Raw genomic sequence first — 67,368 nt, 5'->3', positions numbered from 1 at the left:
TCCGCTCTAATCATGTTTTTCTTGGTTTTCTTTGTCTCTAACCCCGTTTTTCTTGGTTTTCTTCCGTTCTAACCCAGCTTTTCTTGGTTTTCTTCGGCTCTAACCCTGTTTATCTTGGTTTTATTCAGCTCTAACCCTGTTTTTCTTGGTTTTCTTCGGCTCTAACCCTGTTTTTCTTGGTTTTTTTCGGCTCTAACCCCGTTTTTCTTGGTTTTCTTCCGCTCTAACCATGTTTTTCTTGGTTTTCTTCTCCTCTAACTCTCTTTTTCTTGTTTTTTTTCGGCTCTAACCCTGTTTTTCTTGGTTTTCTTCCGCTCTAAGCCTGTTTTTCTTGGTTTTCTTCCTTTCTAACCCTCCTTTTCTTGGTTTCCTTCCGCTCTAACCCTACTTTTCTTGGTTTTGTTCCATTCTAACCCGGCTTTTCTTGGTTTTCTTCTCCTCTAACTCTCTTTTTCTTGTTTTTTTTCGGCTCTAACCCTGTTTTTCTTGGTTTTCTTCCGCTCTAACCCTGTTTTTCTTGGTTTTTTTCGGCTCTAACCCTGCTTTTCTTGGTTTTCTTCCGTTCTAACCCGGCTTTTTTTGGTTTTCTTCTGCTCTAACCCTGTTTTTCTTGTTTTTTTTCGGCTCTATCCCTGTTTTTCTTGGTTTTCTTCCATTCTAACCCGGCTTTTCTTGGTATTCTTCCGTTCTCACCCGGCTTTACTTGGTTTTCTTCTGTTCTAACCCTGTTTTTCTTGGTTTTTTTCGGCTTTAAGCCTGCTTTTCTTGGTTTTCTTCTGCTGTAACCCTGCTTTTCTTGGTTTTCTTCCGTTCTAACCCTGCTTTTCTTGGTTTTCTTCCGCTCTAACCCTGCTTCTCTTGGTTTTCTTCCGCTCTAACCCTGCTTTTCTTGGTTTTCTTCTGCTCTAACCCTGTTTTTCTTGGTTTTCTTCCGTTCTTACCCGGCTTTTCTTGGTTTTCTTCTGCTCTAACCCTGTTTTTCTTGGTTTTTTTCGGCTCTAACCCTTCTTTTCTTGGTTTTCTTCCGTTCTAACCCGGCTTTTCTTGGTTTTCTTCTGCTCTAACCCTGTTTTTCTTGTTTTTTTTCGGCTCTAACATTGTTTTTCTTGGTTTTCATCCGTTCTAACCCGGCTTTTCTTGGTTTCCTTCTGCTCTAACCCTGTTTTTCTTGGTTTTTTACGGCTCTAACCCTGTTTTTCTTGGTTTTCTTCCGTTCTAACCCGGCTTTTCTTGGTTTTCTTCTGTTCTAACCCGGCTTTTCTTGGTTTTCTTCTGTTCTAAACCTGTTTTTCTTGGTTTTCTTCCATTCTAACCCGGCTTTTCTTGGTTTTCTTCTGCTCTAACCCTGTTTTTCTTGGTTTTTTTCGGCTCTAACCCAGTTTTTCTTGGTTTTCTTCCGTTCTAACCAGGCTTTTCCTGGTTTTCTTCCGTTCTAACCCGGCTTTTCTTGGTTTTCTTCTGCTCTAAGTCTGTTTTTCTTGGTTTTTTTCGGCTCCAACCCTGTCTTTCTTGGTTTTCTTCCGTTCTAACCCTGCTTTTCTTGGTTTTCTTCCGTTCTAACCCTGCTTTTCTTGGTTTTCTTCCGCTCTAACTCTGTTTTTCTTGTTTTTCTTCCGTTCTAACCCGGCTTTTCCTGGTTTTCTTCCGTTCTAACCCGGCTTTTCTTGGTTTTCTTCTGCTCTAACCCTGCTTTTCTTGTTTTTTTTCGGCTCTAACCCTGTTTTTCTTGGTTTTCTTCCATTCTAACCCGGCTTCTATTGGTTTTCTTCTGTTCTAACCCTGTTTTTCTTGGATTTTTTCGGCTCTAACCCTGTTTTTCTACGTTTTCTTCCGTTCTAACCCGGCTTTTCTTGGTTTTTTTCTGCTCTAAGTCTGTTTTTCTTGGATTTTTCGGCTCCAACCCTTTCTTTCTTGGTTTTCTTCCGTTCTAACCCTGCTTTTCTTGGTTTTTCTTCCGTTCTAAACCTGTTTTTCTAGGTTTTCTTCCGCTCTAACCCTGCTTTTCTTGGTTTTCTTCCGCTCTAACCCTGCTTTTCTTGGTTTTCTTCTGCTCTAACCCTGTTTTTCTTGGTTTTCTTCCGTTCTTACCCGGCTTTTCTTGGTTTTCTTCTGCTCTAACCCTGTTTTTCTTGGTTTTTTTCGGCTCTAACCCGGCTTTACTTGGTTTTCTTCTGCTCTAAGCCTGTTTTTCTTGGTTTTCTTTCGCTCTAACCTGGCTTTTCTTGGTTTTCTTCCGCTCTAACCCGGCTTTTCTTGGTTTTCTTCTGCTCTAACCCTGTTTTTCTTGGTTTTCTTCCGTTCTTGCCCGTTTTTTCTTGGTTTTCTTCTGCTCTAACCCTGTTTTTCTTGGTTTTTTTCAGCTCTAAGCCTGTTTTTCTTGGTTTTTTTCGTTCTAACCCAGCTTTTCTTGGTTTTCTTCCGTTCTAACCCGGCTTTTCTTGGTTTTCTTCTGCTCTAACCCTGTTTTTCTTGGTTTTTTTCGGCTTTAAGCCTGTTTTTCTTGGTTTTTTTCGTTCTAACCCGGCTTTTCTTGGTTTTCTTCCGTTCTAACCCTGCTTTTCTTGGATTTCTTCCGCTCTAACCCTGCTTTTCTTGGTTTTCTTCCACTCTAACCCTGTTTTTCTTGTTTTTTTTCGGCTCTAACCCTGCTTTTCTTGGTTTTCTTCCGCTCTAACCCTGTTTTTCTTGGTTTCTTCGGCTGTAACCCTGCTTTTCTTGGTTTTCCTCCGTTCTAACCCGGCTTTTCTTGGTTTTCTTCTGCTCTAACCCTGTTTTTCTTGGTTTTTTTTGGCTCTAACCTTGTTTTTCTTGGTATTCTTCCGTTCTGACCCGGCTTTTCTTGGTTTTCTTCTGCTCTAACCCTGTTTTTCTTGTTTTCTTTCGGCTCTAACTCTGTTTTTCTTGGTTTTCTTCCGTTCTAACCCGGCCTTTCCTGGTTTTCTTCCGTTCTAACCCGGCTTTTCTTGGTTTTCTTCTGTTCTAACTCTGTTTTTCTTGTTTTTTTTCGGCTTTAAGCCTGCTTTTCTTGGTTTTCTTCCGCTCTAACTCTGCTTTTCTTGGTTTTCTTCCGCTCTAACCCTGCTTTTCTTGGTTTTCTTCTGCTCTAACCCTGCTTTTCTTGGTTTTCTTCCGCTCTAACCCTGCTTTTCTTGGTTTTCTTCTGCTCTAACCCTGTTTTTCTTGGTTTTCTTCCGTTCTTACCCGGCTTTTCTTAGTTTTCTTCTGCTCTAACCCTGTTTTTCTTGGTTTTTTTCAGCTCTAACCCTGCTTTTCTTGGTTTTCTTCCACTCGAACCCTGCTTTTCTTGGTTTTCTTCAGTTCTAACCCTGCTTTTCTTGGTTTTCTTCCGTTCTAACCCTGTTTTTCTTGGTTTTCTTCGGCTCTAACCCTGCTTTTCTTGGTTTTCTTCCGTTCTAACCCTGCTTTTCTTGGTTTTCTTCCGTTCTAACCCTGTTTTTCTTGGTTTTCTTCGACTCTAACCCTGCTTTTCTTGGTTTTCTTCTGCTCTAACCCTGTTTTTCTTGGTTTTTTTCGGCTCTAACCCTGTTTTTCTTGGTTTTCTTCCACTATAACCCTGTTTTTCTTGGTTTTCTTCCGTTCTCACCCGGCTTTTCTTGGTTTTCTTTTGTTCTAACCCTGTTTTTCTTGTTTTTTTCAGCTTTAAGCCTGCATTTCTTGGTTTTCTTCTGCTGTAACCCTGCTTTTCTTGGTTTTTTTCCGTTCTAACCCTGCTTTTCTTGGTTTTCTTCCGCTCTAACCCGGCTTCTCTTGGTTTTCTTCCGCTCTAACCCTGCTTTTCTTGGTTTTCTTCTGCTCTAACCCTGTTTTTCTTGGTTTTCTTCTATTCTTACCCTGCTTTTCTTGGTTTTCTTCTGCTCTAACCCTGTTTTTCTTGGTTTTTTTCGGCTCTAACCCTGCTTTTCTTGGTTTTCTTTTGATCTAACCCGGCTTTTCTTGGTTTTCTTCTGCTCTAAGCCTGTTTTTCTTGTTTTTTTTTCGGCTCTAACCCTGTTTTTCTTGGTTTTCTTCCGTTCTTACCCGTCTTTTCTTGGTTTTCTTCTGCTCTAACCCTGTTTTTCTTGTTTTTTTTCGTCTCTAACCCTGCTTTACTTGGTTTTCTTCCGTTCTAACCCGTCTTTTTTTGGTTTTCTTCCGCTCTAACCCTGTTTTTCTTGTTTTTTTTTCAGCTCTAACCCTGTTTTTCTTGGTTTTCTTCCGTTCTAACCCTGTTTTTCTTGGTTTTCTTCCGTTCTCACCCGGCTTTTCTTGGTTTTCTTCTGTTCTAACCCTGTTTTTCTTGTTTTTTTTCGGTTTAAGCCTGCTTTTCTTGGTTTTCTCCTGCTGTAACCCTGCTTTTCTTGTTTTTCTTCCGTTCTAACCCTGCTTTTCTTGGTTTTCTTCCGCTGTAACCCGGCTTCTCTTGGTTTTCTTCCGCTCTAACCCTGCTTTTCTTGGTTTTCTTCTGCTCTAACCCTGTTTTTCTTGGTTTTCTTCCATTCTTACCCGGCTTTTCTTGGTTTTCTTCTGCTCTAACCCTGTTTTTCTTGGTTTTTTCCAGCTCTAACCCTGCTTTTCCTGGTTTTCTTCCGTTCTAACCCGGCTTTTCTTGGTTTTCTTCTGCTCTAACCCTGTTTTTCTTGTTTTTTTTTCGGCTCTAACATTGTTTTTCTTGGTTTTCTTCCATTCTAACCCTGCTTTTCTTGGTTTTCTTCCGCTCTAACCCTGCTTTTCTTGGTTTTCTTCCGCTCTAACCCGGCTTTTCTTTGTTTTCTTCTGCTCTAACCCTGTTTTTCTTGGTTTTCTTTTGTTCTTGCCCGTCTTTTCTTGGTTTTCTTCTGCTCTAACCCTGTTTTTCTTGGTTTTTTTCGGCTCCAACCCTGTCTTTCTTTGTTTTCTTCCGTTCTAACCCTGCTTTTCTTGGTTTTCTTCCGTTCTAACCCTGTCTTTCTTGGTTTTCTTCCGTTCTAACTCTGTTTTTCTTGTTTTTCTTCCGTTCTAACCCGGCTTTTCCTGGTTTTCTTCCGTTCTAACCTGGCTTTTCTTGGTTTTCTTCTGCTCTAACCCTGCTTTTCTTGTTTTTTTTCGGCTCTAACCCTGTTTTTCTTGGTTTTCTTCCATTCTAACCCGGCTTCTATTGGTTTTCTTCTGTTCTAACCCTGTTTTTCTTGGATTTTTCCGGTTCTAACCCTGTTTTTCTAGGTTTTCTTCCGTTCTAACCCGGCTTTTCTTGGTTTTTTTCTGCTCTAAGTCTGTTTTTCTTGGATTTTTCGGCTCCAACCCTGTCTTTCTTGGTTTTCTTCCGTTCTAACCCTGCTTTTCTTGGTTTTTCTTCCGTTCTAAACCTGTTTTTCTAGGTTTTCTTCCGCTCTAACCCTGCTTTTCTTGGTTTTCTTCCGCTCTAACCCTGCTTTTCTTGGTTTTCTTCTGCTCTAACCCTGTTTTTCTTGGTTTTCTTCCGTTCTTACCCGGCTTTTCTTGGTTTTCTTCTGCTCTAACCCTGCTTTTCTTGGTTTTTTTCGGCTCTAACCCGGCTTTACTTGGTTTTCTTCTGCTCTAAGCCTGTTTTTCTTGGTTTTCTTTCGCTCTAACCTGGCTTTTCTTGGTTTTCTTCCGCTCTAACCCTGCTTTTCTTGGTTTTCTTCTGCTCTAACCCTGTTTTTCTTGGTTTTTTTCAGCTCTAAGCCTGTTTTTCTTGGTTTTTTTCGTTCTAACCCAGCTTTTCTTGGTTTTCTTCCGTTCTAACCCGGCTTTTCTTGGTTTTCTTCTGCTCTAACCCTGTTTTTCTTGGTTTTTTTCGGCTTTAAGCCTGTTTTTCTTGGTTTTTTTCGTTCTAACCCGGCTTTTCTTGGTTTTCTTCCGTTCTAACCCTGCTTTTCTTGGATTTCTTCCGCTCTAACCCTGCTTTTCTTGGTTTTCTTCCACTCTAACCCTGTTTTTCTTGTTTTTTTTCGGCTCTAACCCTGCTTTTCTTGGTTTTCTTCCGCTCTAACCCTGTTTTTCTTGGTTTCTTCGGCTGTAACCCTGCTTTTCTTGGTTTTCCTCCGTTCTAACCCGGCTTTTCTTGGTTTTCTTCTGCTCTAACCCTGTTTTTCTTGGTTTTTTTTGGCTCTAACCTTGTTTTTCTTGGTATTCTTCCGTTCTGACCCGGCTTTTCTTGGTTTTCTTCTGCTCTAACCCTGTTTTTCTTGTTTTCTTTCGGCTCTAACTCTGTTTTTCTTGGTTTTCTTCCGTTCTAACCCGGCCTTTCCTGGTTTTCTTCCGTTCTAACCCGGCTTTTCTTGGTTTTCTTCTGTTCTAACTCTGTTTTTCTTGGTTTTTTTCGGCTTTAAGCCTGCTTTTCTTGGTTTTCTTCCGCTCTAACTCTGCTTTTCTTGGTTTTCTTCCGCTCTAACCCTGCTTTTCTTGGTTTTCTTCTGCTCTAACCCTGCTTTTCTTGGTTTTCTTCCGCTCTAACCCTGCTTTTCTTGGTTTTCTTCTGCTCTAACCCTGTTTTTCTTGGTTTTCTTCCGTTCTTACCCGGCTTTTCTTGGTTTTCTTCTGCTCTAACCCTGTTTTTCTTGGTTTTTTTCAGCTCTAACCCTGTTTTTCTTGGTTTTCTTCGGCTCTAACCCTGCTTTTCTTGGTTTTCTTCCGTTCTAACCCTGCTTTTCTTGGTTTTCTTCCGTTCTAACCCTGTTTTTCTTGGTTTTCTTCGACTCTAACCCTGCTTTTCTTGGTTTTCTTCTGCTCTAACCCTGTTTTTCTTGGTTTTTTTCGGCTCTAACCCTGTTTTTCTTGGTTTTCTTCCATTATAACCCTGTTTTTCTTGGTTTTCTTCCGTTCTCACCCGGCTTTTCTTGGTTTTCTTTTGTTCTAACCCTGTTTTTCTTGTTTTTTTCAGCTTTAAGCCTGCATTTCTTGGTTTTCTTCTGCTGTAACCCTGCTTTTCTTGGTTTTTTTCCGTTCTAACCCTGCTTTTCTTGGTTTTCTTCCGCTCTAACCCGGCTTCTCTTGGTTTTCTTCCGCTCTAACCCTGCTTTTCTTGGTTTTCTTCTGCTCTAACCCTGTTTTTCTTGGTTTTCTTCTATTCTTACCCTGCTTTTCTTGGTTTTCTTCTGCTCTAACCCTGTTTTTCTTGGTTTTTTTCGGCTCTAACCCTGCTTTTCTTGGTTTTCTTTTGATCTAACCCGGCTTTTCTTGGTTTTCTTCTGCTCTAAGCCTGATTTTCTTGTTTTTTTTTCGGCTCTAACCCTGTTTTTCTTGGTTTTCTTCCGTTCTTACCCGTCTTTTCTTGGTTTTCTTTGGCTCTAACCCTGTTTTTCTTGTTTTTTTTCGGCTCTAACCCTGCTTTACTTGGTTTTCTTCCGTTCTAACCCGGCTTTTTTTGGTTTTCTTCCGCTCTAACCCTGTTTTTCTTGTTTTTTTTTCAGCTCTAACCCTGTTTTTCTTGGTTTTCTTCCGTTCTAACCCTGTTTTTCTTGGTTTTCTTCCGTTCTCACCCGGCTTTTCTTGGTTTTCTTCTGTTCTAACCCTGTTTTTCTTGTTTTTTTTCGGTTTAAGCCTGCTTTTCTTGGTTTTCTCCTGCTGTAACCCTGCTTTTCTTGTTTTTCTTCCGTTCTAACCCTGCTTTTCTTGGTTTTCTTCCGCTCTAACCTGGCTTCTCTTGGTTTTCTTCCGCTCTAACCCTGCTTTTCTTGGTTTTCTTCTGCTCTAACCCTGTTTTTCTTGGTTTTCTTCCATTCTTACCCGGCTTTTCTTGGTTTTCTTCTGCTCTAACCCTGTTTTTCTTGGTTTTTTCCAGCTCTAACCCTGCTTTTCCTGGTTTTCTTCCGTTCTAACCCGGCTTTTCTTGGTTTTCTTCTGCTCTAAGCCTGTTTTTCTTGTTTTTTTTCGACTCTAACCCTGTTTTTCTTGGTTTTCTTCCATTCTAACCCTGCTTTTCTTGGTTTTCTTCCGCTCTAACCCTGCTTTTCTTGGTTTTCTTCCGCTCTAACCCGGCTTTTCTTTGTTTTCTTCTGCTCTAACCCTGTTTTTCTTGGTTTTCTTTTGTTCTTGCCCGTCTTTTCTTGGTTTTCTTCTGCTCTAACCCTGTTTTTCTTGGTTTTTTTCGGCTCCAACCCTGTCTTTCTTGGTTTATTTCCGTTCTAACCCTGCTTTTCTTGGTTTTCTTCCGTTCTAACCCTGCTTTTCTTGGTTTTCTTCTGCTCTAACCCTGTTTTTCTTGTTTTTCTTCCGTTCTAACCCGGCTTTTCCTGGTTTTCTTCCGTTCTAACCCGGCTTTTCTTGGTTTTCTTCTGCTCTAACCCTGCTTTTCTTGTTTTTTTTCGGCTCTAACCCTGTTTTTCTTGGTTTTCTTCCATTCTAACCCGGCTTCTCTTGGTTTTCTTCTGTTCTAACCCTGTTTTTCTTGGATTTTTTCGGCTCTAACCCTGTTTTTCTACGTTTTCTTCCGTTCTAACCCGGCTTTTCTTGGTTTTTTTCTGCTCTAAGTCTGTTTTTCTTGGATTTTTCGGCTCCAACCCTGTCTTTCTTGGTTTTCTTCCGTTCTAACCCTGCTTTTCTTGGTTTTTCTTCCGTTCTAAACCTGTTTTTCTAGGTTTTCTTCCGCTCTAATCCTGCTTTTCTTGGTTTTCTTCCGCTCTAACCCTGCTTTTCTTGGTTTTCTTCTGCTCTAACCCTGTTTTTCTTGGTTTTCTTCCGTTCTTACCCGGCTTTTCTTGGTTTTCTTCTGCTCTAACCCTGTTTTTCTTGGTTTTTTTCTGCTCTAACCCGGCTTTACTTGGTTTTCTTCTGCTCTAAGCCTGTTTTTCTTGGTTTTCTTTCGCTCTAACCTGGCTTTTCTTGGTTTTCTTCCGCTCTAACCCGGCTTTTCTTGGTTTTCTTCTGCTCTAACCCTGTTTTTCTTGGTTTTCTTCCGTTCTTGCCCGTTTTTTCTTGGTTTTCTTCTGCTCTAACCCTGTTTTTCTTGGTTTTTTTCAGCTCTAAGCCTGTTTTTCTTGGTTTTTTTCGTTCTAACCCAGCTTTTCTTGGTTTTCTTCCGTTTTAACCCGGCTTTTCTTGGTTTTCTTCTGCTCTAACCCTGTTTTTCTTGTTTTTCTTGGCTTTAAGCCTGTTTTTCTTGGGTTTTTTCGTTCTAACCCGGCTTTTCTTGGTTTTGTTCCGTTCTAACCCTGCTTTTCTTGGATTTCTTCCGCTCTAACCCTTCTTTTCTTGGTTTTCTTCCACTCTAACCCTGTTTTTCTTGTTTTTTTTCGGCTCTAACCCTGCTTTTCTTGGTTTTCTTCCGCTCTAACCCTGTTTTTCTTGGTTTCTTCTGCTGTAACCCTGCTTTTCTTGGTTTTCCTCCGTTCTAACCCGGCTTTTCTTGGTTTTCTTCTGCTCTAACCCTGTTTTTCTTGGTTTTTTTTGGCTCTAACCTTGTTTTTCTTGGTATTCTTCCGTTCTGACCCGGCTTTTCTTGGTTTTCTTCTGCTCTAACCCTGTTTTTCTTGTTTTCTTTCGGCTGTAACTCTGTTTTTCTTGGTTTTCTTCCGTTCTAACCCGGCCTTTCCTGGTTTTCTTCCGTTCTAACCCGGCTTTTCTTGGTTTTCTTCTGTTCTAACCCTGTTTTTCTTGGTTTTTTTCGGCTTTAAGCCTGCTTTTCTTGGTTTTCTTCCGCTCTAACCCTGCTTTTCTTGGTTTTCTTCCGCTCTAACCCTGCTTTTCTTGGTTTTCTTCTGCTCTAACCCTGCTTTTCTTGGTTTTCTTCCGCTCTAACCCTGCTTTTCTTGGTTTTCTTCTGCTCTAACCCTGTTTTTCTTGGTTTTCTTCCGTTCTTACCCGGCTTTTCTTGGTTTTCTTCTGCTCTAACCCTGTTTTTCTTGGTTTTTTTCAGCTCTAACCCTGCTTTTCTTGGTTTTCTTCCACTCGAACCCTGCTTTTCTTGGTTTTCTTCAGTTCTAACCCTGCTTTTCTTGGTTTTCTTCCGTTCTAACCCTGCTTTTCTTGGTTTTCTTCGGCTCTAACCCTGCTTTTCTTGGTTTTCTTCCGTTCTAACCCTGCTTTTCTTGGTTTTCTTCCGTTCTAACCCTGTTTTTCTTGGTTTTCTTCGACTCTAACCCTGCTTTTCTTGGTTTTCTTCTGCTCTAACCCTGTTTTTCTTGGTTTTTTTCGGCTCTAACCCTGTTTTTCTTGGTTTTCTTCCATTATAACCCTGTTTTTCTTGGTTTTCTTCCGTTCTCACCCGGCTTTTCTTGGTTTTCTTTTGTTCTAACCCTGTTTTTCTTGTTTTTTTCAGCTTTAAGCCTGCATTTCTTGGTTTTCTTCTGCTGTAACCCTGCTTTTCTTGGTTTTTTTCCGTTCTAACCCTGCTTTTCTTGGTTTTCTTCCGCTCTAACCCGGCTTCTCTTGGTTTTCTTCCGCTCTAACCCTGCTTTTCTTGGTTTTCTTCTGCTCTAACCCTGTTTTTCTTGGTTTTCTTCTATTCTTACCCTGCTTTTCTTGGTTTTCTTCTGCTCTAACCCTGTTTTTCTTGGTTTTTTTCGGATCTAACCCTGCTTTTCTTGGTTTTCTTTTGATCTAACCCGGCTTTTCTTGGTTTTCTTCTGCTCTAAGCCTGTTTTTCTTGGTTTTTTTCGGCTCTAACCCTGTTTTTCTTGGTTTTCTTCCGTTCTTACCCGTCTTTTCTTGGTTTTCTTCTGCTCTAACCCTGTTTTTCTTGGTTTTTTTCGGCTCTAACCCTGCTTTTCTTGGTTTTCTTTTGATCTAACCCGGCTTTTCTTGGTTTTCTTCTGCTCTAAGCCTGTTTTTCTTGTTTTTTTTCGGCTCTAACCCTGTTTTTCTTGGTTTTCTTCCGTTCTTACCCGTCTTTTCTTGGTTTTCTTCTGCTCTAACCCTGTTTTTCTTGTTTTTTTTCGGCTCTAGCCCTGCTTTACTTGGTTTTCTTCCGTTCTAACCCGGCTTTTTTTGGTTTTCTTCTGCTCTAACCCTGTTTTTCTTGTTTTTTTTCAGCTCTAACCCTGTTTTTCTTGGTTTTCTTCCGTTCTAACCCTGTTTTTCTTGGTTTTCTTCCGTTCTCACCCGGCTTTTCTTGGTTTTCTTCTGTTCTAACCCTGTTTTTCTTGGTTTTTTTCGGCTTTAAGCCTGCTTTTCTTGGTTTTCTCCTGCTGTAACCCTGCTTTTCTTGTTTTTCTTCCGTTCTAACCCTGTTTTTCTTGGTTTTTTTCGGCTCTAACCCGGCTTCTCTTGGTTTTCTTCCGCTCTAACCCTGCTTTTCTTGGTTTTCTTCTGCTCTAACCCTGTTTTTCTTGGTTTTCTTCCATTCTTACCCGGCTTTTCTTGGTTTTCTTCTGCTCTAACCCTGTTTTTCTTGGTTTTTTTCGGCTCTAGCCCTGCTTTTCCTGGTTTTCTTCCGTTCTAACCCGGCTTTTCTTGGTTTTCTTCTGCTCTAACCCTGTTTTTCTTGTTTTTTTTCGACTCTAACACTGTTTTTCTTGGTTTTCTTCCATTCTAACCCTGCTTTTCTTGGTTTTCTTCCGCTCTAACCCTGCTTTTCTTGGTTTTCTTCCGCTCTAACCCGGCTTTTCTTTGTTTTCTTCTGCTCTAACCCTGTTTTTCTTGGTTTTCTTTTGTTCTTGCCCGTCTTTTCTTGGTTTTATTCCGCTCTAACCCTGTTTTTCTTGGTTTTCTTCGGCTCTAACCCTGTTTTTCTTGTTTTTTTTCGGCTCTAACCCCGTTTTTCTTGTTTTTCTTGTTTTTCTTTCGTTCTAACCCGGCTTTTCTTGGTTTTCTTCTGCTCTAACCCTGTTTTTCTTGTTTTTTTTCGGCTTTAAGCCTGCTTTTCTTGGTTTTCTTCCGCTCTAACCCTGCTTTTCTTGGTTTTCTTCCGTTCTAACCCTGCTTTTCTTGGATTTCTTCCGCTCTAACCCTGCTTTTCTTGGTTTTCTTCCGCTCTAACCCTGTTTTTCTTGTTTTTTTTCGGCTCTAACCCTGCTTTTCTTGGTTTTCTTCCGCTCTAACCCTGTTTTTCTTGGTTTTCTTCGGCTGTAACCCTGCTTTTCTTGGGTTTCTTCCGCTCTAACCCTGCTTTTCTTGGTTTTCTTCGGCACTAACCCCTTTTTTCTTGGTTTTCTTCCGTTCTAACCCTGTTTTTCTTGGTTTTTTTCGGCTCAAACCCTGTTTTTCTTGGTTTTCTTCGGTTCAAACCCTTTTTTTCTTGGTTTTCTTTTGTTCTAACCACGCTTTTCTTGGTTTTTTTTGGCTCTAACCCTGTTTTTCTTGGTTTTCTTCCGTTCTAACCCGGCTTTTCTTGGTTTTCTTCTGTTCTAACCCTGTTTTTCTTGGTTTTTTTCGGCTTTAAGCCTGCTTTTCTTGGTTTTCTTCCGCTCTAACCCTGCTTTTCTTGGTTTTCTTCCGCTCTAACCCTGCTTTTCTTGGTTTTCTTCAGCTCTAACCCTGCTTTTCTTGGTTTTCTTCCGCTCTAACCCTGCTTTTCTTGGTTTTCTTCCGTTCTTACCCGGCTTGTCTTGGTTTTCTTCTGCTGTAACCCTGTTTTTCTTGGTTTTTTTCAGCGCTAACCCTGTTTTTCTTGGTTTTCTTCCACTCGAACCCTGCTTTTCTTGGTTTTCTTCAGTTCTAACCTTGCTTTTCTTGGTTTTCTTCAGTTCTAACCCTGCTTTTCTTGGTTTTCTTCCTTTCTAACCCGGCTTTTCTTTGTTTTCTTCCGCTCTAAGCCTGTTTTTCTTGGTTTTCTTCCGGTCTTACCCTGGTTTTCTTGGTTTTTTTCGGCTCTAACCCTGTTTTTCTTAGTTTTTTTCGGCTCTAACCCCGTTTTTCTTGGTTTTCTTTGGCTCTAACCCCGTTTTTCTTGGTATTCTTCCGTTCTGACCCGGCTTTTCTTGGTTTTCTTCGGCTCTAACCCTGTTTATCTTGGTTTTATTCCGCTCTAACCCTGTTTTTCTTGGTTTTCTTCGGCTCTAACCCTGTTTTTCTTGTTTTTTTTCGGCTCTAACCCCGTTTTTCTTGGTTTTCTTCCGCTCTAACCATGTTTTTCTTGGTTTCTTCGGCTCTAACCCTGTTTTTCTTAGTTTTCTTCCGTTCTTACCCGGCTTTTCTTGGTTTTCTTCCGCTCTAAGCCTGTTTTTCTTGGTTTTCTTCCTTTCTAACCCTCCTTTTCTTGGTTTTCTTCCGCTCTAACCCTACTTTTCTTGGATTTGTTCCATTCTAACCCGGCTTTTCTTGGTTTTCTTCTCCTCTAACTCTCTTTTTCTTGGTTTTTTTCGGCTCTAACCCTGTTTTTCTTGGTTTTCTTCCGCTCTAACCCTGTTTTTCTTGGTTTTCTTCGGCTCTAACCCTGCTTTTCTTGGTTTTCTTCCGTTCTAACCCGGCTTTTTTTGGTTTTCTTCGGCTCTAACCCTGCTTTTCTTGGTTTTCTTCCGTTCTAACCCGGCTTTTCTTGGTATTCTTCCGTTCTCACCCGGCTTTACTTGGTTTTCTTCTGTTCTAACCCTGTTTTTCTTGGTTTTTTTCGGCTTTAAGCCTGCTTTTCTTGGTTTTCTTCTGCTGTAACCCTGCTTTTCTTGGTTTTCTTCCGTTCTAACCCTGCTTTTCTTGGTTTTCTTCCGCTCTAACCCTGCTTCTCTTGGTTTTCTTCCGCTCTAACCCTGCTTTTCTTGGTTTTCTTCTGCTCTAACCCTGTTTTTCTTGGTTTTCTTCCGTTCTTACCCGGCTTTTCTTGGTTTTCTTCTGCTCTAACCCTGTTTTTCTTGGTTTTTTTCGGCTCTAACCCTGCTTTTCTTGGTTTTCTTCCGTTCTAACTCGGCTTTTCTTGGTTTTCTTCTGCTCTAACCCTGTTTTTCTTGTTTTTTTTTCGGCTCTAACATTGTTTTTCTTGGTTTTCATCCGTTCTAACCCGGCTTTTCTTGGTTTCCTTCTGCTCTAACCCTGTTTGTCTTGGTTTTTTACGGCTCTAACCCTGTTTTTCTTGGTTTTCTTCCGTTCTAACCCGGCTTTTCTTGGTTTTCTTCTGTTCTAACCCGGCTTTTCTTGGTTTTCTTCTGTTCTAAACCTGTTTTTCTTGGTTTTCTTCCATTCTAACCCGGCTTTTCTTGGTTTTCTTCTGCTCTAACCCTGTTTTTCTTGGTTTTTTTCGGCTCTAACCCTGTTTTTCTTGGTTTTCTTCCGTTCTAACCCGGCTTTTCCTGGTTTTCTTCCCTTCTAACCCGGCTTTTCTTGGTTTTCTTCTGTTCTAAGTCTGTTTTTCCTGGTTTTTTTCGGCTCGAACCCTGTCTTTCTTAGTTTTCTTCCGTTCTAACCCTGCTTTTCTTGGTTTTCTTCCGTTCTAACCCTGCTTTTCTTGGTTTTCTTCCGCTCTAACCCTGTTTTTCTTGTTTTTCTTCCGTTCTAACCCGGCTTTTCCTGGTTTTCTTCCGTTCTAACCCGGCTTTTCTTCGTTTTCTTCCGCTCTAACCCTGCTTTTCTTGTTTTTTTTCGGCTCTAACCCTGTTTTTCTTGCTTTTCTTCCATTCTAACCCGGCTTCTCTTGGTTTTCTTCTGTTCTAACCCTGTTTTTCTTGGATTTTTTCGCCTCTAACCCTGTTTTTCTTGGTTTTCTTCCGTTCTAACCTGGCTTTTCTTGGTTTTTTTCTGCTCTAAGTCTGTTTTTCTTGGATTTTTCGGCTCCAACCCTGTCTTTCTTGGTTTTCTTCCGTTCTAACCCTGCTTTTCTTGGTTTTTCTTCCGTTCTAAACCTGTTTTTCTTGGTTTTCTTCCGCTCTAACCCTGCTTTTCTTGGTTTTCTTCCGCTCTAACCCTGCTTTTCTTGGTTTTCTTCTGTTCTAACCCTGTTTTTCTTGGTTTTCTTCCGTTCTTACCCGGCTTTTCTTGGTTTTCTTCTGCTCTAACCCTGTTTTTCTTGGTTTTTTTCGGCTCTAACCCGGCATTACTTGGTTTTCTTCTGCTCTAAGCCTGTTTTTCTTGGTTTTCTTTCGCTCTAACCCGGCTTTTCTCAATTTTTTTCGGCTCTAACCCTGCTTTCCTTGGTTTTCTCCGGCTCTAACCCTGTTTTCTCTTGGTTTTCTTCCGCTCTAACCCGGCTTTTCTTGGTTTTCTTCTGCTCTAACCCTGTTTTTCTTGGTTTTTTTCAGCTCTAAGCCTGTTTTTCTTGGTTTTTTTCGTTCTAACCCAGCTTTTCTTGGTTTTCTTCCGTTCTAACCCGGCTTTTCTTGGTTTTCTTCCGCTCTAACCCTGTTTTTCTTGGTTTTCTTCCATTCTTACCCGGCTTTTCTTGGTTTTCTTCTGCTCTAACCCTGTTTTTCTTGGTTTTTTTCGGCTCTAACCCTGCTTTTCCTGGTTTTCTTCCGTTCTAACCCGGCTTTTCTTGGTTTTCTTCTGCTCTAAGCCTGTTTTTCTTGTTTTTTTTCGGCTCTAACCCTGTTTTTCTTGGTTTTCTTCCATTCTAACCCTGCTTTTCTTGGTTTTCTTCCGCTCTAACCCTGCTTTTCTTGGTTTTCTTCCGCTCTAACCCTGCTTTTCTTGGTTTTCTTCTGCTCTAACCCTGCTTTTCTTGGTTTTCTTCTGCTCTAACCCTGCTTTTCTTGGTTTTCTTCCGCTCTAACCCTGCTTTTCTTGGTTTTCTTCTGCTCTAACCCTGTTTTTCTTGGTTTTCTTCCGTTCTTACCCGGCTTTTCTTGGTTTTCTTCTGCTCTAACCCTGTTTTTCTTGGTTTTCTTCCGTTCTAACCCGGCTTTTCTTGGTTTTCTTCCACTCGAACCCTGCTTTTCTTTGTTTTCTTCAGTTCTAACCCTGCTTTTCTTGGTTTTCTTCCGTTCTAACCCTGTTTTTCTTGGTTTTCTTCGGCTCTAACCCTGCTTTTCTTGGTTTTCTTCCGTTCTAACCCTGCTTTTCTTGGTTTTCTTCCGTTCTAACTCTGTTTTTCTTGGTTTTCTTCGGCTCTAACCCTGCTTTTCTTGGTTTTCTTCCGTTCTAACCCGGCTTTTCTTGGTTTTCTTCTGCTCTAACCCTGTTTTTCTTGTTTTTTTTCGGCTCTAACCCTGTTTTTCTTGGTTTTCTTCCATTATAACCCTGTTTTTCTTGGTTTTCTTCCGTTCTCACCCTGCTTTTCTTGGTTTTCTTCTGTTCTAACCCTGTTTTTCTTGTTTTTTTTCAGCTTTAAGCCTGCTTTTCTTGGTTTTCTTCTGCTGTAACCCTGCTTTTCTTGGTTTTCTTCCTTTCTAACCCTGCTTTTCTTGGTTTTCTTCCGCTCTAACCCGGCTTCTCTTGGTTTTCTTCCGCTCTAACCCTGCTTTTCTTGGTTTTCTTCTGCTCTAACCCAGTTTTTCTTGGTTTTCTTCTATTCTTACCCTGCTTTTCTTGGTTTTCTTCTGCTCTAACCCTGTTTTTCTTGGTTTTTTTCGGCTCTAACCCTGCTTTTCTTGGTTTTCTTCCGTTCTAACTCGGCTTTTCTTGGTTTTCTTCTGCTCTAAGCCTGTTTTTCTTGTTTTTTTTCGGCTCTAACCCTGTTTTTCTTGGTTTTCTTCCGTTCTTACCCGTCTTTTCTTGGTTTTCTTCTGCTCTAACCCTGTTTTTCTTGTTTTTTTTCGGCTCTAACCCTGCTTTACTTGGTTTTCCTCCGTTCTAACCCGGCTTTTTTTGGTTTTCTTCTGCTCTAACCCTGTTTTTCTTGTTTTTTTTCAGCTCTAACCCTGTTTTTCTTGGTTTTCTTCCGTTCTAACCCTGTTTTTCTTGGTTTTCTTCCGTTCTCACCCGGCTTTTCTTGGTTTTCTTCTGTTCTAACCCTGTTTTTCTTGGTTTTTTTCGGCTTTAAGCCTGCTTTTCTTGGTTTTCTCCTGCTGTAACCCTGCTTTTCTTGTTTTTCTTCCGTTCTAACCCTGCTTTTCTTGGTTTTCTTCCGCTCTAACCCGGCTTCTCTTGCTTTTCTTCCGCTCTAACCCTGCTTTTCTTGGTTTTCTTCTGCTCTAACTTTGTTTTTCTTGGTTTTCTTCCATTCTTACCCGGCTTTTCTTGGTTTTCTTCTGCTCTAACCCTGTTTTTCTTGGTTTTTTTCGGCTCTAACCCTGCTTTTCCTGGTTTTCTTCCGTTCTAACCCGGCTTTTCTTGGTTTTCTTCTGCTCTAACCCTGTTTTTCTTGGTTTTTTTCGGCTTTAAGCCTGCTTTTCTTGGTTTTCTTCCGCTCTAACCCTGCTTTTCTTGGTTTTCTTCCGCTCTAACCCTGCTTTTCTTGGTTTTCTTCAGCACTAACCCTGTTTTTCTTGGTTTTCTTCCACTCGAACCCTGCTTTTCTTTTTCTTCAGTTCTAACCTTGCTTTTCTTGGTTTTCTTCTGTTCTAACCCTGCTTTTCTTGGTTTTCTTCCGTTCTAACCCGGCTTTTCTTTGTTTTCTTCCGCTCTAAGCCTGTTTTTCTTGGTTTTCTTCCGGTCTTACCCTGGTTTTCTTGTTTTTTTTCGGCTCTAACCTTGTTTTTCTTGCATTTTTACAGCTCTAACCCTGTTTTTCTTGTTTTATTTCGGCTCTTACCTTGCTTCTCTTGGTTTTCTTCGGCTCTAACCCTGTTTTTCTTGTTTTTCTTCTACTCTAACTTTGTTTTTCTTGGTTTTCTTCGGCTCTAACCCTGTTTTTCTTGGTTTTATTCCGCTCTAACCCTGTTTTTCTTGATTTTCTTCTGCTCTAACCCTGTTTTTCTTTGTTTTTTTCCCCTCTAACCAAGAAAAACAGGGTTAGAGCCGAAGAAAACCAAGAAAAGCCGGGTTAGAACGGAAGAAAACCAAGAAAAACAGGGTTAGAGCCAAAAAAAACCAAGAAAAGCGTGGTTAGAACAAAAGAAAACCAAGAAAAACAGGGTTTGAGCCGAAGAAAACCAAGAAAAACAGGGTTTGAGCCGAAGAAAACCAAGAGAAGCCGGGTTAGAACGGAAGAAAACCAAGAAAAAAGGGGTTAGTGCCGAAGAAAACCAAGACAAGAAGGGTTAGAGCGGAAGAAACCCAAGAAAAACAGGGTTAGAGCCGAAGAAAAACAAGAAAAACAGGGTTAGAGCAGAAAAAAAACCAACAAAAACAGGGTTAGAGCCGAAGAAAACCAAGAAAAACATGGTTAGAGCGGAAGAAAACCAAGAAAAACGGGGTTAGAGCTGAAAAAAACCAAGAAAAACAGGGTTAGAGCCGAAGAAAACCAAGAAAAACAGGGTTAGAGGGGAATAAAACCAAGATAAACAGGGTTAGAGCCGAAGAAAACCAAGAAAAGCTGGGTTAGAACGGAAGAAAACCAAGAAAAACGGGGTTGGAGCCAAAGAAAACCAAGAAAAACATGGTTAGAGCAAAAGAAAACCAAGAAAAACGGGGTTAGAGCCGAAAAAAACTAAGAAAAACAGGGTTAGAGCCGAAAAAAACCAAGAAAAACAGGGTTAGAGCCGAAGAAAACCAAGAAAAACAGGGTTAGAGCGGAAGAAAACCAAGAAAAGTCGGGTTAGAACGGAAGAAAACCAAGAAAAACATGGTTAGAGCGGAATAAAACCAAGAAAAGCAGGGTTAGAGCGGAAAAATCCAAGAAAAACAGCGTTAGAGCCGAAAAAAACCAAGAAAAGCCAGGTTAGAACGGAAGAAAACCAAGAAAAACAGGGTTAGAGTGGAAGAAAACCAAGAAAAAAAGGGTTTTAGAACGAAAGAAAACCAAGAAAAACAGGGTTAGAGCCGAAAAAAACCAAGAAAAACAGGGTTAGAGCCGAAGAAAACCAAGAAAAACAGGGTTAGAGCCGAAAAAAAACCAAGAAAAACAGGGTTAGAGCCGAAAAAAAACAAGAAAAACAGGGTTAGAGCCGAAGTAAACCAAGAAAAACAGGGTTAGAACGGAAGAAAACCAAGAAAAACAGGGTAAGAGCCAAAAAAAAACAAGAAAAGCCGGGTTAGAACGGAAGAAAACCAAGAAAAACAGGGTTAGAGCCAAAAAAACCCAAGAAAAACAAGGTTAGATCCGAAAAAAACCGAGAAAAACAGGGTTAGAGCCAAAAAAAACCAAGAAAAAAAACCCTAACCCTAACCCTAACCCTAACCCTAACCCTAACCCTAACCCTAACCCAAACCCTAACCCTAACCCTAACCCTAACCCTAACCCTAACCCAAACCCTAACCCAAATCCTAATCCTAACCCTAACCCTAACCCTAACCCTAACCCTAACCCTAACCCTACCCTAACCGTAACCCTAACCCTAACCCTAACCCTAACCCTAACCCTAACCCTAACCCTAACCCTAACCCTAACCCTAAACCTAACGCTAACCCTAACCCTAACCCTAACCCTAACCCTAACCCTAACCCTAACCCTAACCCTAACCCTAACCCAAACCCTAACCCTAACCCTACTCTAGCCCTAACCCTAACCCTAACCTTAACCCTAACCCTAACCCTAACCCTAACCCTAACCCTAACCCTAACCCTAACCCTAACCCTAACCCTAACCCTAACCCTAACCCTAACCCTAACCCTAACCCTACCCTAACCCTAACCCTACTCTAGCCCTAACCCTAACCCTAACCCTAACCCCTTTTTTCTACTCTAACCCTGTTTTTCTTGGTTTTCTTCCGTTCTAACCCGGCTTTTCTCAATTTTTTTCGGCTCTAACCCTGCTTTCCTTGGTTTTCTCCGGCTCTAACCCTGTTTTCTCTTGGTTTTCTTCCGCTCTAACCCTGTTTTTCTTGGTTTTCTTCCGCTCTAACCCTGTTTTTCTTGGTTTTCTTCCGCTCTAACCCTGTTTTACTTGGTTTTTTTCGGTTCTAACCCTGTTTTTCTTGTTTTTTTTCGGCTCTATCCCTGCTTTCCTTGGTTTTCTCCGGCTCTAACCCTGTTTTTCTTGGTTGTATTCTGCTCTAACCCTGGTTTTCTTGTTTTTTATCGGCTCTAACCCTGTTTTTCTTGGTTTTCTTCCACTCTAACCCTGTTTTTCTTGGTTTTTTTCGGCACTAACCCTGGTTTTCTTGTTTTTTTTCGGCTCTTACCCCATTTTTCTTGGTTTTCTTCCACTCTAACCCTGCTTTCCTTGGTTTTCTCCGGCTCTAACCCTGTTTTCTCTTGGTTTTCTTCCGCTCTAACCCTGTTTTTCTTGGTTTTCTTCCGCTCTAACCCTGTTTTTCTTGGTTTTCTTCCGCTCTAACCCTGTTTTTCTTGGTTTTTTTCGGTTCTAACCCTGTTTTTCTTGTTTTTTTTCGGCTCTATCCCTGCTTTCCTTGGTTTTCTCCGGCTCTAACCCTGTTTTTCTTGGTTGTATTCTGCTCTAACCCTGGTTTTCTTGTTTTTTATCGGCTCTAACCCTGTTTTTCTTGGTTTTCTTCCACTCTAACCCTGTTTTTCTTGGTTTTTTTCGGCACTAACCCTGGTTTTCTTGTTTTTTTTCGGCTCTTACCCCATTTTTCTTGGTTTTCTTCCACTCTAACCCGGCTTTTCTTGGTTTTCTTCGGCTCTAACCCTGTTTTTCTTGGTTTTCTTCCGTTCTAAACCGGCTTTTCTTGGTTTTCTTCTGCTGTAACCCTGCTTTTCTTGGTTTTCTTCCGTTCTAACCCTGCTTTTCTTGGTTTTCTTCCGCTCTAACCCTGCTTCTCTTGGTTTTCTTCCGCTCTAACCCTGCTTTTCTTGGTTTTCTTCTGCTCTAACCCTGCTTTTCTTGGTTTTCTTCCGCTCTAACCCTGCTTTTCTTGGTTTTCTTCTGCTCTAACCCTGTTTTTCTTGGTTTTCTTCCGTTCTTACCCGGCTTTTCTTGGTTTTCTTCTGCTCTAACCCTGTTTTTCTTGGTTTTCTTCCGTTCTAACCCGGCTTTTCTTGGTTTTCTTCCACTCGAACCCTGCTTTTCTTTGTTTTCTTCAGTTCTAACCCTGCTTTTCTTGGTTTTCTTCCGTTCTAACCCTGTTTTTCTTGGTTTTTTACAGCTCTAACCCTGTTTTTCTTGGTTTTCTTCCGTTCTAACCCGGCCTTTCTTTGTTTTCTTCTGTTCTAACCCTGCTTTTCTTGGTTTTCTTCTGCGCTAACCCTGTTTTTCTTGGTTTTCTTCCGTTCTAACCCGGCTTTTCTTGGTTTTCTTCTGCTCTAACCCTGTTTTTCTTGTTTTTTTTCGGCTCTAACCCTGTTTTTCTTGGTTTTCTTCCGTTCTAACCCGGCTTTTCCTGGTTTTCTTCCGTTCTAACCCGGCTTTTCTTGGTTTTCTTCTGCTCTAAGTCTGTTTTTCTTGTTTTTTTCGGCTCCAACCCTGTCATTCTTGGTTTTCTTCCGTTCGAACCCTGCTTTTCTTGGTTTTCTTCCGTTCTAACCCGGCTTCTCTTGGTTTTCTTCCGCTCTAACCCTACTTTTCTTGGTTTTCTTCTGCTCTAACACTGTTTTTCTTGGTTTTCTTCCATTCTTACCCGGCTTTTCTTGGTTTTCTTCTGCTCTAACCCTGTTTTTCTTGTTTTATTTCGGCTCTAACCCTGCTTTTCTTGGTTTTCTTCCGTTCTAACTCGGCTTTTCTTGGTTTTCTTCTGCTCTAAGCCTGTTTTTCTTGTTTTTTTTCGGCTCTAACCCTGTTTTTCTTGGTTTTCTTCCGTTCTTACCCGTCTTTTCTTGGTTTTCTTCTGCTCTAACACTGTTTTTCTTGTTTTTTTTCCGCTCTAACCCGGCTTTACTTGGTTTTCTTCCGTTCTAACCCGGCTTTTTTTGGTTTTCTTCTGCACTAACCCTGTTTTTCTTGTTTTTTTTCAGCTCTAACCCTGTTTTTCTTGGTTTTCTTCCGTTCTAACCCTGTTTTTCTTGGTTTTCTTCCGCTCTAACCCGGCTTCTCTTGGTTTTCTTCCGCTCTAACCCTGCTTTTCTTGGTTTTTTTCTGCTCTAACCCTGTTTTTCTTGGTTTTCTTCCATTCTTACCCTGCTTTTCTTGGTTTTCTTCTGCTCTAACCCTGTTTTTCTTGGTTTTTTTCGGCTCTAACCCTGCTTTTCCTGGTTTTCTTCCGTTCTAACCCGGCTTTTCTTGGTTTTCTTCTGCTCTAAGCCTGTTTTTCTTGTTTTTTTTCGGCTCTAACCCTGTTTTTCTTGGTTTTCTTCCATTCTAACCCTGCTTTTCTTGGTTTTCTTCCGCTCTAACCCTGCTTTTCTTGGTTTTCTTCCGCTCTAACCCGGCTTTTCTTGGTTTTCTTCTGCTCTAACCCTGTTTTTCTTGGTTTTCTTTTGTTCTTGCCCGTCTTTTCTTGGTTTTCTTCTGCACTAACACTGTTTTTCTTGTTTTTTTTTCAGCTCTAAGCCTGTTTTTCTTGGTTTTTTTCGTTCTAACCCAGCTTTTCTTGGTTTTCTTTCGTTCTAACCCGGCTTTTCTTGGTTTTCTTCTGCTCTAACCCTGTTTTTCTTGGTTTTTTTCGGCTTTAAGCCTGCTTTTCTTGGTTTTCTTCCGCTCTAACCCTGCTTTTCTTGGTTTTCTTCCGTTCTAACCCTGCTTTTCTTGGTTTTCTTCCGCTCTAACCCTGTTTTTCTTGGTTTTCTTCGGCTGTAACCCTGCTTTTCTTGGTTTTCTTTTGTTCTAACCCGGCTTTTCTTGGTTTTCTTCTGCTCTAACCCTGTTTTTCTTGGTTTTTTTCGGCTCTAACCCTGTTTTTCTTGGTATTCTTTTGTTCTGACCCGGCTTTTCTTGGTTTTCTTCTGCTCTAACCCTGTTTTTCTTGTTTTCTTTCGGCTGTAACCCTGTTTTTCTTGGTTTTCTTCCGTTCTAAGCCGGCCTTTCCTGGATTTCTTTCGTTCAAACCCGGCTTTTCTTGGTTTTCTTCTGTTCTAACCATGTTTTTCTTGGTTTTTTTCGGCTTTAAGCCTGCTTTTCTAGGTTTTCTTCCGCTCTAACCCTGCTTTTCTTGGTTTTCTTCCGCTCTAACCCTGCATTTCTTGGTTTTCTTAAGCTCTAACCCTGCTTTTCATGGTTTTCTTCCGCTCTAACCCTGCTTTTCTTGGTTTTCTTCCGTTCTAACTTTGCTTTTCTTGGATTTCTTCCGCTCTAACCCTGCTTTTCTTGGTTTTCTTCCGCTCTAACCCTGTTTTTCTTGTTTTTTTTCGGCTCTAACCCTGCTTTTCTTGGTTTTCTTCCGCTCTAACCCTGTTTTTCTTGGTTTTCTTCGGCTGTAACCCTGCTTTTCTTGGTTTTCTTTTGTTCTAACCCAGCTTTTCTTGGTTTTCTTCTGCTCTAACCCTGTTTTTCTTGGTTTTTTTTGGCTCTAACCCTGTTTTTCTTGGTATTCTTCCGTTCTGACCCGGCTTTTCTTGGTTTTCTTCTGCTCTAACCCTGTTTTTCTTGTTTTCTTTCGGCCTTAACCCTGTTTTTCTTGGTTTTCTTCCGTTCTAAGCCGGCCTTTCCTGGATTTCTTCCGTTCAAACCCGGCTTTTCTTGGTTTTCTTCTGTTCTAACCATGTTTTTCTTGGTTTTTTTCGGCTTTAAGCCTGCTTTTCTAGGTTTTCTTCCGCTCTAACCCTGCTTTTCTTGGTTTTCTTCCGCTCTAACCCTGCTTTTCTTGGTTTTCTTAAGCTCTAACCCTGCTTTTCTTGGTTTTCTTCCGCTCTAACCCTGCTTTTCTTGGTTTTCTTCCGTTCTTACCCGGCTTGTCTTGGTTTTCTTCTGCTCTAACCCTGTTTTTCTTGGTTTTTTTCAGCTCTAACCCTGTTTTTCTTGGTTTTCTTCCACTCGAACCCTGCTTTTCTTGGTTTTCTTCCGCTCTAAGCCTGTTTTTCTTGGTTTTCTTCCGGTCTAACCCTGGTTTTCTTGTTTTTTTTCGGCTCTAACCCTGTTTTTCTTGCGTTTTTTCAGCTCTAACCCTGTTTTTCTTGTTTTATTTCAGCTCTTACCTTGCTTCTCTTGGTTTTCTTCGGGTCTAACCCTGTTTCTCTTGTTTTTCTTCTACGCTAACTTTGTTTTTCTTGGTTTTCTTCGGCTCTAACCCTGTTTTTCTTGGTTTTATTCCGCTCTAACCCTGTTTTTCTTGGTTTTCTTCTGCTCTAACCCTGTTTTTCTTTGTTTTTTTCCTCTAACCAAGAAAAACAGGGTTAGAGACGAAGAAAACCAAGAAAAGCCGGGTTAGAACGGAAGAAAACCAAGAAAAACAGGGTTAGAGCCAAAAAAAACCAAGAAAAGCGTGGTTAGAACAAAAGAAAACCAAGAAAAACAGGGTTTGAGCCGACGAAAACCAAGAAAAACAGGGTTTGAGCCGAAGAAAACCAGGAAAAGCCGGGTTAGAACGGAAGAAAACCAAGAAAAAAGGGGTTAGTGCCGAAGAAAACCAAGAAAAGCAGGGTTAGAGCGGAAGAAACCCAAGAAAAACAGGGTTAGAGCCGAAAAAAACCAAGAAAAACAGGGTTAGAGCAGAAAAAAAACCAAGAAAAACAGGGTTAGAGCCGAAAAAAAACAAGAAAAACAGGGTTTGAGCGGAAGAAAACCAAGAAAAACACGATTAGAACGGAAGAAAACCAAGAAAAAAAGGGTTAGAGCCGAAAAAAACCAAGAAAAACAGGCTTAGAGCGGAATAAAACCAAGATAAACAGGGTTAGAGCCGAAGAAAACCAAGAAAAGCTGGGTTAGAACGGAAGAAAACCAAGAAAAACGGGGTTAGTGCCGAAGAAAACCAAGAAAAACATGGTTAGAGCGGAAGAAAACCAAGAAAAACGGGGTTAGAGCCGAAAAAAACCAAGAAAAACAGGGTTAGAGCGGAAGAAAACCAAGAAAAGTCGGGTTAGAACGGAAGAAAACCAAGAAAAACATGGTTAGAGCGGAATAAAACCAAGAAAAGCAGGGTTAGAGCGGAAAAATCCAAGAAAAACAGCGTTAGAGCCGAAAAAAACCAAGAAAAGCCAGGTTAGAACGGAAGAAAACCAAGAAAAACAGGGTTAGAGTGGAAGAAAACCAAGAAAAATAGGGTATTAGAACGGAAGAAAACCAAGAAAAACGGGGTTAGAGCCGAAGAAAACCAAGAAAAGCAGGGTTAGAGCGGAAGAAAACCAAGAAAAACAGGGTTAGAGCCAAAAAAAACCAAGAAAAACAAGGTTAGATCCGAAAAAAACCGAGAAAAACAGGGTAAGAGCCAAAAAAAACCAAGAAAAAAAACCCTAACCCTAACCCTAACCCTAACCCTAACCCTAACCCTAACCCAAATCCTAATCCTAACCCTAAACCTAACCCTAACCCTAACCCTAACCCTAACCCTACCCTAACCGTAACCCTAACCCTAACCCTAACCCTAACCCTAACCCTAACCCTAACCCTAAACCTAACGCTAACCCTAACCCTAAACCTAACCCTAAACCTAACCCTAAACCTAACCCTAACCCTAACCCTAACCCTAACCCTAACCCTAACCCTAATCCTAACCCTAACCCTAACCCTAACCCTAACCCTAACCCAAACCCTAACCCTAACCCTACTCTTGCCCTAACCCTAACCCTAACCCTAACCCTAACCCTAACCCTAACCCTAACCCTAACCCTAACCCTAACCCTAACCCTAACCCTAGCCCTAACCCTAACCGTAACCCTAACCCTACCGTAACCCTAACCCTACTCTAGCCCTAACCCTAACCCTAACCCTAACCCCTTTTTTCTACTCTAACCCTGTTTTTCTTGGTTTTCTTCCGTTCTAACCCGGCTTTTCTCAATTTTTTTCGGCTCTAACCCTGCTTTCCTTGGTTTTCTCCGGCTCTAACCCTGTTTTCTCTTGGTTTTCTTCCGCTCTAACCCTGTTTTTCTTGGTTTTCTTCCGCTCTAACCCTGTTTTTCTTGGTTTTCTTCCGCTCTAACCCTGTTTTTCTTGGTTTTTTTCGGCTCTAACCCTGTTTTTCTTGTTTTTTTTCGGCTCTATCCCTGCTTTCCTTGGTTTTCTCCGGCTCTAACCCTGTTTTTCTTGGTTGTATTCTGCTCTAACCCTGGTTTTCTTGTTTTTTATCGGCTCTAACCCTGTTTTTCTTGGTTTTCTTCCGCTCTAACCCTGTTTTTCTTGGTTTTTTTCGGCACTAACCCTGGTTTTCTTGTTTTTTTTCGGCTCTTACCCCATTTTTCTTGGTTTTCTTCCGCTCTAACCCAGCTTTTCTTGGTTTTCTTTGGCTCTAACCCTGTTTTTCTTGGTTTTCTTCCGTTCTAAACCGGCTTTTCTTGGTTTTCTTCTGCTGTAACCCTGGTTTTCTTGGTTTTCTTCCGTTCTAACCCTGCTTTTCTTGGTTTTCTTCCGCTCTAACCCTGCTTCTCTTGGTTTTCTTCTGCTCTAACCCGGCTTTTCTTGGTTTTCTTCTGCTCTAACCCTGTTTTTCTTGGTTTTCTTCCGTTCTTACACGGCTTTTCTTGGTTTTCTTCTGCTCTAACCCTGTTTTTCTTGGTTTTCTTCGGCTCTAACCCTGCTTTTCTTGGTTTTCTTCCCTTCTAACCCGGCTTTTCTTGGTTTTCTTCTGCTCTAACCCTGTTTTTCTTGGTTTTTTTCGGCTCTAACATTGTTTTTCTTGGTTTTCATCCGTTCTAACCCGGCTTTTCTTGGTTTCATTCTGCTCTAACCCTGTTTTTCTTGGTTTTTTACAGCTCTAACCCTGTTTTTCTTGGTTTTCTTCCGTTCTAACCCGGCTTTTCTTGGTTTTCTTCTGTTCTAACCCTGCTTTTCTTGGTTTTCTTCTGCTCTAACCCTGTTTTTCTTGGTTTTCTTCCGTTCTAACCCGGCTTTTCTTAGTTTTCTTCTGCTCTAACCCTGTTTTTCTTGTTTTTTTTCGGCTCTAACCCTGTTTTTCTTGTTTTTCCTCCGTTCTAACCCGGCTTTTCCTGGTTTTCTTCCGTTCTAACCCGGCTTTTCTTGGTTTTCTTCTGCTCTAAGTCTGTTTTTCTTGGTTTTTTTTGGCTCCAACCCTGTCATTCTTGGTTTTCTTCCGTTCGAACCCTGCTTTTCTTGGTTTTCTTCCGTTCTAACCCGGCTTCTCTTGGTTTTCTTCCGCTCTAACCCTGCTTTTCTTGGTTTTCTTCTGCTCTAACACTGTTTTTCTTGGTTTTCTTCCATTCTTACCCGGCTTTTCTTGGTTTTCTTCTGCTCTAACCCAATTTTTCTTGGTTTTTTTCGGCTCTAACCCTGCTTTTCTTGGTTTTCTTCCGTTCTAACTCGGCTTTTCTTGGTTTTCTTCTGCTCTAAGCCTGTTTTTCTTGTTTTTTTTCGGCTCTAACCCTGTTTTTCTTGGTTTTCTTCCGTTCTTACCCGTCTTTTCTTGGTTTTCTTCTGCTCTAACCCTGTTTTTCTTGTTTTTTTTCGGCTCTAACCCGGCTTTTCTTGGTTTTCTTCCGTTCTAACCCGGCTTCTCTTGGTTTTCTTCCGCTCTAACCCTGCTTTTCTTGGTTTTCTTCTGCTCTAACACTGTTTTTCTTGGTTTTCTTCCATTCTTACCCGGCTTTTCTTGGTTTTCTTCTGCTCTAACCCAATTTTTCTTGGTTTTTTTCGGCTCTAACCCTGCTTTTCTTGGTTTTCTTCCGTTCTAACTCGGCTTTTCTTGGTTTTCTTCTGCTCTAAGCCTGTTTTTCTTGTTTTTTTTCGGCTCTAACCCTGTTTTTCTTGGTTTTCTTCCGTTCTTACCCGTCTTTTCTTGGTTTTCTTCTGCTCTAACCCTGTTTTTCTTGTTTTTTTTCGGCTCTAACCCGGCTTTACTTGGTTTTCTTCCGTTCTAACCCGGCTTGTTTTGGTTTTCTTCTGCACTAACCCTGTTTTTCTTGTTTTTTTTCAGCTCCAACCCTGTTTTTCTTGGTTTTCTTCCGTTCTAACCCTGTTTTTCTTGGTTTTCTTCCGTTCTCACCCGGCTTTTCTTGGTTTTCTTCTGTTCTAACCCTTTTTGTCTTGGTTTTTTTCGGCTTTAAGCCTGCTTTTCTTGGTTTTCTTCTGCTGTAACCCTGCTTTTCTTGGTTTTCTTCCGTTCTAACCCTGCTTTTCTTGGTTTTCTTCCGCTCTAACCCGGCTTCTCTTGGTTTTCTTCCGCTCTAACCCTGCTTTTCTTGGTTTTTTTCTGCTCTAACCCTGTTTTTCTTGGTTTTCTTCCATTCTTACCCTGCTTTTCTTGGTTTTCTTCTGCTCTAACCCTGTTTTTCTTGGTTTTTTTCGGCTCTAACCCTGCTTTTCCTGGTTTTCTTCCGTTCTAACCCGGCTTTTCTTGGTTTTCTTTGGCTCTAACCCTGTTTTTCTTGGTTTTCTTCCGTTCTAAACCGGCTTTTCTTGGTTTTCTTCTGCTGTAACCCTGCTTTTCTTGGTTTTCTTCCGTTCTAACCCTGCTTTTCTTGGTTTTCTTCCGCTCTAACCCTGCTTCTCTTGGTTTTCTTCCGCTCTAACCCTGCTTTTCTTGGTTTTCTTCTGCTCTAACCCTGCTTTTCTTGGTTTTCTTCCGCTCTAACCCTGCTTTTCTTGGTTTTCTTCTGCTCTAACCCTGTTTTTCTTGGTTTTCTTCCGTTCTTACCCGGCTTTTCTTGGTTTTCTTCTGCTCTAACCCTGTTTTTCTTGGTTTTCTTCCGTTCTAACCCGGCTTTTCTTGGTTTTCTTCCACTCGAACCCTGCTTTTCTTTGTTTTCTTCAGTTCTAACCCTGCTTTTCTTGGTTTTCTTCCGTTCTAACCCTGTTTTTCTTGGTTTTTTACAGCTCTAACCCTGTTTTTCTTGGTTTTCTTCCGTTCTAACCCGGCCTTTCTTTGTTTTCTTCTGTTCTAACCCTGCTTTTCTTGGTTTTCTTCTGCGCTAACCCTGTTTTTCTTGGTTTTCTTCCGTTCTAACCCGGCTTTTCTTGGTTTTCTTCTGCTCTAACCCTGTTTTTCTTGTTTTTTTTCGGCTCTAACCCTGTTTTTCTTGGTTTTCTTCCGTTCTAACCCGGCTTTTCCTGGTTTTCTTCCGTTCTAACCCGGCTTTTCTTGGTTTTCTTCTGCTCTAAGTCTGTTTTTCTTGGTTTTTTTCGGCTCCAACCCTGTCATTCTTGGTTTTCTTCCGTTCGAACCCTGCTTTTCTTGGTTTTCTTCCGTTCTAACCCGGCTTCTCTTGGTTTTCTTCCGCTCTAACCCTACTTTTCTTGGTTTTCTTCTGCTCTAACACTGTTTTTCTTGGTTTTCTTCCATTCTTACCCGGCTTTTCTTGGTTTTCTTCTGCTCTAACCCTGTTTTTCTTGTTTTTTTTCGGCTCTAACCCTGCTTTTCTTGGTTTTCTTCCGTTCTAACTCGGCTTTTCTTGGTTTTCTTCTGCTCTAAGCCTGTTTTTCTTGTTTTTTTTCGGCTCTAACCCTGTTTTTCTTGGTTTTCTTCCGTTCTTACCCGTCTTTTCTTGGTTTTCTTCTGCTCTAACCCTGTTTTTCTTGTTTTTTTTCCGCTCTAACCCGGCTTTACTTGGTTTTCTTCCGTTCTAACCCGGCTTTTTTTGGTTTTCTTCTGCACTAACCCTGTTTTTCTTGTTTTTTTTCAGCTCTAACCCTGTTTTTCTTGGTTTTCTTCCGTTCTAACCCTGTTTTTCTTGGTTTTCTTCCGCTCTAACCCGGCTTCTCTTGGTTTTCTTCCGCTCTAACCCTGCTTTTCTTGGTTTTTTTCTGCTCTAACCCTGTTTTTCTTGGTTTTCTTCCATTCTTACCCTGCTTTTCTTGGTTTTCTTCTGCTCTAACCCTGTTTTTCTTGGTTTTTTTCGGCTCTAACCCTGCTTTTCCTGGTTTTCTTCCGTTCTAACCCGGCTTTTCTTGGTTTTCTTCTGCTCTAAGCCTGTTTTTCTTGTTTTTTTTCGGCTCTAACCCTGTTTTTCTTGGTTTTCTTCCATTCTAACCCTGCTTTTCTTGGTTTTCTTCCGCTCTAACCCTGCTTTTCTTGGTTTTCTTCCGCTCTAACCCGGCTTTTCTTGGTTTTCTTCTGCTCTAACCCTGTTTTTCTTGGTTTTCTTTTGTTCTTGCCCGTCTTTTCTTGGTTTTCTTCTGCACTAACACTGTTTTTCTTGTTTTTTTTTCAGCTCTAAGCCTGTTTTTCTTGGTTTTTTTCGTTCTAACCCAGCTTTTCTTGGTTTTCTTTCGTTCTAACCCGGCTTTTCTTGGTTTTCTTCTGCTCTAACCCTGTTTTTCTTGGTTTTTTTCGGCTTTAAGCCTGCTTTTCTTGGTTTTCTTCCACTCTAACCCTGCTTTTCTTGGTTTTCTTCCGTTCTAACCCTGCTTTTCTTGGATTTCTTCCGCTCTAACCCTGCTTTTCTTGGTTTTCTTCCGCTCTAACCCTGTTTTTCTTGTTTTTTTTCGGCTCTAACCCTGCTTTTCTTGGTTTTCTTCCGCTCTAACCCTGTTTTTCTTGGTTTTCTTCGGCTGTAACCCTGCTTTTCTTGGTTTTCTTTTGTTCTAACCCGGCTTTTCTTGGTTTTCTTCTGCTCTAACCCTGTTTTTCTTGGTTTTTTTCGGCTCTAACCCTGTTTTTCTTGGTATTCTTTTGTTCTGACCCGGCTTTTCTTGGTTTTCTTCTGCTCTAACCCTGTTTTTCTTGTTTTCTTTCGGCTGTAACCCTGTTTTTCTTGGTTTTCTTCCGTTCTAAGCCGGCCTTTCCTGGATTTCTTTCGTTCAAACCCGGCTTTTCTTGGTTTTCTTCTGTTCTAACCATGTTTTTCTTGGTTTTTTTCGGCTTTAAGCCTGCTTTTCTAGGTTTTCTTCCGCTCTAACCCTGCTTTTCTTGGCTTTCTTCTGCTCTAACCCTGTTTTTCTTGGTTTTCTTCGGCTCTAACCCTGCTTTTCTTGGTTTTCTTCCCTTCTAACCCGGCTTTTCTTGGTTTTCTTCTGCTCTAACCCTGTTTTTCTTGTTTTTTTTCGGCTCTAACATTGTTTTTCTTGGTTTTCATCCGTTCTAACCCGGCTTTTCTTGGTTTCATTCTGCTCTAACCCTGTTTTTCTTGGTTTTTTACAGCTCTAACCCTGTTTTTCTTGGTTTTCTTCCGTTCTAACCCGGCTTTTCTTGGTTTTCTTCTGTTCTAACCCTGCTTTTCTTGGTTTTCTTCTGCTCTAACCCTGTTTTTCTTGGTTTTTTACAGCTCTAACCCTGTTTTTCTTGGTTTTCTTCCGTTCTAACCCGGCTTTTCTTGGTTTTCTTCTGTTCTAACCCTGCTTTTCTTGGTTTTCTTCTGCTCTAACCCTGTTTTTCTTGGTTTTCTTCCGTTCTAACCCGGCTTTTCTTAGTTTTCTTCTGCTCTAACCCTGTTTTTCTTGTTTTTTTTCGGCTCTAACCCTGTTTTTCTTGTTTTTCTTCCGTTCTAACCCGGCTTTTCCTGGTTTTCTTCCGTTCTAACCCGGCTTTTCTTGGTTTTCTTCTGCTCTAAGTCTGTTTTTCTTGGTTTTTTTCGGCTCCAACCCTGTCATTCTTGGTTTTCTTCCGTTCGAACCCTGCTTTTCTTGGTTTTCTTCCGTTCTAACCCGGCTTCTCTTGGTTTTCTTCCGCTCTAACCCTGCTTTTCTTGGTTTTCTTCTGCTCTAACACTGTTTTTCTTGGTTTTCTTCCATTCTTACCCGGCTTTTCTTGGTTTTCTTCTGCTCTAACCCAATTTTTCTTGGTTTTTTTCGGCTCTAACCCTGCTTTTCTTGGTTTTCTTCCGTTCTAACTCGGCTTTTCTTGGTTTTCTTCTGCTCTAAGCCTGTTTTTCTTGTTTTTTTTCGGCTCTAACCCTGTTTTTCTTGGTTTTCTTCCGTTCTTACCCGTCTTGGTTTTCTTCTGCTCTAACCCTGTTTTTCTTGTTTTTTTTCGGCTCTAACCCGGCTTTTCTTGGTTTTCTTCCGTTCTAACCCGGCTTCTCTTGGTTTTCTTCCGCTCTAACCCTGCTTTTCTTGGTTTTCTTCTGCTCTAACACTGTTTTTCTTGGTTTTCTTCCATTCTTACCCGGCTTTTCTTGGTTTTCTTCTGCTCTAACCCAATTTTTCTTGGTTTTTTTCGGCTCTAACCCTGCTTTTCTTGGTTTTCTTCCGTTCTAACTCGGCTTTTCTTGGTTTTCTTCTGCTCTAAGCCTGTTTTTCTTGTTTTTTTTCGGCTCTAACCCTGTTTTTCTTGGTTTTCTTCCGTTCTTACCCGTCTTTTCTTGGTTTTCTTCTGCTCTAACCCTGTTTTTCTTGGTTTTTTTCGGCTCTAACCCGGCTTTACTTGGTTTTCTTCCGTTCTAACCCGGCTTTTTTTGGTTTTCTTCTGCACTAACCCTGTTTTTCTTGTTTTTTTTCAGCTCTAACCCTGTTTTTCTTGGTTTTCTTCCGTTCTAACCCTGTTTTTCTTGGTTTTCTTCCGTTCTCACCCGGCTTTTCTTGGTTTTCTTCTGTTCTAACCCTTTTTATCTTGGTTTTTTTCGGCTTTAAGCCTGCTTTTCTTGGTTTTCTTCTGCTGTAACCCTGCTTTTCTTGGTTTTCTTTGGTTCTAACCCTGCTTTTCTTGGTTTTCTTCCGCTCTAACCCGGCTTCTCTTGGTTTTCTTCCGCTCTAACCCTGCTTTTCTTGGTTTTTTTCTGCTCTAACCCTGTTTTTCTTGGTTTTCTTCCATTCTTACCCTGCTTTTCTTGGTTTTCTTCTGCTCTAACCCTGTTTTTCTTGGTTTTTTTCGGCTCTAACCCTGCTTTTCCTGGTTTTCTTCCGTTCTAACCCGGCTTTTCTTGGTTTTCTTTGGCTCTAACCCTGTTTTTCTTGGTTTTCTTCCGTTCTAAACCGGCTTTTCTTGGTTTTCTTCTGCTGTAACCCTGCTTTTCTTGGTTTTCTTCCGTTCTAACCCTGCTTTTCTTGGTTTTCTTCCGCTCTAACCCTGCTTCTCTTGGTTTTCTTCCGCTCTAACCCTGCTTTTCTTGGTTTTCTTCTGCTCTAACCCTGCTTTTCTTGGTTTTCTTCCGCTCTAACCCTGCTTTTCTTGGTTTTCTTCTGCTCTAACCCTGTTTTTCTTGGTTTTCTTCCGTTCTTACCCGGCTTTTCTTGGTTTTCTTCTGCTCTAACCCTGTTTTTCTTGGTTTTCTTCCGTTCTAACCCGGCTTTTCTTGGTTTTCTTCCACTCGAACCCTGCTTTTCTTTGTTTTCTTCAGTTCTAACCCTGCTTTTCTTGGTTTTCTTCCGTTCTAACCCTGTTTTTCTTGGTTTTTTACAGCTCTAACCCTGTTTTTCTTGGTTTTCTTCCGTTCTAACCCGGCCTTTCTTTGTTTTCTTCTGTTCTAACCCTGCTTTTCTTGGTTTTCTTCTGCGCTAACCCTGTTTTTCTTGGTTTTCTTCCGTTCTAACCCGGCTTTTCTTGGTTTTCTTCTGCTCTAACCCTGTTTTTCTTGTTTTTTTTCGGCTCTAACCCTGTTTTTCTTGGTTTTCTTCCGTTCTAACCCGGCTTTTCCTGGTTTTCTTCCGTTCTAACCCGGCTTTTCTTGGTTTTCTTCTGCTCTAAGTCTGTTTTTCTTGGTTTTTTTCGGCTCCAACCCTGTCATTCTTGGTTTTCTTCCGTTCGAACCCTGCTTTTCTTGGTTTTCTTCCGTTCTAACCCGGCTTCTCTTGGTTTTCTTCCGCTCTAACCCTACTTTTCTTGGTTTTCTTCTGCTCTAACACTGTTTTTCTTGGTTTTCTTCCATTCTTACCCGGCTTTTCTTGGTTTTCTTCTGCTCTAACCCTGTTTTTCTTGTGTTTTTTTGGCTCTAACCCTGCTTTTCTTGGTTTTCTTCCGTTCTAACTCGGCTTTTCTTGGTTTTCTTCTGCTCTAAGCCTGTTTTTCTTGTTTTTTTTCGGCTCTAACCCTGTTTTTCTTGGTTTTCTTCCGTTCTTACCCGTCTTTTCTTGGTTTTCTTCTGCTCTAACCCTGTTTTTCTTGTTTTTTTTCCGCTCTAACCCGGCTTTACTTGGTTTTCTTCCGTTCTAACCCGGCTTTTTTTGGTTTTCTTCTGCACTAACCCTGTTTTTCTTGTTTTTTTTCAGCTCTAACCCTGTTTTTCTTGGTTTTCTTCCGTTCTAACCCTGTTTTTCTTGGTTTTCTTCCGCTCTAACCCGGCTTCTCTTGGTTTTCTTCCGCTCTAACCCTGCTTTTCTTGGTTTTTTTCTGCTCTAACCCTGTTTTTCTTGGTTTTCTTCCATTCTTACCCTGCTTTTCTTGGTTTTCTTCTGCTCTAACCCTGTTTTTCTTGGTTTTTTTCGGCTCTAACCCTGCTTTTCCTGGTTTTCTTCCGTTCTAACCCAGCTTTTCTTGGTTTTCTTCTGCTCTAAGCCTGTTTTTCTTGTTTTTTTTCGGCTCTAACCCTGTTTTTCTTGGTTTTCTTCCATTCTAACCCTGCTTTTCTTGGTTTTCTTCCGCTCTAACCCTGCTTTTCTTGGTTTTCTTCCGCTCTAACCCGGCTTTTCTTGGTTTTCTTCTGCTCTAACCCTGTTTTTCTTGGTTTTCTTTTGTTCTTGCCCGTCTTTTCTTGGTTTTCTTCTGCACTAACACTGTATTTTTTGGTTTTTTTTCAGCTCTAAGCCTGTTTTTCTTGGTTTTTTTCGTTCTAACCCAGCTTTTCTTGGTTTTCTTTCGTTCTAACCCGGCTTTTCTTGGTTTTCTTCTGCTCTAACCCTGTTTTTCTTGGTTTTTTTCGGCTTTAAGCCTGCTTTTCTTGGTTTTCTTCCGCTCTAACCCTGCTTTTCTTGGTTTTCTTCCGTTCTAACCCTGCTTTTCTTGGATTTCTTCCGCTCTAACCCTGCTTTTCTTGGTTTTCTTCCGCTCTAACCCTGTTTTTCTTGTTTTTTTTCGGCTCTAACCCTGCTTTTCTTGGTTTTCTTCCGCTCTAACCCTGTTTTTCTTGGTTTTCTTCGGTTGTAACCCTGCTTTTCTTGGTTTTCTTTTGTTCTAACCCGGCTTTTCTTGGTTTTCTTCTGCTCTAACCCTGTTTTTCTTGGTTTTTTTCGGCTCTAACCCTGTTTTTCTTGGTATTCTTTTGTTCTGACCCGGCTTTTCTTGGTTTTCTTCTGCTCTAACCCTGTTTTTCTTGTTTTCTTTCGGCTGTAACCCTGTTTTTCTTGGTTTTCTTCCGTTCTAAGCCGGCCTTTCCTGGATTTCTTTCGTTCAAACCCGGCTTTTCTTGGTTTTCTTCTGTTCTAACCATGTTTTTCTTGGTTTTTTTCGGCTTTAAGCCTGCTTTTCTAGGTTTTCTTCCGCTCTAACCCTGCTTTTCTTGGTTTTCTTCCGCTCTAACCCTGCATTTCTTGGTTTTCTTAAGCTCTAACCCTGCTTTTCATGGTTTTCTTCCGCTCTAACCCTGCTTTTCTTGGTTTTCTTCCGTTCTAACTTTGCTTTTCTTGGATTTCTTCCGCTCTAACCCTGCTTTTCTTGGTTTTCTTCCGCTCTAACCCTGTTTTTCTTGTTTTTTTTCGGCTCTAACCCTGCTTTTCTTGGTTTTCTTTTGTTCTAACCCTGTTTTTCTTGGTTTTCTTCGGCTGTAACCCTGCTTTCCTTGGTTTTCTTTTGTTCTAACCCGGCTTTTCTTGGTTTTCTTCTGCTCTAACCCTGTTTTTCTTGGTTTTTTTTGGCTCTAACCCTGTTTTTCTTGGTATTCTTCCGTTCTGACCCGGCTTTTCTTGGTTTTCTTCTGCTCTAACCCTGTTTTTCTTGTTTTCTTTCGGCCTTAACCCTGTTTTTCTTGGTTTTCTTCCGTTCTAAGCCGGCCTTTCCTGGATTTCTTCCGTTCAAACCCGGCTTTTCTTGGTTTTCTTCTGTTCTAACCATGTTTTTCTTGGTTTTTTTCGGCTTTAAGCCTGCTTTTCTAGGTTTTCTTCCGCTCTAACCCTGCTTTTCTTGGTTTTCTTCCGCTCTAACCCTGCTTTTCTTGGTTTTCTTAAGCTCTAACCCTGCTTTTCTTGGTTTTCTTCCGCTCTAACCCTGCTTTTCTTGGTTTTCTTCCGTTCTTACCCGGCTTGTCTTGGTTTTCTTCTGCTCTAACCCTGTTTTTCTTGGTTTTTTTCAGCTCTAACCCTTTTTTTCTTGGTTTTCTTCCACTCGAACCCTGCTTTTCTTGGTTTTCTTCAGTTCTAACCTTGCTTTTCTTGGTTTTCTTCAGTTCTAACCCTGCTTTTCTTGGTTTTCTTCCGTTCTAACCTGGCTTTTCTTGGTTTTCTTCCGCTCTAAGCCTGTTTTTCTTGGTTTTCTTCCGGTCTAACCCTGGTTTTCTTGTTTTTTTTCGGCTCTAACCCTGTTTTTCTTGCGTTTTTTCAGCTCTAACCCTGTTTTTCTTGTTTTATTTCAGCTCTTACCTTGCTTCTCTTGGTTTTCTTCGGCTCTAACCCTGTTTCTCTTGTTTTTCTTCTACGCTAACTTTGTTTTTCTTGGTTTTCTTCGGCTCTAACCCTGTTTTTCTTGGTTTTCTTCTGCTCTAACCCTGTTTTTCTTTGTTTTTTTTTCCTCTAACCAAGAAAAACAGGGTTAGAGACGAAGAAAACCAAGAAAAGCCGGGTTAGAACGGAAGAAAACCAAGAAAAACAGGGTTAGAGCCAAAAAAAACCAAGAAAAGCGTGGTTAGAACAAAAGAAAACCAAGAAAAACAGGGTTTGAGCCGACGAAAACCAAGAAAAACAGGGTTTGAGCCGAAGAAAACCAGGAAAAGCCGGGTTAGAACGGAAGAAAACCAAGAAAAAAGGGGTTAGTGCCGAAGAAAACCAAGAAAAGCAGGGTTAGAGCGGAAGAAACCCAAGAAAAACAGGGTTAGAGCCGAAAAAAACCAAGAAAAACAGGGTTAGAGCAGAAAAAAAACCAAGAAAAACAGGGTTAGAGCCGAAAAAAAACAAGAAAAACAGGGTTAGAGCGGAAGAAAACCAAGAAAAACACGATTAGAACGGAAGAAAACCAAGAAAAAAAGGGTTAGAGCCGAAAAAAACCAAGAAAAACAGGCTTAGAGCGGAATAAAACCAAGATAAACAGGGTTAGAGCCGAAGAAAACCAAGAAAAGCTGGGTTAGAACGGAAGAAAAGCAAGAAAAACGGGGTTAGAGCCGAAGAAAACCAAGAAAAACATGGTTAGAGCGGAAGAAAACCAAGAAAAACGGGGTTAGAGCCGAAAAAAACCAAGAAAAACAGGGTTAGAGCCGAAGAAAACCAAGAAAAACAGGGTTAGAGCGGAAGAAAACCAAGAAAAGTCGGGTTAGAACGGAAGAAAACCAAGAAAAACATGGTTAGAGCGGAATAAAACCAAGAAAAGCAGGGTTAGAGCGGAAAAATCCAAGAAAAACAGCGTTAGAGCCGAAAAAAACCAAGAAAAGCCAGGTTAGAACGGAAGAAAACCAAGAAAAACAGGGTTAGAGTGGAAGAAAACCAAGAAAAATAGGGTATTAGAACGGAAGAAAACCAAGAAAAACGGGGTTAGAGCCGAAGAAAACCAAGAAAAGCAGGGTTAGAGCGGAAGAAAACCAAGAAAAACAGGGTTAGAGCCAAAAAAAAACAAGAAAAACAAGGTTAGATCCGAAAAAAACCGAGAAAAACAGGGTAAGAGCCAAAAAAAACCAAGAAAAAAAACCCTAACCCTAACCCTAACCCTAACCCTAACCCTAACCCTAACCCTAACCCAAATCCTAATCCTAACCCTAACCCTAACCCTAACCCTAACCCTAACCCTAACCCTAACCCTACCCTAACCGTAACCCTAACCCTAACCCTAACCCTAACCCTAACCCTAACCCTAACCCTAAACCTAACGCTAACCCTAACCCTAAACCTAACCCTAAACCTAACCCTAAACCTAGCCCTAACCCTAACCCTAACCCTAACCCTAACCCTAACCCTAATCCTAACCCTAACCCTAACCCTAACCCTAACCCTAACCCAAACCCTAACCCTAACCCTACTCTAGCCCTAACCCTAACCCTAACCCTAACCCTAACCCTAACCCTAACCCTAACCCTAACCCTAGCCCTAACCCTAACCATAACCCTAACCCTACCGTAACCCTAACCCTATTCTAGCCCTAACCCTAACCCTAACCCTAACCCCTTTTTTCTACTCTAACCCTGTTTTTCTTGGTTTTCTTCCGTTCTAACCCGGCTTTTCTCAATTTTTTTCGGCTCTAACCCTGCTTTCCTTGGTTTTCTCCGGCTCTAACCCTGTTTTCTCTTGGTTTTCTTCCGCTCTAACCCTGTTTTTCTTGGTTTTCTTCCGCTCTAACCCTGTTTTTCTTGGTTTTCTTCCGCTCTAACCCTGTTTTTCTTGGTTTTTTTCGGCTCTAACCCTGTTTTTCTTGTTTTTTTTCGGCTCTATCCCTGCTTTCCTTGGTTTTCTCCGGCTCTAACCCTGTTTTTCTTGGTTGTATTCTGCTCTAACCCTGGTTTTCTTGTTTTTTATCGGCTCTAACCCTGTTTTTCTTGGTTTTCTTCCGCTCTAACCCTGTTTTTCTTGGTTTTTTTCGGCACTAACCCTGGTTTTCTTGTTTTTTTTCGGCTCTTACCCCATTTTTCTTGGTTTTCTTCCGCTCTAACCCAGCTTTTCTTGGTTTTCTTTGGCTCTAACCCTGTTTTTCTTGGTTTTCTTCCGTTCTAAACCGGCTTTTCTTGGTTTTCTTCTGCTGTAACCCTGGTTTTCTTGGTTTTCTTCCGTTCTAACCCTGCTTTTCTTGGTTTTCTTCCGCTCTAACCCTGCTTCTCTTGGTTTTCTTCTGCTCTAACCCGGCTTTTCTTGGTTTTCTTCTGCTCTAACCCTGTTTTTCTTGGTTTTCTTCCGTTCTTACACGGCTTTTCTTGGTTTTCTTCTGCTCTAACCCTGTTTTTCTTGGTTTTCTTCGGCTCTAACCCTGCTTTTCTTGGTTTTCTTCCCTTCTAACCCGGCTTTTCTTGGTTTTCTTCTGCTCTAACCCTGTTTTTCTTGTTTTTTTTCGGCTCTAACATTGTTTTTCTTGGTTTTCATCCGTTCTAACCCGGCTTTTCTTGGTTTCATTCTGCTCTAACCCTGTTTTTCTTGGTTTTTTACAGCTCTAACCCTGTTTTTCTTGGTTTTCTTCCGTTCTAACCCGGCTTTTCTTGGTTTTCTTCTGTTCTAACCCTGCTTTTCTTGGTTTTCTTCTGCTCTAACCCTGTTTTTCTTGGTTTTCTTCCGTTCTAACCCGGCTTTTCTTGGTTTTCTTCTGCTCTAACCCTGTTTTTCTTGTTTTTTTTCGGCTCTAACCCTGTTTTTCTTGTTTTTCTTCCGTTCTAACCCGGCTTTTCCTGGTTTTCTTCCGTTCTAACCCGGCTTTTCTTGGTTTTCTTCTGCTCTAAGTCTGTTTTTCTTGGTTTTTTTCGGCTCCAACCCTGTCATTCTTGGTTTTCTTCTGCTCTAACCCTGCTTTTCTTGGTTTTCTTCCGTTCTAACCCGGCTTCTCTTGGTTTTCTTCCGCTCTAACCCTGCTTTTCTTGGTTTTCTTCTGCTCTAACACTGTTTTTCTTGGTTTTCTTCCATTCTTACCCGGCTTTTCTTGGTTTTCTTCTGCTCTAACCCAATTTTTCTTGGTTTTTTTCGGCTCTAACCCTGCTTTTCTTGGTTTTCTTCCGTTCTAACTCGGCTTTTCTTGGTTTTCTTCTGCTCTAAGCCTGTTTTTCTTGTTTTTTTTCGGCTCTAACCCTGTTTTTCTTGGTTTTCTTCCGTTCTTACCCGTCTTTTCTTGGTTTTCTTCTGCTCTAACCCTGTTTTTCTTGTTTTTTTTCGGCTCTAACCCGGCTTTTCTTGGTTTTCTTCCGTTCTAACCCGGCTTCTCTTGGTTTTCTTCCGCTCTAATCCTGCTTTTCTTGGTTTTCTTCTGCTCTAACACTGTTTTTCTTGGTTTTCTTCCATTCTTACCCGGCTTTTCTTGGTTTTCTTCTGCTCTAACCCAATTTTTCTTGGTTTTTTTCGGCTCTAACCCTGCTTTTCTTGGTTTTCTTCCGTTCTAACTCGGCTTTTCTTGGTTTTCTTCTGCTCTAAGCCTGTTTTTCTTGGTTTTTTTCGGCTCTAACCCTGTTTTTCTTGGTTTTCTTCCGTTCTTACCCGTCTTTTCTTGGTTTTCTTCTGCTCTAACCCTGTTTTTCTTGTTTTTTTTCGGCTCTAACCCGGCTTTACTTGGTTTTCTTCCGTTCTAACCCGGCTTTTTTTGGTTTTCTTCTGCACTAACCCTGTTTTTCTTGTTTTTTTTCAGCTCTAACCCTGTTTTTCTTGGTTTTCTTCCGTTCTAACCCTGTTTTTCTTGGTTTTCTTCCGTTCTCACCCGGCTTTTCTTGGTTTTCTTCTGTTCTAACCCTTTTTATCTTGGTTTTTTTCGGCTTTAAGCCTGCTTTTCTTGGTTTTCTTCTGCTGTAATCCTGCTTTTCTTGGTTTTCTTCCGTTCTAACCCTGCTTTTCTTGGTTTTCTTCCGCTCTAACCCAGCTTCTCTTGGTTTTCTTCCGCTCTAACCCTGCTTTTCTTGGTTTTTTTCTGCTCTAACCCTGTTTTTCTTGGTTTTCTTCCATTCTTACCCTGCTTTTCTTGGTTTTCTTCTGCTCTAACCCTGTTTTTCTTGGTTTTTTTCGGCTCTAACCCTGCTTTTCCTGGTTTTCTTCCGTTCTAACCCGGCTTTTCTTGGTTTTCTTTGGCTCTAACCCTGTTTTTCTTGGTTTTCTTCCGTTCTAAACCGGCTTTTCTTGGTTTTCTTCTGCTGTAACCCTGCTTTTCTTGGTTTTCTTCCGTTCTAACCCTGCTTTTCTTGGTTTTCTTCCGCTCTAACCCTGCTTCTCTTGGTTTTCTTCCGCTCTAACCCGGCTTTTCTTGGTTTTCTTCTGCTCTAACCCTGTTTTTCTTGGTTTTCTTCCGTTCTTACACGGCTTTTCTTGGTTTTCTTCTGCTCTAACCCTGTTTTTCTTGGTTTTCTTCGGCTCTAACCCTGCTTTTCTTGGTTTTCTTCCCTTCTAACCCGGCTTTTCTTGGTTTTCTTCTGCTCTAACACTGTTTTTCTTGTTTTTTTTCGGCTCTAACATTGTTTTTCTTGGTTTTCATCCGTTCTAACCCGGCTTTTCTTGGTTTCATTCTGCTCTAACCCTGTTTTTCTTGGTTTTTTACAGCTCTAACCCTGTTTTTCTTGGTTTTCTTCCGTTCTAACCCTGTTTTTCTTGGTTTTCTTCTGCTCTAACCCTGTTTTTCTTGTTTTTTTTCGGCTCTAACCCTGTTTTTCTTGGTTTTCTTCCGTTCTAACCCGGCTTTTCCTCGTTTTCTTCTGTTCTAACCCAGCTTTTCTTGGTTTTCTTCTGCTCTAAGTCTGTTTTTCTTGGTTTTTTTCGGCTCCAACCCTGTTTTTCTTGGTTTTCTTCCGTTCTAAACCGGCTTTTCTTGGTTTTCTTCTGCTGTAACCCTGCTTTTCTTGGTTTTCTTCCGTTCTAACCCTGCTTTTCTTGGTTTTCTTCCGCTCTAACCCTGCTTCTCTTGGTTTTCTTCCGCTCTAACCCGGCTTTTCTTGGTTTTCTTCTGCTCTAACCCTGTTTTTCTTGGTTTTCTTCCGTTCTTACACGGCTTTTCTTGGTTTTCTTCTGCTCTAACCCTGTTTTTCTTGGTTTTTTTCGGCTCTAACCCTGCTTTTCTTGGTTTTCTTCCGTTCTAACCCGGCTTTTCTTGGTTTTCTTCTGCTCTAACCCTGTTTTTCTTGTTTTTTTTCGGCTCTAACATTGTTTTTCTTGGTTTTCATCCGTTCTAACCCGGCTTTTCTTGGTTTCATTCTGCTCTAACCCTGTTTTTCTTGTTTTTTTACGGCTCTAACCCTGTTTTTCTTGGTTTTCTTCCGTTCTAACCCGGCTTTTCTTGGTTTTCTTCTGTTCTAACCCTGCTTTTCTTGGTTTTCTTCTGCTCTAACCCTGTTTTTCTTGGTTTTCTTCTGCTGTAACCCGGCTTTTCTTGGTTTTCATCCGCTCTAACCCTGTTTTTCTTGGTTTTTTTCGGCTCCAACCCTGTTTTTCTTGGTTTTTTTCGGCTCTAACCCCGCTTTTCTTGTTTTTTTTCGACTCTAACCCTGTTTTTCTTGGTTTTCTGCCGTTCTAACCCGGCTTTTCTTGGTTTACTTCGGCTCTAGCCCTGTTTTTCTTGGTTTTCTTCTGCACTAACACTGTTTTTTTTGGTTTTTTTTCAGCTCTAAGCCTGTTTTTCTTGGTTTTTTTCGTTCTAACCCAGCTTTTCTTGGTTTTCTTTCGTTCTAACCCGGCTTTTCTTGGTTTTCTTCTGCTCTAACCCTGTTTTTCTTGGTTTTTTTCGGCTTTAAGCCTGCTTTTCTTGGTTTTCTTCCGCTCTAACCCTGCTTTTCTTGGTTTTCTTCCGTTCTAACCCTGCTTTTCTTGGATTTCTTCCGCTCTAACCCTGCTTTTCTTGGTTTTCTTCCGCTCTAACCCTGTTTTTCTTGTTGTTTTTCGGCTCTAACCCTGCTTTTCTTGGTTTTCTTCCGCTCTAACCCTGTTTTTCTTGGTTTTCTTCGGCTGTAACCCTGCTTTTCTTGGTTTTCTTTTGTTCTAACCCGGCTTTTCTTGGTTTTCTTCTGCTCTAACCCTGTTTTTCTTGGTTTTTTTCGGCTCTAACCCTGTTTTTCTTGGTATTCTTCCGTTCTGACCCGGCTTTTCTTGGTTTTCTTCTGCTCTAACCCTGTTTTTCTTGTTTTCTTTCGGCTGTAACCCTGTTTTTCTTGGTTTTCTTCCGTTCTAAGCCGGCCTTTCCTGGATTTCTTCCGTTCAAACCCGGCTTTTCTTGGTTTTCTTCTGTTCTAACCATGTTTTTCTTGGTTTTTTTCGGCTTTAAGCCTGCTTTTCTAGGTTTTCTTCCGCTCTAACCCTGCTTTTCTTGGTTTTCTTCCGCTCTAACCCTGCTTTTCTTGGTTTTCTTAAGCTCTAACCCTGATTTTCTTGGTTTTCTTCCGCTCTAACCCTGCTTTTCTTGGTTTTCTTCCGTTCTTACCCGGCTTGTCTTGGTTTTCTTCTGCTCTAACCCTGTTTTTCTTGGTTTTTTTCAGCTCTAACCCTGTTTTTCTTGGTTTTCTTCCACTCAAACCCTGCTTTTCTTGGTTTTCTTCAGTTCTAACCCTGGTTTTCTTGTTTTTTATCGGCTCTAACCCTGTTTTTCTTGGTTTTCTTCCGCTCTAACCCTGTTTTTCTTGGTTTTCTTTGGCTCTAAGCCTGTTTTTCTTGTTTTTTTTCGGCTCTTACCCCATTTTTCTTGGTTTTCTTCCGCTCTAACCCGGCTTTTCTTGGTTTTCTTCGGCTCTAACCCTGTTTTTCTTGGTTTTCTTCCGTTCTAAACCGGCTTTTCTTGGTTTTCTTCTGCTGTAACCCTGCTTTTCTTGGTTTTCTTCCGTTCTAACCCTGCTTTTCTTGGTTTTCTTCCGCTCTAACCCTGCTTCTCTTGGTTTTCTTCCGCTCTAACCCTGCTTTTCTTGGTTTTCTTCTGCTCTAACCCTGTTTTTCTTGGTTTTCTTCCGTTCTTACACGGCTTTTCTTGGTTTTCTTCTGCTCTAACCCTGTTTTTCTTGGTTTTCTTTGGCTCTAACCCTGCTTTTCTTGGTTTTCTTCCCTTCTAACCCGGCTTTTCTTGGTTTTCTTCTGCTCTAACCCTGTTTTTCTTGTTTTTTTTCGGCTCTAACATTGTTTTTCTTGGTTTTCATCCGTTCTAACCCGGCTTTTCTTGGTTTCATTCTGCTCTAACCCTGTTTTTCTTGGTTTTTTACAGCTCTAACCCTGTTTTTCTTGGTTTTCTTCCGTTCTAACCCGGCTTTTCTTGGTTTTCTTCTGTTCTAACCCTGCTTTTCTTGGTTTTCTTCTGCTCTAACCCTGTTTTTCTTGGTTTTCTTCCGTTCTAACCCGGCTTTTCTTGGTTTTCTTCCGTTCTAACCCGGCTTTTCTTGGTTTTCTTCTGCTCTAACCCTGTTTTTCTTGTTTTTTTTCGGCTCTAACCCTGTTTTTCTTGGTTTTCTTCCGTTCTAACCCGGCTTTTCCTGGTTTTCTTCCGTTCTAACCCGGCTTTTCTTGGTTTTCTTCTGCTCTAAGTCTGTTTTTCTTGGTTTTTTTCGGCTCCAACCCTGTCTTTCTTGGTTTTCTTCCGTTCGAACCCTGCTTTTCTTGGTTTTCTTCCGCTCTAACCCGGCTACTCTTGGTTTTCTTCCGCTCTAACCCTGCTTTTCTTGGTTTTCTTCTGCTCTAACCCTGTTTTTCTTGGTTTTCTTCCATTCTTACCCGGCTTTTCTTGGTTTTCTTCTGCTCTAAGCCTGTTTTTCTTGGTTTTTTTCGGCTCTAACCCTGCTTTTCTTGGTTTTCTTCCGTTCTAACACGGCTTTTCTTGGTTTTCTTCTGCTCTAAGCCTGTTTTTCTTGTTTTTTTTCGGCTCTAACCCTGTTTTTCTTGGTTTTCTTCCATTCTTACCCGTCTTTTCTTGGTTTTCTTCTGCTCTAACCCTGTTTTTCTTGTTTTTTTTCGGCTCTAACCCGGCTTTACTTGGTTTTCTTCCGTTCTAACCCGGCTTTTTTTGGTTTTCTTCTGCACTAACCCTGTTTTTCTTGTTTTTTTTCAGCTCTAACCCTGTTTTTCTTGGTTTTCTTCCGTTCTAACCCTGTTTTTCTTGGTTTTCTTCCGTTCTCACCCGGCTTTTCTTGGTTTTCTTCTGTTTTAACCCTGTTTTTCTTGGTTTTTTTCGGCTTTAAGCCTGCTTTTCTTGGTTTTCTTCTGCTGTAACCCTGCTTTTCTTGGTTTTCTTCCGTTCTAACCCTGCTTTTCTTGGTTTTCTTCCGCTCTAACCCGGCTTCTCTTGGTTTTCTTCCGCTCTAACCCTGCTTTTCTTGGTTTTTTTCTGCTCTAACCCTGTTTTTCTTGGTTTTCTTCCATTCTTACCCTGCTTTTCTTGGTTTTCTTCTGCTCTAACCCTGTTTTTCTTGGTTTTTTTCGGCTCTAACCCTGCTTTTCCTGGTTTTCTTCCGTTCTAACCCGGCTTTTCTTGGTTTTCTTCTGCTCTAAGCCTGTTTTTCTTGTTTTTTTTCGGCTCTAACCCTGTTTTTCTTGGTTTTCTTCCATTCTAACCCTGCTTTTCTTGGTTTTCTTCCGCTCTAACCCTGCTTTTCTTGGTTTTCTTCCGCTCTTACCCGGCTTTTCTTGGTTTTCTTCTGCTCTAACCCTGTTTTTCTTGGTTTTCTTTTGTTCTTGCCCGTCTTTTCTTGGTTTTCTTCTGCACTAACACTGTATTTTTTGGTTTTTTTTCAGCTCTAAGCCTGTTTTTCTTGGTTTTTTTCGTTCTAACCCAGCTTTTCTTGGTTTTCTTTTGTTCTAACCCGGCTTTTCTTGGTTTTCTTCTGCTCTAACCCTGTTTTTCTTGGTTTTTTTCGGCTTTAAGCCTGCTTTTCTTGGTTTTCTTCCGCTCTAACCCTGCTTTTCTTGGTTTTCTTCCATTCTAACCCTGCTTTTCTTGGATTTCTTCCGCTCTAACCCTGCTTTTCTTGGTTTTCTTCCGCTCTAACCCTGTTTTTCTTGTTTTTTTTTGGCTCTAACCCTGCTTTTCTTGGTTTTCTTCCGCTCTAACCCTGTTTTTCTTGGTTTTCTTCGGCTGTAACCCTGCTTTTCTTGGTTTTCTTTTGTTCTAACCTGGCTTTTCTTGGTTTTCTTCTGCTCTAACCCTGTTTTTCTTGGTTTTTTTCGGCTCTAACCCTGTTTTTCTTGGTGTTCTTCCGTTCTGACCCGGCTTTTCTTGGTTTTCTTCTGCTCTAACCCTGTTTTTCTTGTTTTCTTTCGGCTGTAACCCTGTTTTTCTTGGTTTTCTTCCGTTCTAAGCCGGCCTTTCCTGGATTTCTTCCGTTCAAACCCGGCTTTTCTTGGTTTTCTTCTGTTCTAACCATGTTTTTCTTGGTTTTTTTCGGCTTTAAGCCTGCTTTTCTAGGTTTTCTTCCGCTCTAACCCTGCTTTTCTTGGTTTTCTTCCGCTCTAACCCTGCTTTTCTTGGTTTTCTTAAGCTCTAACCCTGCTTTTCTTGGTTTTCTTCCGCTCTAACCCTGCTTTTCTTGGTTTTCTTCCGTTCTTACCCGGCTTGTCTTGGTTTTCTTCTGCTCTAACCCTGTTTTTCTTGGTTTTTTTCAGCTCTAACCCTGTTTTTCTTGGTTTTCTTCCACTCGAACCCTGCTTTTCTTGGTTTTCTTCAGTTCTAACCTTGCTTTTCTTGGTTTTCTTCAGTTCTAACCCTGCTTTTCTTGGTTTTCTTCCGTTCTAACCCTGTTTTTCTTGGTTTTATTCCGCTCTAACCCTGTTTTTCTTGGTTTTCTTCTGCTCTAACCCTGTTTTTCTTTGTTTTTTCCCCCTCTAACCAAGAAAAACAGGGTTAGAGACGAAGAAAACCAAGAAAAGCCGGTTTAGAACGGAAGAAAACCAAGAAAACAGGGTTAGAGCCAAAAAAAACCAAGAAAAGCGTGGTTAGAACAAAAGAAAACCAAGAAAAACAGGGTTTGAGCCGACGAAAACCAAGAAAAACAGGGTTTGAGCCGAAGAAAACCAGGAAAAGCCGGGTTAGAACGGAAGAAAACCAAGAAAAAAGGGGTTAGTGCCGAAGAAAACCAAGAAAAGCAGGGTTAGAGCGGAAGAAACCCAAGAAAAACAGGGTTAGAGCCGAAAAAAACCAAGAAAAACAGGGTTAGAGCAGAAAAAAAACCAAGAAAAACAGGGTTAGAGCCGAAAAATACCAAGAAAAACAGGGTTAGAGCGGAAGAAAACCAAGAAAAACACGATTAGAACGGATGAAAACCAAGAAAAAAAGGGTTAGAGCCGAAAAAAACCAAGAAAAACAGGGTTAGAGCAGAAGAAAACCAAGAAAAACAGGGTTAGAGCGGAAAAATCCAAGAAAAACAGCGTTAGAGCCGAAAAAAACCAAGAAAAGCCAGGTTAGAACGGAAGATAACCAAGAAAAACAGGGTTAGAGTGGAAGAAAACCAAGAAAAACAAGGTTAGATCCGAAAAAAACCGAGAAAAACAGGGTAAGAGCCAAAAAAAACCAAGAAAAAAACCCTAACCCTAACCCTAACCCAAATCCTAATCCTAACCCTAACCCTAACACTAACCCTAACCCTAACCCTACCCTAACCATAACCCTAACCCTAACCCTAACCCTAACCCTAAGCCATAACCCTTACCCTAACCCTAACCCTAACCCTACGCTAGCCCTAACCCTAACCCAAACCCTAACCCTAACCCTAACCCTAACCCTAACCCTAACCCTAACCCTAACCCTAACCCTAACCCTAAACCTAACGCTAACCCTAACCCTAACCCTAACCCTAACCCTAACCCTAACCCTAACCCTAACCCTAACCCTAACCCTAACCCTAACCCTAACCCTAACCCAAACCCTAACCCTAACCCTACTCTAGCCCTAACCCTAACCCTAACCCTAACCCTAACCCTAACCCCTTTTTTCTACTCTAACCCTGTTTTTCTTGGTTTCTTCCGTTCTACCCGGCTTTTCTCGATTTTTTTCGGCTCTAACCCTGCTTTCCTTGGTTTTCTCCGGCTCTAACCCTGTTTTCTCTTGGTTTTCTTCCGCTCTAACCCCTGTTTTTCTTGGTTTTCTTCCGCTCTAACCCTGTTTTTCTTGGTTTTCTTCCGCTCTAACCCTGTTTTTCTTGGTTTTTTTCAGCTCTAACCCTGTTTTTCTTGGTTTTTTTTCGGCTCTATCCCTGCTTTCCTTGGTTTTCTCCGGCTCTAACCCTGTTTTTCTTGGTTGTATTCTGCTCTAACCCTGGTTTTCTTGTTTTTTTTCGGCTCTAACCCTGTTATTCTTTGTTTTTTTCCGCTCTAACCCTGTTTTTCTTGGTTTTTTTCGGCACTAACCCTGGTTTTCTTGGTTTTTTTCGGCTCTTCCCCATTTTTCTTGGTTTTCTTCCGCTCTTACCCGGCTTTTCTTGGTTTTCTTCGGCTCTAACCCTGTTTTTCTTGGTTTTCTTCCGTTCTAAACCGGCTTTTCTTGGTTTTCTTCTGCTGTAACCCTGCTTTTCTTGGTTTTCTTCCGTTCTAACCCTGCTTTTCTTGGTTTTCTTCCGCTCTAACCCTGCTTCTCTTGGTTTTCTTCCGCTCTAACCCGGCTTTTCTTGGTTTTCTTCTGCTCTAACCCTGTTTTTCTTGGTTTTCTTCCGTTCTTACACGGCTTTTCTTGGTTTTCTTCTGCTCTAACCCTGTTTTTCTTGGTTTTTTTCGGCTCTAACCCTGCTTTTCTTGGTTTTCTTCCGTTCTAACCCGGCTTTTCTTGGTTTTCTTCTGCTCTAACCCTGTTTTTCTTGTTTTTTTTCGGCTCTAACATTGTTTTTCTTGGTTTTCATCCGTTCTAACCCGGCTTTTCTTGGTTTCATTCTGCTCTAACCCTGTTTTTCTTGTTTTTTTACGGCTCTAACCCTGTTTTTCTTGGTTTTCTTCCGTTCTAACCCGACTTTTCTTGGTTTTCTTCTGTTCTAACCCTGCTTTTCTTGGTTTTCTTCTGCTCTAACCCTGTTTTTCTTGGTTTTCTTCCGTTCTAACCCGGCTTTTCTTGGTTTTCATCCGCTCTAACCCTGTTTTTCTTGGTTTTTTTCGGCTCCAACCCTGTTTTTCTTGGTTTTTTTCGGCTCTAACCCTGTTTTTCTTGTTTTTTTTCGACTCTAACCCTGTTTTTCTTGGTTTTCTGCCGTTCTAACCCGGCTTTTCTTGGTTTACTTCGGCTCTAGCCCTGTTTTTCTTGGTTTTCTTCTGCACTAACACTGTATTTTTTGGTTTTTTTTCAGCTCTAAGCCTGTTTTTCTTGGTTTTTTTCGTTCTAACCCAGCTTTTCTTGGTTTTCTTCCGTTCTAACCCGGCTTTTCTTGGTTTTCTTCTGCTCTAACCCTGTTTTTCTTGGTTTTTTTCGGCTTTAAGCCTGCTTTTCTTGGTTTTCTTCCGCTCTAACCCTGCTTTTCTTGGTTTTCTTCCGTTCTAACCCTGCTTTTCTTGGATTTCTTCCGCTCTAACCCTGCTTTTCTTGGTTTTCTTCCGCTCTAACCCTGTTTTTCTTGTTGTTTTTCGGCTCTAACCCTGCTTTTCTTGGTTTTCTTCCGCTCTAACCCTGTTTTTCTTGGTTTTCTTCGGCTGTAACCCTGCTTTTCTTGGTTTTCTTTTGTTCTAACCCGGCTTTTCTTGGTTTTCTTCTGCTCTAACCCTGTTTTTCTTGGTTTTTTTCGGCTCTAACCCTGTTTTTCTTGGTATTCTTCCGTTCTGACCCGGCTTTTCTTGGTTTTCTTCTGCTCTAACCCTGTTTTTCTTGTTTTCTTTCGGCTGTAACCCTGTTTTTCTTGGTTTTCTTCCGTTCTAAGCCGGCCTTTCCTGGATTTCTTCCGTTCAAACCCGGCTTTTCTTGGTTTTCTTCTGTTCTAACCATGTTTTTCTTGGTTTTTTCGGCTTTAAGCCTGCTTTTCTAGGTTTTCTTCCGCTCTAACCCTGCTTTTCTTGGTTTTCTTCCGCTCTAACCCTGCTTTTCTTGGTTTTCTTAAGCTCTAACCCTGATTTTCTTGGTTTTCTTCCGCTCTAACCCTGCTTTTCTTGGTTTTCTTCCGTTCTTACCCGGCTTGTCTTGGTTTTCTTCTGCTCTAACCCTGTTTTTCTTGGTTTTTTTCAGCTCTAACCCTGTTTTTCTTGGTTTTCTTCCACTCAAACCCTGCTTTTCTTGGTTTTCTTCAGTTCTAACCCTGGTTTTCTTGTTTTTTATCGGCTCTAACCCTGTTTTTCTTGGTTTTCTTCCGCTCTAACCCTGTTTTTCTTGGTTTTCTTCCGCTCTAAGCCTGTTTTTCTTGTTTTTTTTCGGCTCTTACCCCATTTTTCTTGGTTTTCTTCCGCTCTAACCCGGCTTTTCTTGGTTTTTTACGGCTCTAACCCTGTTTTTCTTGGTTTTCTTCCGTTCTAAACCGGCTTTTCTTGGTTTTCTTCTGCTGTAACCCTGCTTTTCTTGGTTTTCTTCCGTTCTAACCCTGCTTTTCTTGGTTTTCTTCCGCTCTAACCCTGCTTCTCTTGGTTTTCTTCCGCTCTAACCCGGCTTTTCTTGGTTTTCTTCTGCTCTAACCCTGTTTTTCTTGGTTTTCTTCCGTTCTTACATGGCTTTTCTTGGTTTTCTTCTGCTCTAACCCTGTTTTTCTTGGTTTTCTTTGGCTCTAACCCTGCTTTTCTTGGTTTTCTTCCCTTCTAACCCGGCTTTTCTTGGTTTTCTTCTGCTCTAACCCTGTTTTTCTTGTTTTTTTTCGGCTCTAACATTGTTTTTCCTGGTTTTCTTCCGTTCTAACCCGGCTTTTCTTGGTTTTCTTCTGCTCTAAGCCTGTTTTTCTTGTTTTTTTTCGACTCTAACCCTGTTTTTCTTGGTTTTCTTCCATTCTAACCCTGCTTTTCTTGGTTTTCTTCCGCTCTAACCCTGCTTTTCTTGGTTTTCTTCCGCTCTAACCCGGCTTTTCTTGGTTTTCTTCTGCTCTAACCCTGTTTTTCTTGGTTTTCTTTTGTTCTTGCCCGTCTTTTCTTGGTTTTCTTCTGCACTAACACTGTATTTTTTGGTTTTTTTTCAGCTCTAAGCCTGTTTTTCTTGGTTTTTTTCGTTCTAACCCAGCTTTTCTTGGTTTTCTTTCGTTCTAACCCGGCTTTTCTCGGTTTTCTTCTGCTCTAACCCTGTTTTTCTTGGTTTTTTTCGGCTTTAAGCCTGCTTTTCTTGGTTTTCTTCCGCTCTAACCCTGCTTTTCTTGGTTTTCTTCCATTCTAACCCTGCTTTTCTTGGATTTCTTCCGCTCTAACCCTGCTTTTCTTGGTTTTCTTCCGCTCTAACCCTGTTTTTCTTGTTTTTTTTCGGCTCTAACCCTGCTTTTCTTGGTTTTCTTCCGCTCTAACCCTGTTTTTCTTGGTTTTCTTCGGCTGTAACCCTGCTTTTCTTGGTTTTCTTTTGTTCTAACCTGGCTTTTCTTGGTTTTCTTCTGCTCTAACCCTGTTTTTCTTGGTTTTTTTCGGCTCTAACCCTGTTTTTCTTGGTATTCTTCCGTTCTGACCCGGCTTTTCTTGGTTTTCTTCTGCTCTAACCCTGTTTTTCTTGTTTTCTTTCGGCTGTAACCCTGTTTTTCTTGGTTTTCTTCCGTTCTAAGCCGGCCTTTCCTGGATTTCTTCCGTTCAAACCCGGCTTTTCTTGGTTTTCTTCTGTTCTAACCATGTTTTTCTTGGTTTTTTTCGGCTTTAAGCCTGCTTTTCTAGGTTTTCTTCCGCTCTAACCCTGCTTTTCTTGGTTTTCTTCCGCTCTAACCCTGCTTTTCTTGGTTTTCTTAAGCTCTAACCCTGCTTTTCTTGGTTTTCTTCCGCTCTAACCCTGCTTTTCTTGGTTTTCTTCCGTTCTTACCCGGCTTGTCTTGGTTTTCTTCTGCTCTAACCCTGTTTTTCTTGGTTTTTTTCAGCTCTAACCCTGTTTTTCTTGGTTTTCTTCCACTCGAACCCTGCTTTTCTTGGTTTTCTTCAGTTCTAACCTTGCTTTTCTTGGTTTTCTTCAGTTCTAACCCTGCTTTTCTTGGTTTTCTTCCGTTCTAACCCTGTTTTTCTTGGTTTTATTCCGCTCTAACCCTGTTTTTCTTGGTTTTCTTCTGCTCTAACCCTGTTTTTCTTTGTTTTTTTCCCCTCTAACCAAGAAAAACAGGGTTAGAGACGAAGAAAACCAAGAAAAGCCGGTTTAGAACGGAAGAAAACCAAGAAAAACAGGGTTAGAGCCAAAAAAAACCAAGAAAAGCGTGGTTAGAACAAAAGAAAACCAAGAAAAACAGGGTTTGAGCCGACGAAAACCAAGAAAAACAGGGTTTGAGCCGAAGAAAACCAGGAAAAGCCGGGTTAGAACGGAAGAAAACCAAGAAAAAAGGGGTTAGTGCCGAAGAAAACCAAGAAAAGCAGGGTTAGAGCGGAAGAAACCCAAGAAAAACAGGGTTAGAGCCGAAAAAAACCAAGAAAAACAGGGTTAGAGCAGAAAAAAAACCAAGAAAAACAGGGTTAGAGCCGAAAAAAACCAAGAAAAACAGGGTTAGAGCGGAAGAAAACCAAGAAAAACACGATTAGAACGGATGAAAACCAAGAAAAAAAGGGTTAGAGCCGAAAAAAACCAAGAAAAACAGGGTTAGAGCAGAAGAAAACCAAGAAAAACAGGGTTAGAGCGGAAAAATCCAAGAAAAACAGCGTTAGAGCCGAAAAAAACCAAGAAAAGCCAGGTTAGAACGGAAGATAACCAAGAAAAACAGGGTTAGAGTGGAAGAAAACCAAGAAAAACAAGGTTAGATCCGAAAAAAACCGAGAAAAACAGGGTAAGAGCCAAAAAAAACCAAGAAAAAAAAACCCTAACCCTAACCCTAACCCTAACCCAAATCCTAATCCTAACCCTAACCCTAACCCTAACCCTAACCCTAACCCTAACCCTACCCTAACCATAACCCTAACCCTAACCCTAACCCTAACCCTAACCCTAACCATAACCCTTACCCTAACCCTAACCCTAACCCTACGCTAGCCCTAACCCTAACCCTAACCCTAACCCTAACCCTAACCCTAACCCTAACCCTAAACCTAACGCTAACCCTAACCCTAACCCTAACCCTAACCCTAACCCTAACCCTAACATTAACCCTAACCCTAACCCTAACCCTAACCCTAACCCAAACCCTAACCCTAACCCTACTCTAGCCCTAACCCTAACCCTAACCCTAACCCTAACCCCTTTTTTCTACTCTAACCCTGTTTTTCTTGGTTTTCTTCCGTTCTAACCCGGCTTTTCTCGATTTTTTTCGGCTCTAACCCTGCTTTCCTTGGTTTTCTCCGGCTCTAACCCTGTTTTCTCTTGGTTTTCTTCCGCTCTAACCCTGTTTTTCTTGGTTTTCTTCCGCTCTAACCCTGTTTTTCTTGGTTTTCTTCCGCTCTAACCCTGTTTTTCTTGGTTTTTTTCAGCTCTAACCCTGTTTTTCTTGTTTTTTTTCGGCTCTATCCCTGCTTTCCTTGGTTTTCTCCGGCTCTAACCCTGTTTTTCTTGGTTGTATTCTGCTCTAACCCTGGTTTTCTTGTTTTTTTTCGGCTCTAACCCTGTTATTCTTTGTTTTCTTCCGTTCTAAACCGGCTTTTCTTGGTTTTCTTCGGCTCTAACCCTGTTTTTCTTGGTTTTCTTCCGTTCTAAACCGGCTTTTCTTGGTTTTCTTCTGCTGTAACCCTGCTTTTCTTGGTTTTCTTCCGTTCTAACCCTGCTTTTCTTGGTTTTCTTCCGCTCTAACCCTGCTTCTCTTGGTTTTCTTCCGCTCTAACCCGGCTTTTCTTGGTTTTCTTCTGCTCTAACCCTGTTTTTCTTGGTTTTCTTCCGTTCTTACACGGCTTTTCTTGGTTTTCTTCTGCTCTAACCCTGTTTTTCTTGGTTTTTTTCGGCTCTAACCCTGCTTTTCTTGGTTTTCTTCCGTTCTAACCCGGCTTTTCTTGGTTTTCTTCTGCTCTAACCCTGTTTTTCTTGTTTTTTTTCGGCTCTAACATTGTTTTTCTTGGTTTTCATCCGTTCTAACCCGGCTTTTCTTGGTTTCATTCTGCTCTAACCCTGTTTTTCTTGTTTTTTTACGGCTCTAACCCTGTTTTTCTTGGTTTTCTTCCGTTCTAACCCGGCTTTTCTTGGTTTTCTTCTGTTCTAACCCTGCTTTTCTTGGTTTTCTTCTGCTCTAACCCTGTTTTTCTTGGTTTTCTTCTGCTGTAACCCGGCTTTTCTTGGTTTTCATCCGCTCTAACCCTGTTTTTCTTGGTTTTTTTCGGCTCCAACCCTGTTTTTCTTGGTTTTTTTCGGCTCTAACCCCGCTTTTCTTGTTTTTTTTCGACTCTAACCCTGTTTTTCTTGGTTTTCTGCCGTTCTAACCCGGCTTTTCTTGGTTTACTTCGGCTCTAGCCCTGTTTTTCTTGGTTTTCTTCTGCACTAACACTGTTTTTTTTGGTTTTTTTTTCAGCTCTAAGCCTGTTTTTCTTGGTTTTTTTCGTTCTAACCCAGCTTTTCTTGGTTTTCTTTCGTTCTAACCCGGCTTTTCTTGGTTTTCTTCTGCTCTAACCCTGTTTTTCTTGGTTTTTTTCGGCTTTAAGCCTGCTTTTCTTGGTTTTCTTCCGCTCTAACCCTGCTTTTCTTGGTTTTCTTCCGTTCTAACCCTGCTTTTCTTGGATTTCTTCCGCTCTAACCCTGCTTTTCTTGGTTTTCTTCCGCTCTAACCCTGTTTTTCTTGTTGTTTTTCGGCTCTAACCCTGCTTTTCTTGGTTTTCTTCCGCTCTAACCCTGTTTTTCTTGGTTTTCTTCGGCTGTAACCCTGCTTTTCTTGGTTTTCTTTTGTTCTAACCCGGCTTTTCTTGGTTTTCTTCTGCTCTAACCCTGTTTTTCTTGGTTTTTTTCGGCTCTAACCCTGTTTTTCTTGGTATTCTTCCGTTCTGACCCGGCTTTTCTTGGTTTTCTTCTGCTCTAACCCTGTTTTTCTTGTTTTCTTTCGGCTGTAACCCTGTTTTTCTTGGTTTTCTTCCGTTCTAAGCCGGCCTTTCCTGGATTTCTTCCGTTCAAACCCGGCTTTTCTTGGTTTTCTTCTGTTCTAACCATGTTTTTCTTGGTTTTTTTCGGCTTTAAGCCTGCTTTTCTAGGTTTTCTTCCGCTCTAACCCTGCTTTTCTTGGTTTTCTTCCGCTCTAACCCTGCTTTTCTTGGTTTTCTTAAGCTCTAACCCTGATTTTCTTGGTTTTCTTCCGCTCTAACCCTGCTTTTCTTGGTTTTCTTCCGTTCTTACCCGGCTTGTCTTGGTTTTCTTCTGCTCTAACCCTGTTTTTCTTGGTTTTTTTCAGCTCTAACCCTGTTTTTCTTGGTTTTCTTCCACTCAAACCCTGCTTTTCTTGGTTTTCTTCAGTTCTAACCCTGGTTTTCTTGTTTTTTATCGGCTCTAACCCTGTTTTTCTTGGTTTTCTTCCGCTCTAACCCTGTTTTTCTTGGTTTTCTTCCGCTCTAAGCCTGTTTTTCTTGTTTTTTTTCGGCTCTTACCCCATTTTTCTTGGTTTTCTTTTGTTCTAACCCTGTTTTTCTTGGTTTTCTTTTGTTCTAACCCTGTTTTTCTTGGTATTCTTCCGTTCTGACCCGGCTTTTCTTGGTTTTCTTCTGCTCTAACCCTGTTTTTCTTGTTTTCTTTCGGCTGTAACCCTGTTTTTCTTGGTATTCTTCCGTTCTGACCCGGCCTTTCCTGGATTTCTTCCGTTCAAACCCTGCTTTTCTTGGTTTTCTTCTGCTCTAACCCTGTTTTTCTTGGTTTTCTTCCGTTCTTACACGGCTTTTCTTGGTTTTCTTCTGCTCTAACCCTGTTTTTCTTGGTTTTCTTTGGCTCTAACCCTGCTTTTCTTGGTTTTCTTCCCTTCTAACCCGGCTTTTCTTGGTTTTCTTCTGCTCTAACCCTGTTTTTCTTGTTTTTTTTCGGCTCTAACATTGTTTTTCTTGGTTTTCATCCGTTCTAACCCGGCTTTTCTTGGTTTCATTCTGCTCTAACCCTGTTTTTCTTGGTTTTTTACAGCTCTAACCCTGTTTTTCTTGGTTTTCTTCCGTTCTAACCCGGCTTTTCTTGGTTTTCTTCTGTTCTAACCCTGCTTTTCTTGGTTTTCTTCTGCTCTAACCCTGTTTTTCTTGGTTTTCTTCTGCTGTAACCCGGCTTTTCTTGGTTTTCTTCCGTTCTAACCCGGCTTTTCTTGGTTTTCTTCTGCTCTAACCCTGTTTTTCTTGTTTTTTTTCGGCTCTAACCCTGTTTTTCTTGGTTTTCTTCCGTTCTAACCCGGCTTTTCCTGGTTTTCTTCCGTTCTAACCCGGCTTTTCTTGGTTTTCTTCTGCTCTAAGTCTGTTTTTCTTGGTTTTTTTCGGCTCCAACCCTGTCTTTCTTGGTTTTCTTCCGTTCGAACCCTGCTTTTCTTGGTTTTCTTCCGCTCTAACCCGGCTTCTCTTGGTTTTCTTCCGCTCTAACCCTGCTTTTCTTGGTTTTCTTCTGCTCTAACACTGTTTTTCTTGGTTTTCTTCCATTCTTACCCGGCTTTTCTTGGTTTTCTTCTGCTCTAACCCTGTTTTTCTTGGTTTTTTTCGGCTCTAACCCTGCTTTTCTTGGTTTTCTTTCGTTCTAACACGGCTTTTCTTGGTTTTCTTCTGCTCTAAGCCTGTTTATCTTGTTTTTTTTCGGCTCTAACCCTGTTTTTCTTGGTTTTCTTTCATTCTTACCCGTCTTTTCTTGGTTTTCTTCTGCTCTAACCCTGTTTTTCTTGGTTTTTTTCGGCTCTAACCCGGCTTTACTTGGTTTTCTTCCGTTCTAACCCGGCTTTTTTTGGTTTTCTTCTGCACTAACCCTGTTTTTCTTGTTTTTTTTCAGCTCTAACCCTGTTTTTCTTGGTTTTCTTCCGTTCTAACCCTGTTTTTCTTGGTTTTCTTCCGTTCTCACCCGGCTTTTCTTGGTTTTCTTCTGTTCTAACCCTGTTTTTCTTGGTTTTTTTCGGCTTTAAGCCTGCTTTTCTTGGTTTTCTTCTGCTGTAACCCTGCTTTTCTTGGTTTTCTTCCGTTCTAACCCTGCTTTTCTTGGTTTTCTTCCGCTCTAACCCGGCTTCTCTTGGTTTTCTTCCGCTCTAACCCTGCTTTTCTTGGTTTTTTTCTGCTCTAACCCTGTTTTTCTTGGTTTTCTTCCATTCTTACCCTGCTTTTCTTGGTTTTCTTCTGCTCTAACCCTGTTTTTCTTGGTTTTTTTCGGCTCTAACCCTGCTTTTCCTGGTTTTCTTCCGTTCTAACCCGGCTTTTCTTGGTTTTCTTCTGCTCTAAGCCTGTTTTTCTTGTTTTTTTTCGGCTCTAACCCTGTTTTTCTTGGTTTTCTTCCATTCTAACCCTGCTTTTCTTGGTTTTCTTCCGCTCTAACCCTGCTTTTCTTGGTTTTCTTTCGCTCTAACCCGGCTTTTCTTGGTTTTCTTCTGCTCTAACCCTGTTTTTCTTGGTTTTCTTTTGTTCTTGCCCGTCTTTTCTTGGTTTTCTTCTGCACTAACACTGTATTTTTTGGTTTTTTTTTCAGCTCTAAGCCTGTTTTTCTTGGTTTTTTTCGTTCTAACCCAGCTTTTCTTGGTTTTCTTTCGTTCTAACCCGGCTTTTCTTGGTTTTCTTCTGCTCTAACCCTGTTTTTCTTGGTTTTTTTCGGCTTTAAGCCTGCTTTTCTTGGTTTTCTTCCGCTCTAACCCTGCTTTTCTTGGTTTTCTTCGATTCTAACCCTGCTTTTCTTGGATTTCTTCCGCTCTAACCCTGCTTTTCTTGGTTTTCTTCCGCTCTAACCCTGTTTTTCTTGTTTTTTTTCGGCTCTAACCCTGCTTTTCTTGGTTTTCTTCCGCTCTAACCCTGTTTTTCTTGGTTTTCTTCGGCTGTAACCCTGCTTTTCTTGGTTTTCTTTTGTTCTAACCTGGCTTTTCTTGGTTTTCTTCTGCTCTAACCCTGTTTTTCTTGGTTTTTTTCGGCTCTAACCCTGTTTTTCTTGGTATTCTTCCGTTCTGACCCGGCTTTTCTTGGTTTTCTTCTGCTCTAACCCTGTTTTTCTTGTTTTCTTTCGGCTGTAACCCTGTTTTTCTTGGTTTTCTTCCGTTCTAAGCCGGCCTTTCCTGGATTTCTTCCGTTCAAACCCGGCTTTTCTTGGTTTTCTTCTGTTCTAACCATGTTTTTCTTGGTTTTTTTCGGCTTTAAGCCTGCTTTTCTAGGTTTTCTTCCGCTCTAACCCTGCTTTTCTTGGTTTTCTTCCGCTCTAACCCTGCTTTTCTTGGTTTTCTTAAGCTCTAACCCTGCTTTTCTTGGTTTTCTTCCGCTCTAACCCTGCTTTTCTTGGTTTTCTTCCGTTCTTACCCGGCTTGTCTTGGTTTTCTTCTGCTCTAACCCTGTTTTTCTTGTTTTTTTTCGGCTCTAACCCTGTTTTTCTTGGTTTTCTTCCACTCGAACCCTGCTTTTCTTGGTTTTCTTCAGTTCTAACCTTGCTTTTCTTGGTTTTCTTCAGTTCTAACCCTGCTTTTCTTGGTTTTCTTCCGTTCTAACCCTGTTTTTCTTGGTTTTATTCCGCTCTAACCCTGTTTTTCTTGGTTTTCTTCTGCTCTAACCCTGTTTTTCTTTGTTTTTTTCCCCTCTAACCAAGAAAAACAGGGTTAGAGACGAAGAAAACCAAGAAAAGCCGGTTTAGAACGGAAGAAAACCAAGAAAAACAGGGTTAGAGCCAAAAAAAACCAAGAAAAGCGTGGTTAGAACAAAAGAAAACCAAGAAAAACAGGGTTTGAGCCGACGAAAACCAAGAAAAACTGGGTTTGAGCCGAAGAAAACCAGGAAAAGCCGGGTTAGAACGGAAGAAAACCAAGAAAAAAGGGGTTAGTGCCGAAGAAAACCAAGAAAAGCAGGGTTAGAGCGGAAGAAACCCAAGAAAAACAGGGTTAGAGCCGAAAAAAACCAAGAAAAACAGGGTTAGAGCAGAAAAAAAACCAAGAAAAACAGGGTTAGAGCCGAAAAAAACCAAGAAAAACAGGGTTAGAGCGGAAGAAAACCAAGAAAAACACGATTAGAACGGATGAAAACCAAGAAAAAAAGGGTTAGAGCCGAAAAAAACCAAGAAAAACAGGGTTAGAGCAGAAGAAAACCAAGAAAAACAGGGTTAGAGCGGAAAAATCCAAGAAAAACAGCGTTAGAGCCGAAAAAAACCAAGAAAAGCCAGGTTAGAACGGAAGATAACCAAGAAAAACAGGGTTAGAGTGGAAGAAAACCAAGAAAAACAAGGTTAGATCCGAAAAAAACCGAGAAAAACAGGGTAAGAGCCAAAAAAAAACCAAGAAAAAAACCCTAACCCTAACCCTAACCCTAACCCAAATCCTAATCCTAACCCTAACCCTAACCCTAACCCTAACCCTAACCCTAACCCTACCCTAACCATAACCCTAACCCTAACCCTAACCCTAACCCTAACCCTAACCATAACCCTTACCCTAACCCTAACCCTAACCCTACGCTAGCCCTAACCCTAACCAAAACCCTAACCCTAACCCTAACCCTAACCCTAACCCTAACCCTAACCCTAACCCTAACCCTAACCCTAACCCTAACCCTAAACCTAACGCTAACCCTAACCCTAACCCTAACCCTAACCCGACCCTAACCCAAACCCTAACCCTAACCCTACTCTAGCCCTAACCCTAACCCTAACCCTAACCCTAACCCCTTTTTTCTACTCTAACCCTGTTTTTCTTGGTTTTCTTCCGTTCTAACCCGGCTTTTCTCGATTTTTTTCGGCTCTAACCCTGCTTTCCTTGGTTTTCTCCGGCTCTAACCCTGTTTTCTCTTGGTTTTCTTCCGCTCTAACCCTGTTTTTCTTGGTTTTCTTCCGCTCTAACCCTGTTTTTCTTGGTTTTCTTCCGCTCTAACCCTGTTTTTCTTGGTTTTTTTCAGCTCTAACCCTGTTTTTCTTGTTTTTTTTCGGCTCTATCCCTGCTTTCCTTGGTTTTCTCCGGCTCTAACCCTGTTTTTCTTGGTTGTATTCTGCTCTAACCCTGGTTTTCTTGTTTTTTTTCGGCTCTAACCCTGTTATTCTTTGTTTTCTTCCGCTCTAACCCTGTTTTTCTTGGTTTTTTTCGGCACTAACCCTGGTTTTCTTGGTTTTTTTCGGCTCTTCCCCATTTTTCTTGGTTTTCTTCCGCTCTTACCCGGCTTTTCTTGGTTTTCTTCGGCTCTAACCCTGTTTTTCTTGGTTTTCTTCCGTTCTAAACCGGCTTTTCTTGGTTTTCTTCTGCTGTAACCCTGCTTTTCTTGGTTTTCTTCTGTTCTAACCCTGCTTTTCTTGGTTTTCTTCTGCTCTAACCCTGTTTTTCTTGGTTTTCTTCTGCTGTAACCCGGCTTTTCTTGGTTTTCATCCGCTCTAACCCTGTTTTTCTTGGTTTTTTTCGGCTCCAACCCTGTTTTTCTTGGTTTTTTTCGGCTCTAACCCCGCTTTTCTTGTTTTTTTTCGACTCTAACCCTGTTTTTCTTGGTTTTCTGCCGTTCTAACCCGGCTTTTCTTGGTTTACTTCGGCTCTAGCCCTGTTTTTCTTGGTTTTCTTCTGCACTAACACTGTTTTTTTTGGTTTTTTTTCAGCTCTAAGCCTGTTTTTCTTGGTTTTTTTCGTTCTAACCCAGCTTTTCTTGGTTTTCTTTCGTTCTAACCCGGCTTTTCTTGGTTTTCTTCTGCTCTAACCCTGTTTTTCTTGGTTTTTTTCGGCTTTAAGCCTGCTTTTCTTGGTTTTCTTCCGCTCTAACCCTGCTTTTCTTGGTTTTCTTCCGTTCTAACCCTGCTTTTCTTGGATTTCTTCCGCTCTAACCCTGCTTTTCTTGGTTTTCTTCCGCTCTAACCCTGTTTTTCTTGTTGTTTTTCGGCTCTAACCCTGCTTTTCTTGGTTTTCTTCCGCTCTAACCCTGTTTTTCTTGGTTTTCTTCGGCTGTAACCCTGCTTTTCTTGGTTTTCTTTTGTTCTAACCCGGCTTTTCTTGGTTTTCTTCTGCTCTAACCCTGTTTTTCTTGGTTTTTTTCGGCTCTAACCCTGTTTTTCTTGGTATTCTTCCGTTCTGACCCGGCTTTTCTTGGTTTTCTTCTGCTCTAACCCTGTTTTTCTTGTTTTCTTTCGGCTGTAACCCTGTTTTTCTTGGTTTTCTTCCGTTCTAAGCCGGCCTTTCCTGGATTTCTTCCGTTCAAACCCGGCTTTTCTTGGTTTTCTTCTGTTCTAACCATGTTTTTCTTGGTTTTTTTCGGCTTTAAGCCTGCTTTTCTAGGTTTTCTTCCGCTCTAACCCTGCTTTTCTTGGTTTTCTTCCGCTCTAACCCTGCTTTTCTTGGTTTTCTTAAGCTCTAACCCTGATTTTCTTGGTTTTCTTCCGCTCTAACCCTGCTTTTCTTGGTTTTCTTCCGTTCTTACCCGGCTTGTCTTGGTTTTCTTCTGCTCTAACCCTGTTTTTCTTGGTTTTTTTCAGCTCTAACCCTGTTTTTCTTGGTTTTCTTCCACTCAAACCCTGCTTTTCTTGGTTTTCTTCAGTTCTAACCCTGGTTTTCTTGTTTTTTATCGGCTCTAACCCTGTTTTTCTTGGTTTTCTTCCGCTCTAACCCTGTTTTTCTTGGTTTTCTTCCGCTCTAAGCCTGTTTTTCTTGTTTTTTTTCGGCTCTTACCCCATTTTCTTGGTTTTCTTTTGTTCTAACCTGTTTTCTTGGTTTCTTTTGTTCTAACCCTGTTTTTCTTGGTATTCTTCCGTTCTGACCGGCTTTTCTTGGTTTTCTTCTGCTCTAACCCTGTTTTCTTGTTTTCTTTCGGCTGTAACCCTGTTTTCTTGTTTTCTTCCGTTCTAAGCGGCCTTTCCTGGATTTCTTCCGTTCAAACCCTGCTTTTCTTGGTTTTCTTCTGCTCTAACCCTGTTTATTCTTGGTTTTCTTCCGTTCTTACACGGCTTTTCTTGGTTTTCTTCTGCTCTAACCCTGTTTTTCTTGGTTTTCTTTGGCTCTAAACCTGCTTTCTTGGTTTTCTTCCCTTCTAACCCCGGCTTTTCTTGGTTTTCTTCTGCTCTAACCCTGTTTTTCTTGTTTTTTTTCGGCTCTAAAATTGTTTTTCTTGGTTTTCATCCTGTTCTAACCCGGCTTTTCTTGGTTTCATTCTGCTTAACCCTGTTTTTCTTGGTTTTTTACAGCTCTAACCCTGTTTTTCTTGGTTTTCTTCCGTTCTAACCCGGCTTTTCTTGGTTTTCTTCTGTTCTAACCCTGCTTTTCTTGGTTTTCTTCTGCTCTAACCCTGTTTTTCTTGGTTTTCTTCTGCTGTAACCCGGCTTTTCTTGGTTTTCTTCCGTTCTAACCCGGCTTTCTTGGTTTTCTTCTGCTCTAACCCTGTTTTTCTTGTTTTTTTTTCGGCTCTACCCTGTTTTTCTTGGTTTTCTTCCGTTCTAACCCGGCTTTTCCTGGTTTTCTTCCGTTCTAACCCGGCTTTTCTGGTTTTCTTCTGCTCTAAGTCTGTTTTTCTTGGTTTTTTTCGGCTCCAACCCTGTCTTTCTTGGTTTTCTTCCGTTCGAACCCTGCTTTTCTTGGTTTTCTTCCGCTCTAACCCGGCTTCTCTTGGTTTTCTTCCGCTCTAACCCTGCTTTTCTTGGTTTTCTTCTGCTCTAACACTGTTTTTCTTGGTTTTTCTTCCATTCTTACCCGGCTTTTCTTGGTTTTCTTCTGCTCTAACCCTGTTTTTCTTGGTTTTTTTCGGCTCTAACCCCTGCTTTTCTTGGTTTTCCTTTCGTTCTAACACGGCTTTTCTTGGTTTTCTTCTGCTCTAAGCCTGTTTATCTTGTTTTTTTTTCGGCTCTAACCCTGTTTTTCTTGGTTTTCTTTCATTCTTACCCGTCTTTTCTTGGTTTTCTTCTGCTCTAACCCTGTTTTTCTTGGTTTTTTTCGGCTCTAACCCGGCTTTACTTGGTTTTCTTCCGTTCTAACCCGGCTTTTTTTGGTTTTCTTCTGCACTAACCCTGTTTTTCTTGTTTTTTTTCAGCTCTAACCCTGTTTTTCTTGGTTTTCTTCCGTTCTAACCCTGTTTTTCTTGGTTTTCTTCCGTTCTCACCCGGCTTTTCTTGGTTTTCTTCTGTTCTAACCCTGTTTTTCTTGGTTTTTTTCGGCTTTAAGCCTGCTTTTCTTGGTTTTCTTCTGCTGTAACCCTGCTTTTCTTGGTTTTCTTCCGTTCTAACCCTGCTTTTCTTGGTTTTCTTCCGCTCTAACCCGGCTTCTCTTGGTTTTCTTCCGCTCTAACCCTGCTTTTCTTGGTTTTTTTCTGCTCTAACCCTGTTTTTCTTGGTTTTCTTCCATTCTTACCCTGCTTTTCTTGGTTTTCTTCTGCTCTAACCCTGTTTTTCTTGGTTTTTTTCGGCTCTAACCCTGCTTTTCCTGGTTTTCTTCCGTTCTAACCCGGCTTTTCTTGGTTTTCTTCTGCTCTAAGCCTGTTTTTCTTGTTTTTTTTCGGCTCTAACCCTGTTTTTCTTGGTTTTCTTCCATTCTAACCCTGCTTTTCTTGGTTTTCTTCCGCTCTAACCCTGCTTTTCTTGGTTTTCTTTCGCTCTAACCCGGCTTTTCTTGGTTTTCTTCTGCTCTAACCCTGTTTTTCTTGGTTTTCTTTTGTTCTTGCCCGTCTTTTCTTGGTTTTCTTCTGCACTAACACTGTATTTTTTGGTTTTTTTTCAGCTCTAAGCCTGTTTTTCTTGGTTTTTTTCGTTCTAACCCAGCTTTTCTTGGTTTTCTTTCGTTCTAACCCGGCTTTTCTTGGTTTTCTTCTGCTCTAACCCTGTTTTTCTTGGTTTTTTTCGGCTTTAAGCCTGCTTTTCTTGGTTTTCTTCCGCTCTAACCCTGCTTTTCTTGGTTTTCTTCGATTCTAACCCTGCTTTTCTTGGATTTCTTCCGCTCTAACCCTGCTTTTCTTGGTTTTCTTCCGCTCTAACCCTGTTTTTCTTGTTTTTTTTCGGCTCTAACCCTGCTTTTCTTGGTTTTCTTCCGCTCTAACCCTGTTTTTCTTGGTTTTCTTCGGCTGTAACCCTGCTTTTCTTGGTTTTCTTTTGTTCTAACCTGGCTTTTCTTGGTTTTCTTCTGCTCTAACCCTGTTTTTCTTGGTTTTTTTCGGCTCTAACCCTGTTTTTCTTGGTATTCTTCCGTTCTGACCCGGCTTTTCTTGGTTTTCTTCTGCTCTAACCCTGTTTTTCTTGTTTTCTTTCGGCTGTAACCCTGTTTTTCTTGGTTTTCTTCCGTTCTAAGCCGGCCTTTCCTGGATTTCTTCCGTTCAAACCCGGCTTTTCTTGGTTTTCTTCTGTTCTAACCATGTTTTTCTTGGTTTTTTTCGGCTTTAAGCCTGCTTTTCTAGGTTTTCTTCCGCTCTAACCCTGCTTTTCTTGGTTTTCTTCCGCTCTAACCCTGCTTTTCTTGGTTTTCTTAAGCTCTAACCCTGCTTTTCTTGGTTTTCTTCCGCTCTAACCCTGCTTTTCTTGGTTTTCTTCCGTTCTTACCCGGCTTGTCTTGGTTTTCTTCTGCTCTAACCCTGTTTTTCTTGTTTTTTTTCGGCTCTAACCCTGTTTTTCTTGGTTTTCTTCCACTCGAACCCTGCTTTTCTTGGTTTTCTTCAGTTCTAACCTTGCTTTTCTTGGTTTTCTTCAGTTCTAACCCTGCTTTTCTTGGTTTTCTTCCGTTCTAACCCTGTTTTTCTTGGTTTTATTCCGCTCTAACCCTGTTTTTCTTGGTTTTCTTCTGCTCTAACCCTGTTTTTCTTTGTTTTTTTCCCCTCTAACCAAGAAAAACAGGGTTAGAGACGAAGAAAACCAAGAAAAGCCGGTTTAGAACGGAAGAAAACCAAGAAAAACAGGGTTAGAGCCAAAAAAAACCAAGAAAAGCGTGGTTAGAACAAAAGAAAACCAAGAAAAACAGGGTTTGAGCCGACGAAAACCAAGAAAAACTGGGTTTGAGCCGAAGAAAACCAGGAAAAGCCGGGTTAGAACGGAAGAAAACCAAGAAAAAAGGGGTTAGTGCCGAAGAAAACCAAGAAAAGCAGGGTTAGAGCGGAAGAAACCCAAGAAAAACAGGGTTAGAGCCGAAAAAAACCAAGAAAAACAGGGTTAGAGCAGAAAAAAAACCAAGAAAAACAGGGTTAGAGCCGAAAAAAACCAAGAAAAACAGGGTTAGAGCGGAAGAAAACCAAGAAAAACACGATTAGAACGGATGAAAACCAAGAAAAAAAGGGTTAGAGCCGAAAAAAACCAAGAAAAACAGGGTTAGAGCAGAAGAAAACCAAGAAAAACAGGGTTAGAGCGGAAAAATCCAAGAAAAACAGCGTTAGAGCCGAAAAAAACCAAGAAAAGCCAGGTTAGAACGGAAGATAACCAAGAAAAACAGGGTTAGAGTGGAAGAAAACCAAGAAAAACAAGGTTAGATCCGAAAAAAACCGAGAAAAACAGGGTAAGAGCCAAAAAAAACCAAGAAAAAAACCCTAACCCTAACCCTAACCCTAACCCAAATCCTAATCCTAACCCTAACCCTAACCCTAACCCTAACCCTAACCCTAACCCTACCCTAACCATAACCCTAACCCTAACCCTAACCCTAACCCTAACCCTAACCATAACCCTTACCCTAACCCTAACCCTAACCCTACGCTAGCCCTAACCCTAACCAAAACCCTAACCCTAACCCTAACCCTAACCCTAACCCTAACCCTAACCCTAACCCTAACCCTAACCCTAACCCTAACCCTAAACCTAACGCTAACCCTAACCCTAACCCTAACCCTAACCCGACCCTAACCCAAACCCTAACCCTAACCCTACTCTAGCCCTAACCCTAACCCTAACCCTAACCCTAACCCCTTTTTTCTACTCTAACCCTGTTTTTCTTGGTTTTCTTCCGTTCTAACCCGGCTTTTCTCGATTTTTTTCGGCTCTAACCCTGCTTTCCTTGGTTTTCTCCGGCTCTAACCCTGTTTTCTCTTGGTTTTCTTCCGCTCTAACCCTGTTTTTCTTGGTTTTCTTCCGCTCTAACCCTGTTTTTCTTGGTTTTCTTCCGCTCTAACCCTGTTTTTCTTGGTTTTTTTCAGCTCTAACCCTGTTTTTCTTGTTTTTTTTCGGCTCTATCCCTGCTTTCCTTGGTTTTCTCCGGCTCTAACCCTGTTTTTCTTGGTTGTATTCTGCTCTAACCCTGGTTTTCTTGTTTTTTTTCGGCTCTAACCCTGTTATTCTTTGTTTTCTTCCGCTCTAACCCTGTTTTTCTTGGTTTTTTTCGGCACTAACCCTGGTTTTCTTGGTTTTTTTCGGCTCTTCCCCATTTTTCTTGGTTTTCTTCCGCTCTTACCCGGCTTTTCTTGGTTTTCTTCGGCTCTAACCCTGTTTTTCTTGGTTTTCTTCCGTTCTAAACCGGCTTTTCTTGGTTTTCTTCTGCTGTAACCCTGCTTTTCTTGGTTTTCTTCCGTTCTAACCCTGCTTTTCTTGGTTTTCTTCCGCTCTAACCCTGCTTCTCTTGGTTTTCTTCCGCTCTAACCCGGCTTTTCTTGGTTTTCTTCTGCTCTAACCCTGTTTTTCTTGGTTTTCTTCCGTTCTTACACGGCTTTTCTTGGTTTTCTTCTGCTCTAACCCTGTTTTTCTTGGTTTTTTTCGGCTCTAACCCTGCTTTTCTTGGTTTTCTTCCGTTCTAACCCGGCTTTTCTTGGTTTTCTTCTGCTCTAACCCTGTTTTTCTTGTTTTTTTTCGGCTCTAACATTGTTTTTCTTGGTTTTCATCCGTTCTAACCCGGCTTTTCTTGGTTTCATTCTGCTCTAACCCTGTTTTTCTTGTTTTTTTACGGCTCTAACCCTGTTTTTCTTGGTTTTCTTCCGTTCTAACCCGGCTTTTCTTGGTTTTCTTCTGTTCTAACCCTGCTTTTCTTGGTTTTCTTCTGCTCTAACCCTGTTTTTTTTGGTTTTCTTCCGTTCTAACCCGGCTTTTCTTGGTTTTCATCCGCTCTAACCCTGTTTTTCTTGGTTTTTTTCGGCTCCAACCCTGTTTTTCTTGTTTTTTTTCGGCTCTAACCCTGTTTTTCTTGTTTTTTTTCGACTCTAACCCTGTTTTTCTTGGTTTTCTGCCGTTCTAACCCGGCTTTTCTTGGTTTACTTCGGCTCTAGCCCTGTTTTTCTTGGTTTTTTTCGGCTCTAACCCTGTTTTTCTTGTTCTTTTTCGGCTCTAACCTTGTTTTTCTTGGTTTTTTTCGGCTCTAATCCTTTTTTTCTTGGTTTTCTTCCGCTCTAACCCTGTTTTTCTTGTTTTTTTTCAGCTCTAACCCTGCTTTTCTTGGTTTTCTTCCGTTCTAACCCTGTTTTTCTTGGTTTTTTTCGGCTCTAACCCTGTTTTTCTTGGTTTTCTTCCGCTCTAACCCTGCTTTTCTTGGTTTTCTTCCGCTCTAACCCTGTTTTTCTTGTTTTTTTTCGGCTCTAACCCTGTTTTTATTGGTTTTCTTCCGCTCTAACCCTGCTTTTCTTGGTTTTTTTCGGCTCTAACCCGGCTTTTCTTGTTTTTCTTCCGTTCTAACCCGGCTTTTCTTGGTTTTCTTCCGCTCTAACCCTGATTTTCTTGGTTTTCTTCGGCTCTAACCCTGATTTTCTTAGTTTATTTCGGCTCTAACCCTGTTTTTCTTGGTTTTTTTCGGCTCTAACCCTGTTTTTCTTGGTTTACTTCCGCTCTAACCCTGTTTTTCTTGGATTTTTTCGGCTCTAACCCTGTTTTTCTTGGTTTTTTTCGGCTCTAACCGTGTTTTTCTTGGTTTTTTTCGGCTCTAAACCTGTTTTTCTTGGTTTTTTTCGGCTCTAACCCAATTTTTCTTGGTTTTTTTCGGCTCTAACCGTGTTTTTCTTGGTTTTCTTCCGCTCTAACCCCGTTTTTCTTTCTTTTCTTCCGTTCTAACCCGGCTTTTCTTGGTTTTCTTCCGCTCTAACCCTGTTTTTCTTGG

This window comes from Coturnix japonica, unplaced genomic scaffold (genome assembly GCF_054131305.1).
Source record: "Coturnix japonica strain WE unplaced genomic scaffold, WE-NBRP24 Scf063, whole genome shotgun sequence".
Lineage (NCBI taxonomy): Eukaryota > Metazoa > Chordata > Aves > Galliformes > Phasianidae > Coturnix > Coturnix japonica.
Note: the sequence above shows the minus strand (reverse complement) of the source record.